Raw genomic sequence first — 72,089 nt, forward strand, 5'->3', positions numbered from 1 at the left:
CCCACGCTGCGCTGTGTGTCCCATGTCTTGGAGAGTCACCCCAGCCATGTGGAGGGCCCACTGCCGTGCGGAGACCCCACTGCTGCCACATGCGACCCGGTGAGTGTGTGAGTGACAGACTGAGTGTCTGTGAGTGTGTGAGTGTGTCTGTGTGTCTGTGAGTGTGCCTGTGTGTCTGTGAGTGTGCCTGTGTGTCTGTCAGTTCGCCTGTGTGTCTGTCAGTGTGCCTGTGTGTCTGTCAGTGTGCCTGTGTGTCTGTCAGTGTGCCTGTGTGTCTGTCTGTGAGTGTGCCTGTGTGTGTGTCTGTGAGTGTGCCTGTGTGTGTGTCTGTGAGTGTGCCTGTGTGTATCTGTCAGTGTGCCTGTGTGTCTGTCTGTGAGTGTGCCTGTGTGTCTGTGAGTGTGCCTGTGTGTCTGTGAGTGTGCCTATGTGTCTGTCACGGCGCCTTGACGTCTCTTTATCTGTCTCTATCTGTCTCTCTCTCTGTCTCTCTCTGTCTGTCTGTCTGTCTGTCTGTCTCTCTCTCTCTCTCTCTCTCTCTCTCTCTCTTTCTCTCTGTCTCTCTCTCTGTCTCTCTCTCTGTCTGTCTGTCTGTCTCCCACTCTCTCTCTCCCACTCTCTCTCTCTGTCTCTCCCACTCTCTCTCTCTGTCTCTCCCACTCTCTCTCTGTCTCTCCCACTCTCTCTCTCTGTCTCTCCCACTCTCTCTCTCTGTCTCTCCCACTTTCTCTCTGTCTCTCCCACTCTCTCTCTGTCTCTGTCTCTCCCACTCTCTCTCTGTCTCTCCCACTCTCTCTCTGTCTCTGTCTCTCCCACTCTCTCTCTCTCCCACTCTCTCTCCCACTTTCTCTCCCACTCTCTCTCCCACTCTCTCTCCCACTCTCTCTCTCTCCAACTCTCTCTCTCTCCCACTCTCTCTCTCTCCCACTCTCTCACTCTCTCTCACTCACTCACTCACTCACTCTCACTCTCACTCTCTCTCTCCCTCCCACACACTCTCTCTCTCTCTCCCACACTCTCTCTCTCTCCCCCACACACTCTCTCTCTCTCTCCCCCACACACTCTCACACTCTGGATCTGGATATCTTAACTGCCCTATACTACACTGAAATAACCTATACTGCTTACTTCCAGATCTGACTCAAGCTTCACACGGAAGACATCGAACCCCCCCTAACCCAGAAGACAGGTAACGAACACCTCCCCTCCAATGTATAACATTGCGGGAATGAGGGTACCTGGACTTTGAGGGTCTGTGGATCAGGTAAGATCCCAGACGGGATTGCTGCTTTAAATATTGTGAAGCGGGGGCATCCAGACACTAGTTAAGGGGTGCAGGAAACTAGTCATTCACATCTGGCTTTTTTTTTCTAGATTCGACATTTATACACACACACACACACACACACACACACACCAAGGACTAATTGTAGTATAATGTAATACAATAAATAAACTAATATCAAAAACGAATGTTCTTACTAGGAATTTATTCAATTTATTTAAATTATGGCTTTTTTTTAAATGCGTGGCTGGGGGCGGGACTAGAGGCGGGGTTGGGGGCGGGACTAGGGGCGGGACTAGGTGGCGAGTAGATTTTTTGGTTCGGCGAGTAGATTTTTGGGTGATTTGTCAAGCACTGTATATATATGTACATTACATATATATATATAAACATATATATATATATATAAATATATATATATATATTTTGATATATATAACATATACACACACACATTCATTATAACTGTCAGTCAATGAACACATTTGTAACACAAACTATGTGAAGTACTTTTTACGAAACTAGTTGTAAGTATGAAAAAAATATTGTACACAATTACATGCATATGGCATATAAAGTGTACTAGTAATGAATCTACATATGACTTTTTGAAGGCAGGCTAAAATATGACAATCATGTAATGTGAAGTAACATATATGTAGTTTTAAACAATGTTGTAGCATGTGTAATGACTACATATTTTTTTAACATACAATGTACTGTCGCGGCCAAGTTTATTTGAGCATTTACCTGGTCTCGGCCGCGACAGTAACCGGGCGTGCGCCGTGGTGTCCCAGGCGCGCGCCGAAGCCTCGGAGGAGCGGCCCTCCGATCGGGGCTTCCCCCTCCCCTCTCTGCGTCCGCCGGGTCTCCCGGAACCCCCCACCGCCGTCCCCCACATCGCGGGACACCAGGGCTCCCTCGGGGAGCCCTGGGCACGCGCGCAGGGGGCGCAGGCACCCGATGAAGCGTGACCGCGCATCGGTGACGCGCGGCACGCCGAGGGGATTCGGCTAGCAAGCCGGGACATCTCCCGGCTTGCGGAACTAGCCGAGTTCAAATAAAACGTGTCGCCTCTGTATGTCAAGAATGTATAAAGACTGTATAAGATGTACGTCATTATACTAGTATATGTGCTCATGAGTGTTGGTGTACATTGTGATGAACATTGATATATTGACACCTGTACAAAAGTACACTTTGTGTCATAATGCTATTACATGTGTAACACCAAAAAAAAACATTTTAAAAACAAAAATATTAACAACACACTTTTAAGTAGCATAAACTGAACATTACATTGCTATACTAAAAAAAACACACAATAAACGTTTGGAAATTTACGTATTTTTATTTCTATTTAGTTTGGGAACGGGTAAGTGGCCTTTTTGATGGTGCACATAAATGTTTTTGTGCATTAACACCTTTTTTTTTTACAGATTTCTTAGGAATAATGACTGCTGCAGTTTGTGTCTGAACAATTGCTGCACCACTCTGTCCCTGGTTGGACACAGTAAGAAGTTGAGGATGGGTAGACACACCTGCTGTTTGTCCCTGGTTGGACACGGTAAGAAGTTGAGGATGGGTAGACACACCTGCTGTTTGTCCCTGGTTGGACACGGTAAGAAGTTGAGGATGGGTAGACACACCTGCTGTTTGTCCCTGGTTGGACACGGTAAGAAGTTGAGGATGGGTAGACACACCTGCTGTTTGTCCCTGGTTGGACACGGTAAGAAGTTGAGGATGGGTAGACACACCTGCTGTTTGTCCCTGGTTGGACACGGTAAGAAGTTGAGGATGGGTAGACACACCTGCTGTTTGTCCCTGGTTGGACACAGTAAGAAGTTGAGGATGGGTAGACAAAAATGGCCTTTGTCCCTGGGTAGACACTGGAAGATGTTCAGGATGGTTGTAGTAAAATCCGCTTTGTCCCTGGGTAGACACTGGAAGATGTTCAGGATGGTTGTAGTAAAATCCGCTTTGTCCCTGGGTAGACACTGGAAGATGTTCAGGATGGTTGTAGAAAAATCCGCTCTGTCCCTGGGTAGACACTGTAACATGTTGGGGATGGTTGTACAAAAATCCGCTTTGTGTCTGTGTAGACACTGGAAGATGTGGAGGATGATTAGAGTAAAGTCCAGCTTGGGGCTGGCTATACACTGGAACAAATTGAGGCTGGTTACAGGCAAGTCCACTTTGTGCCTGTGTAGACAGTGGAAGAAATTGTGTATCCTTATAGACAGGTGCAATTTTTTGCAGGGTAGATACAGGTGAACTTTGGGCCACGGTACAGGCAGGTGCACTTTGGGCAAGGGTAAACAATGGTGCAGTTTGGCCCATGCTAAAGACAGGTGCAGTTTGGGCCTGTGTAACAATATGTGTAGTTTGGGCCTGTGTAACAACAGGTGTAGTTTGGGCCTGTGTAACAACAGGTGAAGTTTGGGCCTGCAAAAATAGAGCTGCAGTGTGGGCCTGTGTAACAGCAGGTGTAGTTTGGGCCTGTGTAACAATATGTGTAGTTTGGGCCTGTGTAACAACAGGTGTAGTTTGGGCCTGTGTAACAACAGGTGCAGTTTGGGCCTGTAAAAATAGAGCTGCAGTGTGGGCCTGTGTAACAACAGGTGTAGTTTGGCCCTGTAAAAATAGAGCTGCAGTGTGGGCCTGTGTAACAATAGGTGTAGTTTGGGCCTGTGTAACAACAGGTGTAGTTTGGGCCTGTGTAACAACAGGTGTAGTTTGGGCCTGTGTAACAACAGGTGTAGTTTGGGCCTGTGTAACAATAGGTGTATGCAGGGTAGAAGAACATAGTTCTGTAATAGTGCTACTAATGACCAAGGATGGTAAATGTATAATCAATCTTGATTGAAGAAGAATAATAAACGGTTGGTATTATACACAAATGAGTGCTGGGGTATGCAGGTGGGCGTAAAATAAAGACATATATATAGTCCTGGTGAGTGTTGTAAGCGGAGATATATATAAGCCCCACCACATCACTCCCAATAGGGACCAAGTCTATAACCGCCTATAAACACCTGTAGTGTTTATACCTCCCAGTACCTCCCAGTTAGTTGCTGAAATGCAAAAACTCACGTGAACCATGCCCGTTTTCTTCTGATGGGTGTGCTTCTGCTGGGTTGAGTAGACAGTCTGGTAACCACAGGATGCGGCAATGCAGAGCACAGCGGAACAACAGGACTCCACAGGACAGCAGCGGTAAGGTAAAAAAGATTCTTTATTGACACGTCATGGTGCAGACAGGGATGGGTGCAAAATCTCCTCCTCTTACGCGTTTCACGCCTGTGCTGCGCTTCGTCAGAGAGTGAAGATAGGTGTGTTGTGTTCTTATACTGAACTAATTGCCTGGAATAGCGTTCAGCCGCCATGACCGGAAACCGGAAGTGATGCGGCTTAGTCCAAAATACCGGAAGTGACGTAAAGCAGTGTATGAGATTAAGTAAGTTGTTTACAAACCACCCATGTAGTCATGGTGATTTCTACGTCATCTCCTCTAGTAAGGAAGAGAGGGAGGGATAATCTGAAGGGGAGAAACACAGCACAAATACCTTGCAAATGAACAAGGTGTGTTTAAAAGAAAGGTAATGCAAGGTATTACAATAAAAACAAATATTTGGTATAAGCTATTAAGCTATAATACAGAGAACATCTCCAGACACACATGTATCTTAAATGAATATACATGATTTGAATAGTCATGAGATGAGTACATATTGAAACAAACAAATTTGTATTCATAAAGTCTCTTGTGTCTCTTTGGAGGCTGTGGCACCTCCCCCCAGAGCTCACTCCTCCTCCTTCACCCTTTTAACTTGGAAGGTCATTTCACTTGCTGCAGGACCAAGACCCATTATGGTTTTCCACTCTCACAGAGGTACAAGGAAGGGTTCACAGTATAGTGTAGGACCTGCATTATTTTGGTTATACCTTGACGTTGGTATGCAGGCTTATGACGCCTTTGGCCAAAGGGTTAACTAAATAACCAATTATTATTATTGAAGTATTTTATTTATATGTTTTGTCAATTGGATGCAGCATTGGGCACCCCCTGTCTCTTGTTATATACAATTGCCACGCACGGTAGCTCTCTGGTTGACATAAATATATATTCACTTTGTGGTAGGTGTGGGAGTTTGAGCTTGCTGGGTATCTGTATTCATAAAGAAATATGCATGATTTAGATGGTCCTAAGATAAATGCATATTAAAACAAACCGGACCCAAATATATATTAACACTAAAACATATAATGCTTTTCTTAAGTGTAATATAAAGGTGTGAGAAAGACACATATATAGAGCAAATGGATCATGTTAAACCCTTATAGAGAGAAAATCTACAGTGGCAAATTGAGTTAGCAATTCCAAAGGAAGATATATGAATCTATATGTATGTATATATCATAATGATGAATTTAGTTTTGTTATATATTTTCTATATTAAAAGTAGATTAGCAATATACAAGTATATACACATGTGTTATATATATATATTCAGCACCCAACAGGTTAACATGTAATCAGTTCAACATGCTGCTTTCATGAAATGTTCATGGTAGGCTTGGACATTGGGGTCACATGTGGTTATAATTGTGTAAACATTCTTAGATATCAATGTCTGTGTCTCGGTCTGTTCTGTGATATATTATATCCCTGCCAGCAGAAGGTCCCTAGGGGTTTTTACCTCCAGAGGAAATCAGTCTGTTTAATCAGGAGAGAAGGAGACATTGATTGATGAGTTCTTTGTTCAGAAAAGTATAAAAATCATGGTTAACGTAGTATAAACTACTACCTTCTTAACTTTGAACTGACAAGTATGTATGTATCTTTGCTATGTAAAAGCTTATTGAAGATTGAAAGCTGATTGAAGAATAAACTGCTGATATATTTGAACTGAAACTGAGTCCTGATTTTCTGAAGAAGAAACTTTTGTAACATAATGGTGGAGAATGCAGCGGGCATGGACTAACAGCTAAAAGGAATAAAAAGGTGAGAGTTATCGTGTCTCCCAAAAGGAGAGAGGGTTTCCATACACCTTATTCCTAGTCTGTAAACGTTGCCCATGAAGATCCGGAATTGAAAGACTTCATTCAAGGAAATTGGTTCCAGTTCAGGAGGAAAAATTTGGTATACCGTGAGGATAAAGGAAAGACGTCTGTTATTTTGTGAAGTACAAAGATCAAGGAAAGAGACAAATCAGCAACCCAAGGTCGCCTGGTTACTTCATTTGGGCCCGGAATAAGGCGGGGTGTCTCTTGAGCAAAGATACAGAAGAAAAAGGGGTGCTATATAGTGGAGGAGTGCACGCTTCCACTTCAGAACCCCTATAACGGTACGTTATTCGTTACTTACATACTGAAGGAGGGTAGTCACGATAATCAAATTTAAAGTTTTTTTTAGTCCATATATTGATTATCATTTGCAGATGGACTGGCTTAAGAGAAAAGCCTCCAAATATTCTTTGGATACCAACATCTCTGGGGGTAATCCTTTGGATATTTGGGATGATTTTATGTTTGTCTTAGATGGAATTAAAGAAGTAGAAGGGAGAAAATTTGAAATCTTTAAAGATGAAAAGAAAGTAGGCTTGTTAGCAAAAGGTTTTATAGATACTTCAAATGCAATGCAAGAGTGTTATAAAAAGGAAAGTGATGGTTGTATTGTATGTACTCAGTCTAAAGACAAGAGGGATATATTGATGGGGGCAATAATGGGTGTTACCACGAACAGTACTTTAAATATGTCTACACCACGTGGTCCACAATCTATGCCTCGCTTGTCTAGACTGCTTATAATCAAATGTCTGATTTAATGAGTAAAATAGTAAATGCTATTGACAACCTAGATCAGGTTTTGGATAATGTGACTGTTATTGAAACAGTTGAGACAGGTACTTCAGAATCTGCTGAGGAGACTCCTCAGGTACAAAAAATCAAAGTGCGTATAGGACCATTAAAAGAAGCTCTTGGTCAGAATCGCCTCACTGTTGATCTGCTGCAGGCAGCAGTGCGAGCTTTGAGTGACGATGCTGAAAAATTGCAAGAGGTTCAAAAAGACACTATTCGCAGTGTGGGTGATTTAATAGAACGAACTGAGGTATTGTGGAAAGTTACTGATCCTCTATCACAGGGAATACAAGTATTAGAAGGTACTAAATATGCAGAAGAAAAAGTTAATTGGGATTTGCTAAAATCTGATTTGTCCAATCATTTGCATACTGTGACAGGCTCTTCTAATTTGGACAATCTAAAAATGTCCAAGTTGGTAAAAGACTTTCCTAAGTATGATGAAAAAAAAGTCCATTTTACAATTGTGGTATTTTTGAAGGAGAAATAACAAAAAGAGGGTTTGACAATGTTGATGCATACAAAATGTTGTTAATTTGGTTACCAGCTGCCCTTAGTTCATGGGTAAAATCTAAATTTGAAACAATGATACAAAATCAAGTTTTGCAAGATGATGAGGCACAGTGGGGAAAAGGAGATGATGATGAAGTGTTAAAAAACATTTTCCCTTCTGAGACTCAAAGATTGCTATTGGTAGTACAGAGTGCTACGGGAGTTGAGAGACTGCTCCCTAATGTTCTGGACTCTTTTAAAATAAATAAAGAGGATGACATGAGAGTTTGTGCTAGTATGTGGACTAAGGCATGGTGTTTAATAAATAGCAAAGATCCTGCCAAAATGACAAAAGATGATGATAAGCAATGTGTTATTGAATTTGTCAGTAAAATTCAGGGGTTAACAGATGTAGTAAAATTTAGAGCATTTGACTCACCTAATGTGGATCATGCTGCATCACAGATTTTGGAGACTCGAATGCTTTTTCAAAATAAGGGCATGGAAGCAGCCAAAGTCTTTGCTTATCAAGGTTTTGAGGATGAAGGATTTGGTCAAGTATCTTATGTAGCATCAAGAGGTAGATCTGCTAACCGTGGAGGGTTCAAAGGCTCTCAGGCAAAAGGGCAGGGTTGGAAAAATCAGAGAAATCAATCTGCTGATAATGCACAAAATCAGGAGTGTGTGTGTTTTTACTGTAATAAACCAGGTCATTTTAAAAGAAATTGTTACAAGTTTCAGGCAGACCAGGAAAACAAGGGTAAGGAAAATGGGCTTAACCCAGCATACAAGAAACAGGGACATGCCCAAACTTACAATAATCAAGTACAGTCAGTGCATGCTATCAGAAGCGAAGAGGAATATGTCATTCCTTCCGCTCCTTCAGCATCCACTTGTACTATTAGTGAATACCAGGCATGCAGGGATGAGATCATGTTAATAAAGGCTCGTATGGATGAGGCTGATCAATGCAAGTCTAGTGAAAGAATTGTAAAGGGATTAGTTGCTTCAGCATAGGGGTGTGGTCCTCCCATTGATCCTTTGTCGTACCTTACAGGAATTACTCTAGGGGGAGATGGCAGACCATATATACAAGGAACAATGAACAGTTAACACAGTTAACTCCTCATGAGTTAATGACTGGAAGGCGGATGCCTTTAGTTTTTCCATCAGAACCTCACGTTTCGGGACCATTAAAGATGGCCACCGAGCATACTCAATGGTTATCTGTATTGCAAGGTCAGTTAGCTAAACTTTTACATTTTGCTGCAGAAAACATGGCTCCCAGAGAAAATGGGGATGTAAAAGTAAATCCAGCTTATAAGTTTCTTCAAGGAATGAAAGTTATGGTAAAAACTTTCAGGAAACCTGGCCCATGGCATGCAGGTTGGGAAGGACCTTATACTATTCTTAAGAAAATGTGTCAAACAGTTCTACAAATACAACGTGTTAATACCAAACCAAAAGCAAGTGCTTCAATGTTGGTACATATTGATCAATGTAAACTAGTTCTGAAGGTCAAGGGTTAAAGAACAATGATACTGTTTTATTTTTTTTATGTTACAGATGACTTTTAACATTGGACAATGGACTGTACGACCATTTGGATATGAAGCATTTATGATGCAGGAAGGGTATAAGCGAATTCCTGATTCAGAACAATGTTCAGATGAATTCATTCCAAAGAAACTTTTACCAAAGAAAGAAGCACAACAACGGAAGATCTGGAACTGGGGGATCTCAGTATACAGAACAATGACATCATTATTATTATTGTGCAGTACATTGGTTCCTTTGGGGACAGCAATGGAATGTGAAGAACAAACTAATCTTGTTGAGTGTATGAAATATCCTTATGAGTGTGTCTTAAACAGGAGTTTTAAGTGATAATTGCAATGATACACGGTTTTGTAGAAGGATAGGAGGGGTTAATCAAATAATCCAGGGAGTAGTAAGAGTGAATAATATGGAATGTTGGAGATTTAATAGGACAAAACTAGTGATAATTAGGTTAAACATGACAAAAACAAATACTAACATTTGGGCAGACTATGATTCTCAAGCCAATTGTTTGGTTACAAGATCAGCTTATAAGAAATGATACTTACAGTATCAAAGAGGGGCTTGATGAATTTAGTTTTGTTATATATTTTCTATATTAAAAGTAGATTAGCAATATACAAGTATATACACATGTGTTATATATATATATATTCAGCACCCAACAGGTTAACATGTTATCAGTTCAACATGCTGCTTTCATGAAAGGTTCATGGTAAGCTTGGACATTGGGGTCACATGTGGTTATAATTGTGTAAACATTCTTAGGTATCAATGTCTGTGTCTCGGTCTGTTCTGTGATATATTATATCCCTGCCAGCAGAAGGTCCCTAGGGGTTTTTAACTCCAGAGGAAATCAGTCTGTTTAATCAGGAGAGAAGGAGACATTGATTGATGAGTTCTTTGTTCAGAAAAGTATAAGAATCATGGTTAACGTAGTATAAACTACTACCTTCTTAACTTTGAACTGAAAAGTATGTATGTATCTTTGCTATGTAAAAGCTTATTGAAGATTGAAAGCTGATTGAAGAATAAACTGCTGATATATTTGAACTGAAACTGAGTCCTGATTTTCTGAAGAAGAAACTTTTGTAACACATAACTTATAATTAATGGTTTTACACAATAATTATACCAAAAAGTGCTTGAGTTCCCAATCGGTATTTATACCCCCGGGTGATAATTTTCTCTCTATAAGGTTTCAACATGATCCATTTGCCCTATACAGTATATGTGTCTTTCTCACACCTTTATATTACACTTAAGAAAAGCATTATATGTTTTAGTGTTAATATATATTTGGGTCCGGTTTGTTTTAATATGCATTTATCTTAGGACCATCTAAATCATGCATATTTCTTTATGAATACAAATTTGTTTGTTTCAATATGTACTCATCTCATGACTATTCAAATCATTTATATTCATTTAAGATACATGTGTGTCTGGAGATGTTCTCTGTATACAGCTTATACCAAATATTTGTTTTTATTGTAATACCTTGCATTACCTTTCTTTTAAACACACCTTGTTCATTTGCAAGGTATTTGTGCTGTGTTTCTCCCCTTCAGATTATCCCTCCCTCTCTTCCTTACTAGAGGAGATGACGTAGAAATCACCATGACTACATGGATGGTTTGTAAACAACTTACTTAATCGCATACACTGGGTTACGTCACTTCCGGTATTTTGGACTAAGCCGCGTCACTTCCGGTTTCCGGTCATGGCGGCTGAACGCTATTCCAGGCAATTAGTTCAGTATAAGAGGGGGAACACAGCACACCTATATTCACTCTCTGACGAAGCGCCGCACAGGCGTGAAACGCGTAAGAGGAGGAGATTTTGCTCCCATCCCTGTCTGCACCATGACGTGTCAATAAAGAATCTTTTTTACCTTACCGCTGCTGTCCTGTGGAGTCCTGTTGTTCCGCTGTGCTCTGCATTGCCGCATCCTGTGGTTACCAGACTAACAATAGGTGTGGTTTGTGCCTGTGTAACAACAGGTGTATTTTGGCCCTGTAAAAATAGAGCTGCAGTGTGGGCCTGTGTAACAACAGGTGTAGTTTGGGCTTGTGTATCAACAGGTGCAGTTTGGGCCTGTAAAAATAGAGCTGCAGTTTGGGCCTGGGTAGACACAGTAAGACTTTGAGGCTGGTTATAGACATGGATACCTTTTTGCTGGGTACATTGTTTAGCAGTATTGGATAATGTCTTCCAGGCAAGTGAATGTTGTTGTGTTTCTGTATTTGACCTTTTCCTTTTTGTTGTCCTTTTAGGTGCGTGTGTAAGATTATCATCTGTACTAGATGTCTGCATTTGTTCAGCTGTCGTTGGTGATTCCAGATGAAAGCTTCTTACTTGGGATATGTCATCACTAGATACATTTAACACCTCTGTTTGTGGAGACAAAATGCCTCCATGGAAAATACCTTCATTGTTGCCGCTGAAATGTCCTTCATTTCGTGCAGAGTGTGGAAGAAGATGATTCCCTTGCTGTAGAGTGGTCACAAGTGTCCTGAATGTCTGATTCATTACATGCAATTCTTCTGGGATTTTAATTATTATCTGTTGAATGTGGTGCATTTCTAATGCCATACATTGGTGTACTCCCATTAATTCCTGATGGTGTTTTTTTTGGAGTAAGCTCATCCTTGATTCGGACGCATCAATTGCTGCCAAACTTTCTTGTGTATTATTTACAGGTGCTAATGGACGTGGTTGTGTTATTATTGGACTCTGATGTTGTTCAGATGCAATGCCTATTTTAGGAACAAAAAAAATCACATTAACATTTGTCATTCTTAACATGATTTCATGTCTACATGTGTATGTAAAAAATGAACCATTTTGACATCTTAAAAAATAAAACATTACTATTTACCTATATTTGTTTGTATGTTGCATTATTCATCACCAGTTAAAAATAATTCTTAGACTCAATGGTGACATGTGTGATGATGTTATTAATTATGCACAAAAACACTATTAGAAATAGTGGTTCTGACACACCCTGCAACATACATTATGAACATATGTTGAAAGGTAATAGCAGTTATTTTAAAGTCTATACATAGTAGTGAAATATTTCATTAGCAACATTATCTTGCTGGATGTGGTAGTTGTGACATAACGATGTATGAAAGCACAAACACAGGCTGTACAGCATAATTTTCTAAAGAACAGTGCTGCAATGGATTATGTAAGTGTCTGATCTAATTTTGATGTGTGTTAATTTCATACAAGGATCAACAGTGCAAACGACACCATACACACTAAATAAGCACACATCCTATTTAGAAGAACATGAGAAATACAACATGTTCAATGACATGTTACTATACCAATTCTACTAGTATGTCATAGTAAAATAGTTACTTGTGTGTATGTCATGTTGAACATACAATACTAACGTTACTGTAGGAAAAAACTGAATTGCCACAAATATGTACCTATATATGTATTTTAGATGGTGAAAATTCATAGTGAACTTACATACTAGCAACAGTTATAATGTTTCCTGCATTATTTGTGAGAGATAAATTCACAAACCATGTTATGTGGTGTTGCTATTTCTATGAGTGCAACTACATAAATCATGTTTATATTAATAAGTATGATCATATCTCCAACATGTGCATGTTATGTATGTTCAAACATACTGTTTTTGTTAATGAAAAAAAACACACATTAAAAAATGCAAACATGATAGCCTCACCTTCCAAAAGTGATGATGCAAAAGATGAATCGGATGTGATCACCTCTTCTTGGTTGTTCTGAGGCACAGGTGGAACTATATGAATGTACAGTAACAAAGAAAAAATTATCAAGATTAAAATTTTGAATGTTAGAAGGTTAATGAGAAATATATTAGAAAAATAACATGTTTATGATTGCATAAAGGGTTATTTGAAGTATTCACTTCGTCAACAAGTTCATGTGTAACGTCACACAATAATGCACCTACAGAGTTAAAAAAACAAACTCTAACTAGTTAAGTTAGTGACAAATTAGTAGATAATGATTTTTACACATTCTTTTATCAGAAGAAAAAAAAAATAAAGGTTATTGGGCAGATTGTGAATACCCTATATGTTACTTTAAATTAAACATGAATCTACTTTTTTCTCAACTGTCACATTATAATAAACAGTATTATAAACAACATGAAATATATAGACATTAATCACCTTGTGGAAAAAATTGGGGATAAACCCCTATATCTCTGTCTCCAGATAATCCAGAGATTACAACAGGTAATCATTTTTCCCTCAACATCTCCTCCAAAGGGGTGAATGTAATAGGTGATGCTTCGGGTCCACCTCCAGTCCAGGAAGCATGCCTGCGCCCAAATTGAATGGCATTTTTCATATTTTTCCGTATATCATCAAAAAATTTTTTTACAATTCTTCAATGTCCGGACCTGATTTCCACATGCTGAGACCGAAACCCGAATATCCTCCCATAACTGACAGCGAATTGTGGAACTGGTCCTGCCTTTAAATAGAATAGAATAATGTAGTACAATCAAGAATATTTCAAATTCAGTTATCAACAATGCATGCAACAGTGTACACTTTTAGAATATGACAAATAATTTTAAAACTGTGACACATAAAATAATACATACATGGGTGTAAATCAAAATATAGACATCATGGTGTAAATGTATAATGATAGTCAGAAGATGTCATAATACACCCATCTTTACAAAGAATGCTTTCACAGACACATGCAGAACCCCAGGGTGATAACGCAGCAAACAGTGCATGTTTGCTTCACAAGAAAACAAAGCACAGCTGCCTCAAAAAAGAAATTAATACAACTCTGCCACTAATTTATCCATCTGACGTGAACATGTAATTTTATTGAAACATGCCATTATTGTGGGTAACTTCATCATTATTTGAGCAGCACTGAAGTAGGATTACATAATGTTATGTGTTGTAATCATGTATGAATGTGGCACATTCAAGAACATTTAAATGTGTTTTTTATTTCATATATTCAGCATTATGCCTCGTTCAGGGTGGCAAAACCAGGAGTTGGAGGGAGTGCGTTACTGAGGGAGGGCGGCAGTGTGATGGCCAATGTGTGTTGATACTGTCAGCAGATTTAATCACGTGTTGAGGAGGCAGGGATGGGGAGGGGATACAGACGCCAGGTTAAGGATAGAAGTTGCACTCTTGAACTCATTCTCAAGAATGATGCAATTGGCTGGCTAGGTCACAGTGACGCATCAGCAGCTTAAATAAACGTATGGTTTGCTTCATTGAACTTTAGCCTGCATAAACTCCATAGTTCGGAGACAGGCCAGCTGCAACCATGACAACCACAGATCAGATTAAATACATTGTACCTCATGTCCGCACGCAGTGCCTCCAAAGGAAGCACCCTAAACGAGGCCTAACAGTTACACGACAGGGGATTGGACAATAACTCAGACACTATTGGACTCCTCCCCTCCATTAATGCAACATTTGAGTGTAACATTGTGTTGATGCGTGGGTGGGGTGGGGGGATGGGGTTCATGGTTATGATAACTGTTACAACTCCATTTTGAATGTGAGGTGTGGTGTGTGCGTTTATTATGTTCTGTGTACCACCATTTTGTGTGTGTATAACGAATGTGTTGTGTGTGTACACCGAGGTAGAGTAACAGTATGGATATAGTTATATGCTGTGTATGGGGAAATGTATAGTATATCATATATGTATACAGATGTTGACATTAAAAAACATATACATAAGTATACATAAAGGAATTGTTCACATGTAACATTTATACCGCTAGACATGAATAGTAATAACCTATGTAGAGTAGCAAATACATGAAAAATAATGATCTTAAAGTCACTGTAGTTTGCATGCTGCCTTCAACTAGTGGTACAAGGAAATTAATCAATAATGAAGATGACCTCCATTATAATATATAAATGCAATTTTAAATTGTAAGATTAACTGATAATGTGCATACAATAATTATGTACTCGGATCTATTACATGCATTATATTTAGAAATATATAAATGACTTTTACATACACTACCGACACGCTTTATTACTCTGCGGCCAGATCCGCAAGCCGGGAGATTTCCCGGCTTGCTAGTGGCCGCCCCTCGGCGTGCCGCGCGTCATAGACGCGCGGTCACGCGTCTTCGGGAGCGTGCGCCCCCTGCACGCGCGTCCAGGGGCTCCCCGAGGGAGCCCTGGTGTCCCGCGATCGCGGGACAGCGGCAGGGGGTTCCGGGGGACCCGGCGGACCCGGCAGCGGTAGGGAGAGCGCCCCGATCGGAGGGCGCTCTTCCGCTGCTTCGGCGCGCGCCCGTCACTCTCGGGCGCGCGCCAGGCTACTGCTGCGGCCAAGAACGGGCAAATGCTCGAATAAACTTGGCCGCAGCAGTACATCCATAACCTCCTTTACATACTGTCATATATACCAAGTATTACATATGACATACATAAAGTCCATGAAATCACATGTATTACAACATATTTATGCATAATCATAGGAATATAATTTAAAACATAATCAAGGATTACAATATCTTACCTACTAAATGACCACAGAGCTGATCATATTTTGCCACAATGCCCGTCACAAGGGCTGTCATTTCAGCATTATTAAATCTTTTATTTCTTGGCACTCTGTTTTTTTTCCTTGGAGCACGTGCTGCATTGGCACCTGCCTGATGCTGACTGGACTCCCCTTCTTCCAATGGAAGAGAATCCAGAAGCAATACACCATCAGACGCCACACCACCACAACGCACACCACCACCACGCACCCCCCCAACAGCACAACCACGCGCAACACCACCACCAGTCCCCTTACTCACACGAGCAACACTCACCCTACCATCACTCCCCTCTCTCACACGGCTACTCACACGAGAAGCACTCACCCTTGCATCACTCCCCTCTCTCACACGGCTACTCACACGAGAAGCACTCACCCTTGCATCACTGCCCTCTCTGAAACGACTACTCACACGAGAAGCAGCACTCACCCTAGCATCACTCCCCTCTCTCAAGCGACTACTCACACGAGAAGCAGCACTCACCCTTGCATCACTCCCCTCTCTCACACGACTTCTCACAGGAGCAACACTCACAGCAGCATCACTCTCCTGACACAGGACTGAAGTCAGCATCAACACTGTCAGCAACATCACTCTCCTGACTCACATCACTCACCCCAGCATCAGTCCTCTGACTCCCACGCCTCCCGTCCATACCTGTAGCACTCACAAGCAACACAAAAAAAAACCTCAAGCTCACTAAACAAATTCTAGTAGACAATAACAACAAATGCTAAACAAAATATAACAGCACAAAACAAATCAATCAACATGTCAATTAATCTATCAATTAATCTCACAATGCACAGCTCTGTCCGTCACTCCCTCTCTCTCTCCCAACAACACAGGGAAAGAATATAAACAAATGTTACCTTTAAATAGGCCGCACAATCATCGCCATTGGTTGTTTAATCGCGCGATTCAGAAACAGAACGCCATTGACGGTGCGTGCACGCGAGTGGCGGTGCGTGCACGCCAGTGGCGGTGCGTGCACGCCATTTCAACATTCCCGCCAAGCGAGTCGCCATATTTACAAATGGTGGTGGCGCATTGATTCGCCGCTGATTTGCCCATTCCTGCATACAGCGACTTTAACACGCCAAAAACATGCCTAATTGCTAATCTGCCTAATGCATTTTTTCGCTGCTTACTGCATGATGCCCCTGGTGTCCTTGTTGTACTGTTGCGGCAGCTTTAATTCTAATAAATCACCGGTTTGTCCCTGGCTGGTTCCTGGAATGCGACGCTGTTCACCTGGCGCATGCCACGTTCACCTTGCAATCCCAGCCACGGGTCATGCCCGGCTGATGCATTTATTGATAATTGTTCAGATTTGAATAGGCTGCAATGCTTCGCGTGTCCGCCAGATGGCAGAAATTCATGAATTGTAATGCGCCGAATCAGTAATGTGTCGGCTTGCAGGTGTTTCGTTTAAAAAAGATACTGTACCACAGTGTGCTATTGTAACTTGGCCTTGGCCTTGAGACTGAAGGAAGAGGTTGCAAAAATGTATCAATTTAGGCTTTTCATATTAAAGAAAGACAAAGACCAGTTTCAGTTTGTGTTACACTATTCTGCAGAGACCCACCATGAGTGTTCAAGTGCAGCCCGCTTTCCAAAAACCCGACAGAAGTATTGCGTATTTGATATGGGCCGCGATTAATGCAACAGATGATAAGATGGCAACAGTTGCTCAAATTTATCAGTATTTTATCGAAAAATATGACTTTTACAAATTTTCACCAACTCCTCATACGTGGAAGCGTGCAGTAAGGAAAAGGTTATGTAGCAACCCCTGTTTTCACCGTATTGAGCCCCAATTTGTTGGAGGGTATTGGTGTGTGTCACCGGATTTTTCCCGTATCTATGATCATGGAGGCGGCAAAAGGCAAAGGGTCATGTTAAAACCAACTAAGAAGCGACAGTCGCTGCCAAGCAATGCACCAGCACCAGCACCAGCACCGGCTTCCAATGACGGTCCACTGTCAGTGACAACCCTGCGCCTGAGTCGGATTTGGCGTGCAGTTTTGATGAAGCTTGCATGTACCTAAGCGATTTACAGCCTCACCAGCTGACTACAGGTGGACTAGTCCCGCTGCAAACTATCGACGTGGATGATGATGAAAGCTGGACTGGCAGTGGACCGGCGCCAGTGCCAGCTGAATGGGAAGTTCTATGGTGAGTACTGTCTTGTTGCCATGTTATTTTGGTGGGGCTGGCTGGGTACTTCTTTAGGGGGCTGACCATTACCGTACATTAAAACTTTTCTTTTTGTTTTTCCTCAGAAAAGAAAACGGCTAATGGGGGGATTTCGATGGATAATATTGTACTGTATGCTGATGTTTTCCGGCCGTACAGTATACTGTGTAATAAACCCGAATAAATAAAACTATGCATTTATTCTACATGTTCAGTATCGTGTCATTATGTGTCTTCTACAGTATACTGTACAGTGGTATACAGTGCCTAACATCTATGGGCAAAAATAATTTTATTTCTAGGTGCCCTAGAACAGAAGTTCCCACGCCAATTGCCCGTGAACTTGACCGCGGCCCTAAGTAGTTCCCACACCAATTGCGCGAATATAATGTAAAATAATCCTTTCTGTGGGTCTGAGCGGGTTGAAATTTGCCTGGTCCTCATGTGGGAGGACCCTTGCCATAGTGGCAAGATATCAGCCTTCCAAGACCCCCGGAACCGGAGATACCAAAAGACAGTTTAAAAGCACATTACCAAAGTGGCTTTTTTTCTGCCATGCAAGTCAATGGCAGAAACCTGAACTTTAACATCACCCTGACTCCGTTCTGTTGCCACGAGAGGGTCGCAATTTGCCATGCAATCCTGCCGCAACTAGGACTACATGGTGACCGAATCTGAGCCCTCTAGGTCGAACAGAAACGGAGTTGTTGGTTCCAGGTTTCTGCTCATTCTGACTTAGCCAGTTCAAAGCTTTCTCCGCCATTACGCTCAATGGTAGGACCCTCCTCGCTGGCGTGACGCTTTCTCGCCGCCATTACTGCTCGGACCCTGTCGGGGTCAAGTGAGGGGGTTCCTAACATCTAGGGGCAAAATTAATTTTATTTCTAGGTGCCCTAGAACAGAAGTTCCCACGCCAATTGCCCTAGTTCCTACGCCAATTGCGCGACCAGGCAGTAAAAAAACAGTGCAGCAAGCCTCGACATTTGTTACACTGTCAAAGGAGCAAATGGAAACAATGTGAGGCAATTCAACATGTTCTTTTATTGGTGGAGTCAGTACAAAAACATTTATTTACAAATACTGTACAATGTTGAAACATTTAAAGTGCACAGCAATTCTAACCATCAACACACAATAATACATTCTGCAGCCTTTATTAAATTCTTCTGCCACAAAACATTTTTGGTGCATGGGGCAAAGTGACTTGCTTTTTATGTACTGTATTTGGGGGTTGTATTTGGGGGTTTATTCATCAAATTATTATGATGAACTGCCTTTTGAAATTACAGTGCTGTTAACTATTTCAGCCACACACCTCCAGAGTTTTTAATCCCTCCCTAGCCAAGTGTCAATCGGCTGAGTCACCCTATCCTACCAACCCCCTCTCTCCACTGGGTCGTTAACCTTCTGCATATTGCCATTGTGTTCTTAATCCGCCCATAGCCGAGCTACAAACACTCAGTACGCCTGCGTCTAATCACACAATCCCCCTCCCTCAACCCTTAGAGGCCTGTTGTTTGATACTGATACTGTATTTCATCAGGGTGTGAAAATACAGTACATTCTTTAATATATTTAAAATAAAAATATATAAATATATAAATATAATTTACAAAACATTCTTATTCATTGGTGCACTGTAGGGGTGGCTGTCAATGAATATGATTCGCAGGAAAGTGAATAAATATTTATTTTATTTTATCAAGAACCAAAAAATACAAATATAAAAATAATCAGGAATAATACATAATGCAGTCTTTATTAAGTTCTTTTGGCAGCTTGAAATTGGATAACCATTTGGAAAACCTTTGTAAACCATGGGGAAACATGAGTATTTAATACTATATACAGTACAGTACTGTAATGTACTGTATAATATACTGTATATACTATATACTGTATAGTAAAATTATTTTTTCTTTTCCTCATTCTGTCTGCAGTACAGTAGTTCATTGAGAGAGGAGAGGTTTTGTATACATCATTGCTTCTGTTTATATACTGTACATTTGACTGTACAAGCAGATTTGACAGGACACAACGCCCCCATCTCCCCCTAGGCCACCCTTTTTCCTGGAACGACAAGAAAACCAAAAATTAGTGCAGTTACTGTACTGTACTGTATGTGCGTACTGTACTGTATTATGGCAGAACTACTGCTGGTGGCTGGTGCAGCTTTCTCTGGAAAGAAAAAAATGGAGCAGTTAGTAGGCAGTTACTGTAGTACTGTCAAACTAGTCTACTGTATATTGTACTGGAACTACTGTATACTCTGACTACTGTTAAATTATATGTACTGTAACCTGATGCCTGGTGCTGCTCTCTCTGTAAAGAAAAAAATAACTACTGTATACTCTTACTTTCTGGAAAGAAAAAAATCTGTTCCATACTTACCTGTAACATACTGTACTTACAATACTACAACACAGTACTACTTTCCTGATGCTTGCCCATTACGCGCGATGACAATGGGCAACACAGTGGCAATATGGTCTATATATTTATTGCAGCGTTCCACGGTGAGTACATCGTTCCAGAAACTCAGTATGCCTTTCAACAACTCGTCCTTTTTGGAGGGTTTCGCCACTTTCCGGATATGGTCCTTCAGCTGATGATCTTTTGCTGATCTTGCAAATCTCTCCAGCGACACAGTAGACTCATCAGTGAAGATGCAATCCTGGAAAGTCTCCCCGCTGTCGATCCATGCCTTGGCCTGGAACATTCTTTTGATTTTGTTTGCGTCCCGTATCATGGGGTACACTCTGTAATGACAAGGAATAAAAATTTTTTGCGGTACAGTGCAGTACAGTTTGCGAAACAACACTTTTACCTCCTGTACTGTCCAGTACTAACCTCACACGTCCATATTTCCATCCAATGCTGCGTCTCATCTTCTTTATGCTGGTCTCGGATACAGTCAGATTGTGCTTTTCCTGCAGAGTGTTTTTAACCCTTAATGCACTCCTCTCATCATTCTCCTCACTTATTTTGTCCACCAGAACAGTTGTCTCCCTACAATGTAAAGAAATTATATTGTTTTATTAATATGCAGCAATATAAAATGTATATAAATGTAATGTTGTAATATACATTAAATATAAATAGACAAAATATATATACTGTTGTACTATAAATATAAATATTCAAAATAAATATACTGTTGTAATATAAATATACAGTACATCCTATACAGCATATACCGTTGTAAGATTAATTGAAATATACAAAAAATGTATACTGCTGTACTATAAATATAAATAGACAAAATATCTATACTGTTGTACTATAAATATAAATATACAAAATAAATATACTGTTGTAATATAAATATAAATATACAGTACATCCTATACAGTATATATCGTTGTAAGATTAATTGAAATATACAAAAAATGTATACTGCTGTACTATAAATATAAATAGACAAAATATATATAGTGTTGTACTATAAATATAAATATACAAAATAAATATACTGTTGTAATATAAATATAAATATACAGTACATCCTATACAGTATATACCGTTGTAAGATTAATTGAAATATACAAAAAATGTATACTGCTGTACTATAAATATAAATAGACAAACTACTGTATGTTGTAATATAAATCAACAGAAATAACAACAGTATTACAGTAGATACAGAACTGTACTGTAGATGTACAGTACAGTTTTCTATATTTTTTTTGTTGTTAAGTTTTATAAATATACTTACGCGTTTGTTACCCTTGGTGCCTTTTTCCGGTCTCTGTTTTTTCCGTATGCATGATAGCACACGGTGCTTGATGGCACAACGAGGTCAGAAGTAGCTAACCAGCGTTGGATAGCACAAAATAGGAAAGGTCAGGGGAGCATCATTATCTATAGGAAAAAAAAACAAACTACCATAGTGCAAATAACGTAATAATAAAATACACTCTAAATGGCAGAGCTCTCTTGAGAGCATAAAACGCTAGATGGTAAAAAACTTCATCCATAGACTAGCAACAAGGAGCAAAAAATAGGAGGTATGTGAGTCCAGAACAGTGACACAGAGCCAAAATAAAAATGCCAAACATTTATCCGACAGTGATAAAATTGGAGGCTTACGAGATATCAGATGTTTAACAGCATGGGTGTAAGGTAAAGATGTTCGCCGAGTCGCGTTCTCGGAATCCCTGCACACTGCTGCCGCATCCGTCGGTCTCCGACCTGCTGCTGGAGCCGATACGTCACTTCCGTTTTTTTCAAATTGTGTGATAGACGCCACCGGAACTCCACCGCAGCCTCTCTCCTTCTGGATCTAACACTGGGGGTTACGCTCTACGCTTTTCGCCGTGCGTGATGACGGCTTCGTCAGGAGTAACTCTAACCCGTGTGAGGATTCTTTATATACCCTCTTGACTAATAATGACCTTTCCTCCTATTGGTCAAAATGCCAAATGTTCTAAATAATTGGGTGATTAGCTACATATGCTCTCCCGCAAATTTAGAGGTGTCACAACAGTGTTATACAATTTGGTTAAAATACAGCCTATTATATCTTTAATAAACACAGCTTTTATAACTTTGATAAAACATAACTGTCAGATGTACTTTTCATTTCAACATAGAAGAATCAAAAGAGAAACTACTGCAACAATGAAAAAGTACCAAATCTAAAAATACATATTACATTAGAGTGTTGGAACAAGTATTACCACATTGGAGAGGTGGAGACAGGAATGTCGCTTTAAGAAAGAGAGAGAGCTTTTGGACTTTTACTTTGAAATCACTTGTACCACTAGGTCTGAACATAGATTTTGAGCTAAGTGCTTTTTTGTGAACTTTTTATGAACTTTGTTAAGGTAGTTCAGATACTTTGCCTTTCATTTGATTATATATGGAGGTAATGCAAAAATAAAGTACCTAGAGTGCAAATATCCATGAGAAAAATGTTGTGCTAGAATTTGTGTACTAACTGTTTTTTCTTGTCTTTTGAGATTCATCAATCGCCGCCTTTTCCTATATTAGGGAAATAAATGGGGAAGCATTGTGTTTTATTAGATGTTTTATTAGATGTAATATGTATTTTTAGATTTGGTACTTTTTCATTGTTGCAGTAGTTTCTCTTTTGATTCTTCTATGTTGAAATGAAAAGTACGTCTGACAGTTATGTTTTATCAAAGTTATAAAAGCTGTGTTTATTAAAGATATAATAGGCTGTATTTTAACCAAATTGTATAACACTGTTGTGACACCTCTAAATTTGCTGGAGAGCATATGTAGCTAATCACCCAATTATTTAGAACATTTGGCATTTTGACCAATAGGAGGAAAGGTCATTATTAGTCAAGAGGGTATATAAAGTATCCTCACACGGGTTAGAGTTACTCCTGACGAAGCCGTCATCACGCACGGCGAAACGCGTAGAGCGTAATCCCCAGTGTTAGATCCAGAGGGAGAGAGGCTGCGGTGGAGTTCCGATGGCGTCTATCACACGATTTGAAAAAAACGGAAGTGACGTATCGGCTCCAGCAGTGCAGGTCGGAGATCGGCGGATGCGGCAGCAGTGTGCAGGGATTCCGAGAACGCGACTCGGCGAACATCTTTACCTTACACCCATGCTGTTAAACATCTGATATCTCGTAAGCCTCCAATTTTATCACTGTCGGATAAATGTTTGGCATTTTTATTTTGGCTCTGTGTCACTGTTCTGGACTCACATACCTCCTATTTTTTGCTCCTTGTTGCTAGTCTATGGATGAAGTTTTTTACCATCTAGCGTTTTATGCTCTCAAGAGAGCACTGCTATTTAGAGTGTATTTTATTATTACGTTATTTGCACTATGGTAGTTTGTTTATTTTCCTATAGGTAATGATGCTCCCCTGACCTTTCCTATTTTGTGCATTATGTGGACCTAGAAACAGTCCTTTCAGGGTTTGAGTTTTTTCCTATATCACTTATTGCACTATGTTTTTGATTTAATAGTCACTATGTTCACTGCATGATTTGTGTGTAAGTGTATGAGCGCCATCTAGTGTCTTTTTGTGTACAACGCTTGATAGCAGCAATGCGGTGTCCGCTCGTGTACATGTCCTTAATTCGCATGCTGAGATCCTTTGAAATCTTTTTAACAGGCATTGCTGCGAGTAGAAAGAAATACAAACACAAGAATGTATATTCGATGTTTAGTCGATGTGTATTCTATGTGCAGTCAATACACAAAATGGATGGTGTATTTATACGGTAATGACTCACATTAGAGTACGCCCACTTTCAACACCTGTACCTGGTCGCCATGCATAAAAGGTCACACACTTTGCATAGCCCACCACTCCATGATCTTTATCTGAACTTGCCCTTGTCCATATACTGTACTGCATTGTGCCACCTGCTTCCATGGAGCATCCCCGTTTCTATGGACGCAAGAACCCACTCACCTCTGCCGTGCCTGTCATGCTGAAAAAGCGAAAGGCGGTTGCCGTTTCCACGCCAAGGGCAAAGCGACAGGCTAAGGCCAATAAAGAAAACCTTCTGCTGACCGCAAAGGTTAAGGGTTTTCTTAGACATAAGCCTCATTATGTGAAGAAGATATACAGTGATGTACTCTCGACACAAAACGAATGGCAGCCAACCCATCGAATCCGCAGACCACTTCCTCCCATATGCTTCGACGACTCTGCTGTAGCTGTCCCGGAAATCTTCATCCCGTCTTCTCCACCCCCATCTTCTCCGGTTCCATCTGACGACGCTGCCGCCTCTGAAATCCACGGGTCACTGTCTCCTTTGCTCTTAGACGACTCTGCTTCTCACCCGGAAATCCAAAGGTCACCTTCTCCATCCCTCTTCGACGACGCTGCCGCTTCTCCTCTACCGGGTATCCACATGTCACCTCCTCCACTCTCCATCGATGCCGCTTCTGTCCATGGAACCCCCATCTCATCCTCCGTTGCACCCATCCCCCCAGATGTCCAGACGCCATGCACAAGAAGCAGCTCATTAGACCGGATGCTGAATGGGATAAGTGTGGATCTCCCTGGGAATTCTATTGTGCTGGCAAAGATAGATCTGCTTCTGGAGACCATGTTAAATGTGGAGCAACGGATGCTACAAATGGAGCAACGGATGGATCAACGGATGGAGAAGATAGAGGCTGACATTGCGGGTATACATTATTTGCTCGGTGCTAATGCCCCTGTTTCCCCGACGCCGGAGCAGGAGGGTGACATGGATGTGATGAATGGGACCTTCGACCCCCTTCCATCACCAAGCGCCCCCCCCCCTCCATCAGAAGATGTAGTGTACATGTATGCCGTTGAGGAGGACATGACAACTCCGTCAAGACCACGCCAGGAGACAACACGGCGACCACGACCGGAGGAAAGCTTCCTCCCAGACAACCTACCATCGCCCGTCGCCACAAGCACACCTGCTCCCAAAAGACCTACACCCGCTCGCATCGAAACAGTGCCCGACATCACCCTGTGCGATCTGCCACCGGGGCTCAGGGAGAAGTATAGGGTGATGAGTGCTGGTGTACCCCACAAGTATGCCTTGATCATTTTTAAGCACCATGTTCCCTACACGTTGTACTGCGAGTGGGTGTTCAAAGTGAACTACGAAGGAAATCGCGTTAAAAAGGCGCTTCCTGCCAATTTAAGGAAAAACATTGTGGAAGAAATGCGGCGCTTTTATGCAGTTACAGATCCTGTAATGAAAGGCGTTCGAGACTGCATTAATGGCGTTTTGCGCCATGCAAGGGATCGGCCATGGATGGACAATGTGGAGGACTTTCAGTGAGACCATACTGTTTTGCTGAACTGTATTGTACTGTACATGTTTTGCCATACAGTACCTGCTGTACTTAAACAAAGGAGATGTTGTTGTGTGCTTTTTTTCACAGGACATGCACAACTCCAGTCCCTGAGGGCCGCAAACAGGCACGGTTTTCAATGTTGCCCTGAAAACCTGCCCTGTTTGCCGCCCTCTAGGACTGAACTGATGCAGGTCTGACTGACAGTGTTGCGCACCATCCCACTGTACTGTATACAGTACTGGGTTTCTTTAATAAAGGAGATGTTACTTAAAATGCTTCAACATTGTACTGTATTTGTAAATAAATGTTTTTGAACTGACTGCACCAATAAAAGAACATGTTGATTTGTCTTACTGTACTGTGCATTGTTTCCATTTGCTCCTTTGATAGTACTGTATAACAAAATACAGAGTAACAAATGCTTGCTGCACTGTTTTTTTACTGCCTGGTCACGCAATTGGCGTGGGAACTAGGGCAATTGACGTGGGAACTAGGTCAATTGGCGTGGGAACTTCTGTTCTCGGGCACCTAGAAATAAAATTCATTTTGCCCCTAGATGTTAGGAACCCCCTCACTTGACCCCAACAGGGTCCGAGCAGTAATGGCGGCGAGAAAGGGTCACGCCGACGAGGAGGGTCCTACCATTGAGCGTAATGGCGGAGAAAGCTTTGAACCGGCTAAGTCAGAATGAGCAGAAACCTGGAACCCACAACTCTGTTTCTGTTCGACCTAGGGGGCTCAGATTTGGTCACCATGTACACTGGCGACACACTTTATTCGAGCTCGGCTAGTCCCACGAATTCGGGTATACTCGGGTGTATTGAGGTTTGTGACTGTTTTCTGCCCGAGTGCATTGAGGTATTTTCCAAGCAGGGATTGAAGCATTTTATTCCCGCTGGCTGCAATACTGCACAGTATATATATATATACTGCATTACAATTCATGAATTTATGCCATCTGGTAGACACGCGAAGCATTGCAGCCTATTAAATCCTAATCATTATCATTTAACAGATCAGCCGCCCGTCAGCCAGGCATGAACCCAGGCTGGGAAGGCAAACGCAACGGGGCTTGTCAGAGGTGAGGAGCGGCGCATTCCAGGTATCTGCCAGGTACATACCGGGTATTTGCTCGAATAAAGTGTGTCGGTGCAGTAGTCCTAGTTGTGGCAGGATTGCATGGCAAATTGCGACCCTCTCGTGGCAACAGAACGGAGTCAGGGTGATGTTAAAGTTCAGGTTTCTGCCATTGACTTGCATGGCAGAAAAAAAGCCACTTTGGTAATGTGCTTTTAAACTGTCTTTTGGTATCTCCGGTTCCGGGGGTCTTGGAAGGCTGATATTTTGCCACTATGGCAAGGGTCCTCCCGCATGAGGACCAGGCAAATTTCAACACGCTCAGACCCACAGAACGGATTATGTTACATTATACTTATATACAGTATTTATAATTTTTTATTTTAAAGATATTAAAGAATGTACTGTATTGTATTTGTTTCAAATTTTTATTAGGCAGTTATAACATTTCACATATTTTCTATTACAGTCCATTTGTGGCCTAACACAATTTTTAACATATTAAAGAAAAGCCTCAATGCCCCCTGTTCCTCCAGGGTCTGTCGGGGTGACGTGAGGTTTGAAGCAGAGAGGGGGAGGGAAGAGGGGGGAAAAAGAGAGAAGAGAGGGGGGAGGGGGAGGGGGGGAGGGGTGTAGTTCTCCCTCGCCTTGGCGTGTTCACTTTGTTTCCTTTACTGTTTTGGTTCCTTCCTCTATCATTATGTGGCATTTCTGTGCGTCAGGGCCATTTGAGTGAACCATGGGTCCCAAATATTGTAGAAGGTGGTAGAGGACCATTTCAGAAATGCTGACAGTCTCTCCATTTCCATTCCCTCGTGAATTCTGTTTATTACTGTTTGTTTGGAGGGGGGGGGGACACTTTTTTCCAGGCGGCTGCCACTGCATATCTAGCCGCGGTAAGAATGAAGGAGATCAATTTGCCTGTTGGTCGGTCCAGTGTTTCTAGGGGCCTGGCCAATAGGTAGGTCAGCGGTTCAATTTGTATTGTGAGGTCTGTGACCTCTTTTATGAGATTGTGTATAGTTTCCCAGTACTTCTGAATTTCTGGACATGTCCATCAAATGTGAGCCATGTCCCCCTTTTGAACGCAGCCTCTCCAACACAGGTCGGAGGCCAGGGGGTAGATTTGATTTATTTTGGCTTGGGTGAGATACCAGCGAAACAGTATTTTATATATATTTTCTTTTATTGTGGTACATATGGAAGTTCCCGAAGCTGTTTCCCAAATACTTTCCCAGTCCTCTCGGTCTATAACTATGTCCAATTCTGCTGCCCAATACAGCATATAGTCATGTGTGGGGGCTTCTGAGGCCCTCTCCAGTTCTGCACAAATTTGTGTTATGAGACCTTTCTGGTTGCCGGTCTCTCTGCAGAGCCGGTCAAAGCCAGTGAGAGGGGGAAATTCCAACGTTGGGGATAATGTTTGGGTATAGTGCCGAATTTGTAGGTATTTGAAAACATTTAGCCCTACTATCTCATATTTGGTCTGTAAGTTTTGGTAGTTCAGGAACTCCCCGAGGCTCAAGAGATCGGCAATTGCTCTAATATTTTTAGCTTTAAATTGATCAAATTGTCTGGGCTCACATCCAGGTGGGAATTTCGGATTTTTATGAATTGGTGCGAGTTGGGAGTGGGGTGTTGTGAGCTTAAATTTGTATTTGCATTTCGTCCAGGTCTCCCAAGTGTGTCTCATCGGGCCTAATTTAAATTTGCTGTTTAGCATGTCTTCCCTGCTCATGGACCAAAGGTAAGCTGGCAGCGAAGGCGTCCCAGCATAGTGTGTCTCTATACCTAGCCAACAGTATTGATTTGGGCTAGCATTCCATACCACTACCTGTCGTAGATGAGCGGCCAGGTAGTATCTTGTTATGTCTGGAACTCCTAGTCCTCCTCTCCCCCTTGGGGCCAAGAGAACCGTTTTGGCGACTCTAGGCTTTTGGAAGATTAGTTTTTGAATGTTTTTTAATTCCGAGCCAGGGATGGGGACCGGGAGGGTCTGGAAGTAGTATAGTAATCTAGGGAGTATGTTTATTTTGACCGAGACCATTCTCCCGATCCATGATATCTGGTATCCTCCCCATTTATCTAAGTCTTGTTTAATTTTTTTGAACAGGGCCGGATAGTTATATTGGTATAGAGATTGGTAGGTCCTCGATATCTTAACTCCCAAGTATTTGATACAAGAGGAGCTCCAACGGTAGTTAAAGTTTAATTTGAGGATTTTCACTTCTGGCTCCGGCAGGCTTAGGTTCAGTGCCTCCGATTTATCGTTATTAATCGTATATCCCGAGATTTTTCCAAAGTCCCGGAGTTCTTTTGGAGGTTGGGTAGGGAGATTTGAGGTTTGGAAAGGGTTAAGATGACATCATCAGCGAATAGGGATATTTTGTGCTGCCTGTGTCCAATTTCTATTCCTTGGATGTCTCTATTGAGTCGTATTGCTGATGCCAGCGGTTCTATGGTTAATGCAAAGAGGAGAGGAGATAAGGGGCATCCCTGTCGAGTTCCATTTGTTATATCGAACCTCTGGTTATTGCCCCCTGGTAGTTTTACTGTTGCTGATGGGTTTTGGTATAGTCTACGGACCCCCTCTAGGTATGCGTCTTTAAAGCCGAATTTGCGCATAGTTTGGTCCAGGAATTGCCAGTTTATTCTATCGAACGCCTTCTCTGTGTCTAGGCTTAACAGAAGTGCTTTGGTCCCTGTGAGGTGTACATGTTCAATGATGTTGATTATCTTCCGAGTGTTATCTGAGGCTTGTCTGCCCGCGACAAATCCAACTTGATCGATATTAATTAGTCTCGGTAAGATGGGATTTAGTCTGTTTGCTAATATTTTACTATATAGTTTGAGATCACTGTTGAGGAGGGAGATTGGACGATAGCTTCCACACTGCATCGGGTCTCTGCCTTCCTTATGTATAATGGCCAGATTGGCTAGAGACATTGATGTGGGAATATGGTTCCCTTCCATGAAGTAGTTGAATGTTTTTAGAAGATGCTTAGATAGTGTGGGCAAGAATCTCTTGTAGTAGACATTGGTGAAACCGTCAGGGCCAGGAGACTTAGTGATCTTTAATGATTTGACCGCCTCTTCCAGTTCCTCTTTTGTAATCTCAGCATTGAGGACTGTGTTTTCCTCCTCTGTTAAAGTGGGGAGTTGACATTTGTTCAAGTATTGTGTTATGGCTTCTACGGCTATTGGTGCGGGGCGGTCGTTTTTAGATCTTAAGTTATATAGCTCGGTATAGTATTTTGTGAACTCCTCTGCTATTTTGTTATCACTATATTGTATCTCACCAGACTTACTCTTGATAGCTGTTATTTGGGATCTTTTTTGCACCCCTCTTAGTTTACTTGCTAAGAGTCTGTCAGCCTTGTTTCCCTTGTCGTAATAGAGTTGATTTGTCCATTTGAGGGCCTTTTAAACATCCTCCAGCTGAATCTGCCTAAGTTTTGTTCTAGCGGTTACCAGCGTTTTATATTTTTTTTTGTGGGGTTAGCCTTATGGGCTTGTTCTATTGTTTTAATGCTATCTGTAAGTTCTTTGATTTGTGTTAGGCGGGCTTTTTTCCTATGGGAGGCGATGGAAATAAATTTCCCTCTGATGTTTGCCTTATGGGCTTCCCATAGGATTGCTGGAGAGGAGACTGTTCCTGTGTTGAAAAAGAAATAGTCCTTAAGTGAGGTTCTAATTTCTCTTTCTATCTCCGGGTAGTTTAATAGGGAGTCATTCAGTCTCCAGGAATAGTTTGTTGTTTTTTCATAGGGGATTGATAGTGTCAAGGTGATTGGGGCGTGATCGGACCAGGTGATTGAGCCAATGTCTGATTCAATGGCTGCCGCCATCACGTTTTTTGTGGTCAAGAAATAGTCTATTCGAGAGTAAGTCTGGTGAGGTGCTGAGTAAAAGGTATAGTCTCTCCGGCCTTGATGTTGGGATCTCCAGACGTCCACTAGTGAGAACTCGTTTAGAATTCCCCTAAACCTTTTCCCCTTGATTTGGAAGCAGGATGTGCGGGGGGGACCCATTGTGGTTGATCTATCCTTGGTAGGGTTTAAGACCATATTTAGGTCTCCCCCTACTATCATCGATGATAGATATTCCGGGTCTATGCCCTCAAGAACAGATTGGAGAAATTCTGTTTGGTTTTCGTTTGGGGCGTATACATTGATCAGGGCAATTGTCGAGCCCGCTAGGGAGCCATATACCACAAGGAATCTACCCTCTGGGTCCACTGTTATTTTGACATGGTTGAATGGGGTGCCTTGTCTGATTAGGATAGCCACACCCCTCTTCTTACTACTAAATGAAGCAAAAAAGCTTGTTGGGAACATTGTTTTGAATAAATTTGGGGGGTCTTGGGATGTGAAGTGTTTCTCCTGTAAGAATATAATGTCCCCCCCTGATTTTTTCATGTCCTGGAGGGCTAATCTCCGCTTCCTGTTGTTTTGTAGCTCTTTGACGTTTAATGAACGCACTTTAATAGGGGCTGTAGTTGTCATTTTAATTTTTTTTTGTGGTTCGGGGACTCTGGGTCTCGCCTTTCTCACTAGAGGAGACCTTGCTTCTATTTCTTGGGGGTATGATATACTTTAGTCTGTGTATTCGTTGGGTGGAGAGTGTTACTTCTCTGTTAGTCTTTTGAGGCTTACATTTGAACTGCCAAGGAGAGTGGGGGCAGGGGAGGGGGGGAGTAGATCTGCTGGAACAGGGTCAGCAGATGGAGAAGTAGTAGGATTAGGCCTTGTGCAGGTCCTAAAGTGGTATTGCCGGGTCTTGTGGTGACCGGCATTCGGGCAAATTTGCCCTTTCTGGGGTGGGTCCGGAGCCCGAGGCCAGAGTGCAACAGGGAGGTCCTGGCCCTCTGTTGCATGTGATGCCCTTCGTCCTCCTGACCCTTTATTGTGGAAGTACGTATTGGGGGGGGGGGATGGATGGGGGGGGTGCGAGGGGAGGGGGAGCAGGGGAGGGGTATGGAGGGGGAGGGAAAGGAAATGGGAAGAGGGGGATGGGGGGGGAAATGACGGGTCGGGGGGGGGGGGGGATCTCTTAGCAAGATTGGTTTCTTACTTGGGGTATAGTCCAGCGGGGGGTGGGTGGGGATGTACATAATGTGTGGTGCCTTGTCAGGTCAGTTGTGGGATTTATCCCCTTTTTGGTTAGATTATTTCCTTCTATTGCTGGGTATCATCTTGCTGCAAGGGGCGGGGGAGGGGGGGTGGTGGTGAGGGGGGGGGAGGGGGTGGGGTTCTGTGGGGGGGGGGAGTGGAGAGGAGGAAGGGGGAGGGTAGTGCAGCGAGAGGGGGGCTAGGGGGATGGGAGGTTGGGGAGGGAGTGAGGGGGAGGAGGGAGGGGGGGAGCAAGGAGGGGGGGGGAGGGAGGTCGGAATCCTTGGTTGGTCGGATATCGACCGATGTTCACATTTGCTACCCCTTTTGTGGGTATATGGAGATCGGAGCATATTATACATTCATTATTACATTTGTTACATGGTATTACATGCTACTTAGTGGTTGTGTTTTTTTCCCTCATCGTGTGATGGCATCTGGCTATCACATTTTTCTCATCAGTTTGGTGGTGAGACTTCGGGCACAGTATGCCTGAGATCATTGCCGTGTGGCTTGGTGAGGAGGGGATTGGTGGGGGAAGGGGGGAGGGGGGGAAGGGGAATGTCTCCGCAGGGTGGAGGGGGGGAGGCGGGGAGGAGAGGGGGGGGGTCTCCCGTCTGGGTAGGTTTCGGATAGTGCATGTGTTTGTTACATCATTAAGGGTACATAGGTTCCCACACATGTTATACATTTGGCGTTGTGATTTTCAACCGACATTACACATTTCATGGTAGGTGTCTTGTTCACATACAATCCCTACATTAGGCTATGTATTTTATTTCTGTTCTCGTTTTACCTGTAAATGTGGTGGAGCATCTGGGAGCGTTGCCGTGTAGGTTGGAGAGAGGGGAGTAGGTAGGGGGTAAGGGGGGGAGAGGGGGGGTGTTCCCGTTTGGGCAGGTGTCAGGCGGTGCGTTCGTTTGTGTCAACATTGCGGGTGCATGGGATCTAATACATATTATACATGCATTAATGTGGCCGGAACCCTTGGTTGGTCAGATATCGACCAGTGTTTACATTCGCTACACCTCTTGTGGGTATATGGAGACCGGAGCATATTATACTTTCATTATTACATTTGTTACACGGTGTTACATGCTGCGTTGCCGTGTGGTTTGATGAGAAGGGGATTGGGGGGGAGGGGGGAGGAGGAGGGGGAATGTCTCCGCCGGGTGGAGGGGGGAGGCGGGGAGAAGATGGAGGGGGGGGGAGTCTCCCGTCTGGGTAGGTTTCAGTTAGTGCATGTGTTCGTTACATCATTGTGGGTACATTGGTTCACATACATGTTATACATTTGGCATTGCGATTTTCATTTGACACTACACATTTCATGCTGGTTGTCTTGGTCACATACAGTCCCTACATTAGGCTATGTACTTTATTTCTGTTTGCGGTTTACCAGTTAGTGCGAGGAACCTGACGAAGCTTATTGCGAAACATGTTGTTCCCTGCCGGAGCTCATTGAGAGAGGGACCCAGCACACTACAGGACATCCGGTGCAGATCCCCTCTTCCGGTTCCACTGCCGGACGCGCCAGTGGGAACAAGAACGGAGGAGGAGACCGTGCAGGAGTGTACCGAGCGGCTGAGGCTGGGCCATTTTATTTGACTTCAAGTGTGAGTATAGTCCTTGTGTTTGCTTTATTTCATTTTATTTCATTGTGTCTTATTTTATTGTATTTCATTGTGTCATAGATTGTTCTATACATTTTATGGTTCACCACATGTTTGCATTTCATATGCTTATGTCTCCACTGTATACCTATTAAAGACCTTTTTTATTGTTGTTAACCCTTGTTGGCATACACTCCTTTTGGTCATCTGGGAAACGGGGAGAGGAGACACTCACACACTACACCCATCGGGGAATAATTCTGCTGAGACAACCCAGACACCATCCATACAGGACATCACCCTCTGAGGACAAGGACTCACATCAGGCCGTGTGAGTTTTATGTATATTGAGACTCCAGCATATGAGTCTGTAATAAATCCACTACAGTCAGCATTGAGGGAGAGACACCACACAAGCCCGTGTGAGTCACTGAATCCATAATTTTATGTATTCTTTGATTAGTTAAAGTGGAAAACCAATTATTAACCCCTCCAGCATTATCCTCCTCCTTGCTTCCACCCCCTGCCCTTACCCCCCTCCCCCTTTCCCCACCCACCCCCCCCTCTTCCCCCATACCCCACATGTGTATCTAATACACTGAGATTTTAATTCTTTTTTATCCATATCCTTTTATTTCATTCGGTTCCATCGACATCGGGAGGCCCATGAGGTTTGCGCTGACTATCTTCACACTACAAATGCGGTGGAGAACCTGGGAGCGTTGCCGAGCAGGTTGGAGAGGGGGGAGTATGTAGGGGGCAAGGGAGGGAAGAGGGGGGTGGTTTGTTGGAGACATGTGGGGGGGAGGGAGGGGTAGGGAAGAGAGGGGGGGAGGAAGAGGGGGGGAATTACTCCACTGGGTGGGATGGGGGAGGTGGGGGGGAAGCAGAGGTGGGGGGGGGAGCTTAGGGGGGAGGGGGGGAGGGGGGAGGAGGGGAGGGTTGTGCGGGTCTCCCGTTTGGGCAGGTGCCTGACGGTGAGTTCGTTTGTGTAAACATTGCGGGTACATGGATTCTAATACACATTATACATACATTAATACGTTTTTTATCAGGTATTACGTGACCCGTAATGGGTGTGTCTGTCACATGTAATTCCTACATTAGATCATTTATTTCGTCACTGTCCTCAGTTTACCGGTTGGTATTGGAGACAAGCTCTGGGTTCGGTGGTTCTTGCAGCGTTTCCGTGCAGGTTAGTAAGAGGGGGATAGGGAGGGGGCGAGGGAGTAAGGGGGCAGGGAAGGGGGGGGGGGGTTGTAGGTGGAGGGGGGAGGGGAATTTAGGGGGCTAGGTGAGAAGGACGGGGACAGGGGGGGGGAGGGGTAGGGTAGGGAAGGGGGTGCATTCTTATAAACTCCTAACAACTTTAAACTTTTAGGGATGGGGATAGCTAGTGTCACTTTCGCTCCCTTTTTTTTTTTCCCAGTCCTTGCACACAGTTTATTAGTGTTTGTTGTTTTTAGGGGCTCTGAGAACTCAGAGACTGCTTGTGCATGGGGGACTGTTCCAAGGACCGCAGATGCCACGTTTATATAGGTAACGTACTTACATTTTCGGAGGGTCCGATCTCATACCTGGTGTGGACAGGTTTGACAGCCTTTCATAGGTCTATTTGTCTCGAGTCGTCTGCTGAAGCTACTCGTGGGGTGATGAGGGGGGGGCGGCAATGGCAGAGGGGGCCATGGTGTCCCCCATCGATCACCGCTCCTTATGTGAGTCTCTCACACCTCCCCCCTCCCTCAACAGTGAACCCACCCCCTCCCAAAAGAGAGGCCGCTCTCCTGTGAATCTGGATGGAAGCTTGGCGTCGGTCTTGTCGGCTGGCTCCTCTGGGGCGGATGGGCCGTGCCTCGTGATGGTCACTCTGGTATGGCAAGCGGCCTCCGATGTCTGCTGCAGCAGGTAGGTGTTTTTTCTCCCTCTGTCATGTTCCGTGTTATCCTCTTTACAAGAGGCAGCATAGAAGTCGTTGTGTCTTGTGGATAGGCATCTTGCTGGATCTTCTTGGGGTGCTTGTGTCACACTTTGACGCTAGAACTGGGGACAAAAAGTTCACGTTTTTATTTCCTTTGTTTTTGTCCTGCGAGGCGTTCTGAGGCCCTCACCAAGGGACCCTCACTCTCCGGTCCTTGAGAGTTGGGTGGGTCGGAATTCCACGATGGAGGGGGGGACAGGCCCACTGCTTTCACCAGTCTCGACATCTCTGCAGGGTGTCTGACGACATGTGTCTTCCCATTTCTGATGACTATTAATTTAAATGGGAATCCCCATTTGTACTTAATCCCATTGTCTCTGAGGAGTATGGTCAGTGGTTTTAATTCCATCCGTTTGTTGATCGTCTGTCTTGCTAAATCGTTATAGATTTGCAGGTGGTCATCCTGGTATGTAAGCGGATCCTTTTTCCTGCAGCCTGCCATTAGCTTCTCTTTAGTGGTATAATGATGTAACCGGACTATAATGTCCCTGGTTTTGTTTGGGTCATCCGATCTTGGCCTGAGGGCACGATGGGCTCTGTCCATTTCAAAGTTCTTTTTATCTAGGTCCTCACACAGCGAGAAGAAGAGTCCTAGGAGATACGGCTATAGTTGTTCTGATTGGATCGCCTCTGGTATTCCGCGGATCCGCAGGTTCTGCCTTCTCTCGCGGTTCTCCTGATCCTCGAGGTTGTCTTTTAAACAGCTAATTTCCATTCCAAGCCGGAAGATTTCATCATCTGCGACTGTTTGTGCCTGGAGTGACTCTTCCATTTTTGTTTCTAGTGCTGTTGTCCGTTCAGTGAGGCCTGTAATATCTTGCCGCAATTCTGTCACTGCGGCCTTCAGGTCTCTTGTTGCGGCCTGCTGCTTGGGGCCTCGTGTGTTCGCTGGTCCGGCGCCATCTTGGATTCTCGGGGTGAGATCCGAGCTCCGTTGTGACGGCAAAAATAAGTTTTTAGCTCCCTGGCCGGGCTGCGCTTTTTGTTTAGAGGCCATTGCGGGGCTTTTATCTTGTTAGGAGTGAAGTTTTTTGGGGTCGGGGGTTGGGGTGAAGGGCGTTTGTATGGTGGTTTATACGCGAGGGTCGGCGGAGCTCAGCTCTCACACGTCCATCTTCTCTGGCATTCTGGACACGCCCCCCGTACTGTATTGTATTTAAAACATGTGACTGTAAACCATAGTGACTGACAAATATTTTCACACCCTGATGAAATACAGTATCAGTGTACTCTCAATTCTCACATTGCTGTGCACATCAGATTAACATTTCAAATTCGAGAGGGGATTTTCCAAAGCATTACCGTTCAAACAACAGGCCTCTAAGGGTTGGGGGAGGGGGATGGTGTGATTAGACGCAGGCATACTGAGTGTTTGTATCTTGGCTATGGGCGGATTAAGAACACAATGGAAATATGCAGAAGGTTAACGACCCAGTGGAGAGAGGGGGTTGGTAGGATAGGGTGACTCAGCCGATTGACGCTTGGCTAGGGAGGGATTAAAAAACTCTGGAGGTGTGTGGCTGAAATAGTTAACAGCACTGTAATTTCAAAAAGGCATTTCATCATAATAATTTGATGAATAAACCCCCAAATACAACCCCCAAATACAGTACATAAAAAGCAAGTCACTTTAACTCCCTTTGCCCCATGCACCAAAAATGTTTTGTGGCAGAAGAATTTAATAAAGGCTGCAGAATGTATTATTGTGTGTTGATAGTTAGAATTGCTGTGCACTTTAAATGTTTCAACATTGTACAGTATTTGTAAATAAATGTTTTTGTACTGACTCCACCAATTAAAGAACATGTTGAATTGCCTCACATTGTTTCCATTTGCTCCTTTGACAGTGTAATAAATGTCGAGGCTTGCTGCACTGTTTTTTTACTGCCTGGTCGCGCAATTGGCGTAGGAACTTGGGCAATTGACGTGGGAACTAGGTCAATTGGCGTGGGAACTTCTGTTCTAGTGCACCTAGAAATAAAATTAATTTTGCCCCTAGATGTTAGGAACCCCCTCACTTGACCCCGACAGGGTCCGAGCAGTAATGGCGGCGAGAAAGGGTCACGCCGGCGAGGCGGGTCCTACCATTGAGCGTAATGGCGGAGAAAGCTTTGAACTGGCTAAGTCAGAATGAGCAGAAACCTGGAACCCACAACTCCGTTTCTGTTCGACCTAGAGGGCTCAGATTCGGTCACCATGTAGTCCTAGTTGTGGCAGGATTGCATGGCAAATTGCGACCCTCTCGTGGCAACAGAACGGAGTCAGGGTGATGTTAAATTTCAGGTTTCTGCCATTGACTTGCATGGCAGAAAAAAAGCCACTTTGGTAATGTGCTTTTAAACTGTCTTTTGGTATCTCCGGTTCCGGGGGTCTTGGAAGGCTGATATCTTGCCATTATGGCAAGGGTCCTCCCACATGAGGACCAGGCAAATTTCAACCCGCTCAGACCCACAGAACAGATTATTTTACATTATATTCGCGCAATTGGCGTGGGAACTACTTAGGGCCGCGGTCAAGTTCACGGGCAATTGGCGTGTGTACTTCTGTTCTAGGGCACCTAGAAATAAAATTATTTTTGCCCATAGATGTTAGGCACTGTATACCACTGTACAGTATACTGTAGAAGACACATAATGACACGATACTGAACATGTAGAATAAATGCATAGTTTTATTTATTCGGGTTTATTACACAGTATACTGTACGGCCGGAAAACATCAGCATACAGTACAATATTATCCATCGAAATCCCCCCATTAGCCGTTTTCTTTTCTGAGGAAAAACAAAAAGAAAAGTTTTAATGTACAGTAATGGTCAGCCCCCTAAAGAAGTACCCAGCCAGCCCCACCAAAATAATACGGCAACAAGACAGTACTCACCATAGAATTAAAATTCCCCATCTATCCCCCAGATGTTAGGAACCCCCTCACTTCACCCCAACAGGGTCCGAAGATGTACAGTACAGTACTGTACTTTAAAATAAATTAAATATGCAATTTTACTATTACTGCGCGCGCACGCACAGACTGTGTACTGTAGGTTGAACCGCGAAGGTATTAGACTTCAAAGACAACAGCTCGCAAACGCCCCCATGCGTTTTTACACGGCATTGCAGTATTGCAGCCAGCGGGAATAAAATGCTTAAATCACAGCCGCGAAAATAACGCAATACACTCCTGGTGAAAATGACACAAAACCGCACATCACAGGGATATTCTGAAATTCGCGGAGCTAGCCGAGTTAGAATAAAGTTGGTCGCCACTGTACCTCATTTTGGCTAGACCCTTTTGTTTCTATTTTTATCTCTTGTTGGTTTTTTTCCCACGATCTATAACATTTATTAAGATAATCTTCTTTATCCCTCCTAAATTTTCTTTGTTTGGATAATTTTGTTTCCCTTTCAATTTTGTCTGTTCTTAGCTTAACCTTTTTTTCAATCTCTTTGTGTTTCTCATTTTCTCCAAATTATTTAGTTTATTCTCTATAGTTTGTATTTCAACCTCTAATGTTGCTAAACTCTTATTTCTATGTGTGATTAATAGCTTCATTAGTTCAATTGATGCCTTGTCTAAAATATTGTTCCACTCCTTCATAAACTTAATATCATCTTGATCAGTTGGATCTTTAAAAATCCTTAACCCTCTAGGGATTCTGTCAACCGAGATATATTGTTCCAGTGTAATTACCTCCCAATATGCTTTTGTGTCTTTTACCATCAACCTTTCAAGTTTGAGGAATAGTGTATCTAGATCCTCCTCATCTCCTGATACACTTTCTAACCTAACCTCATCTGAAAATATATCTTCTGCTCTAAGCCCCTATGTTTTCCTCATATAAAATATAGAGTCATGTTCTATAGAGGTAGCCATATTAATAACTGTGTTGGGGAAATGCAGCTAGCTGTGTAGTGGACAAAATACAAAAATAGCAAGATACGAACAGCGCAAATCCAAACACTTAGTTAAATGCAGAGTCAATAACAACCACACCTGGCCAATCAGTCAACCGAGAGGTATTAACCCCTAAAACAACTAACCCTACAAAAATGCTGCCACTTAGGTCCACGGCTCCACACCTGCCACAAGGGATTGTATAGAGAAGAAATGACCTAGGCGCAAATATGCAGGGAAAGAAAAAAAGAGAAAAACATCATAGGGCAGTATATCTGAGCAATTCAGGGATTAGGTGGTAAGATTTACACACAATTAATTCAGCAAATATCAGCCTTTAATCCCCAGTGGGACTCAGGAACTCTGCTTCTGGTGATCTTTATTTTCTCTGTGTGTCCTCTAGATTTATACTTCACACGATACTCCAGACAGCTAATGCAGCATCACCATCCGTCTGCTGCTAGATGATACCTTGCAAGGGATGGATCTCACAGGGTAAGGGGGGTGGGTTAGGGAATAATAGGAAAAAAGGAATAGTATAAAACCTTTTAATAAAATCTATCTAAAAAACAACAAATGGTATTCAACTCACATGCTGTGAATCGAATTCAGGCAGTTGAGAGTTTAAGTGAGTCTCTCACACTCATGTCCGTAGAACGCCGGTTCTCTGCACTGTTGTTGTGTGTGGTTACTTTCTCATCACGTGCTCCGGCTCTCGCGAGACTCTATCTCCCACTGTAGTTAGTACGCTGCCTCTGCTCCGTTGCATAGGATCTGTCCACAGCGTGTCTCCAACTGCTATGCCAATGCGTTTGCCCTACGCGTTTCTCCACTTGGGCTTCGTCAGGGGCTAATGTCCTTAACCTCTCCCTACCCTGGGTATATATATCTCTACCTCTCGTGACTGATTGGATACTCTCAGAATTGGCTAATTGACACTTTACTTTATCTCAGCAACATATTAATAGAGAAACAACGCACACATATAACGAGATTGTACCCTGATATAATGGTTACTAACATCACAATAGTATCACATATTCTTATGTTATTTAGAGAAACAACACACACATATAAAATGATTGTACCTGATATAATGGTTACTAACATGACGATGGTATCACATATTCTTATGTTATTTAATTAATCAACATCAAACGAAATAAGATTGGTCTGTTGATTGTTGAACCAACTATTAGAATGTACCTGATGATATCTGCCTATCACTATTGGACCTCATCAAGTAACTAATCCAACATATTTATGTTATCAAACAGATAATATATATTTAGGAACACTTAACCCTATAGTGAAACTAATTCACACCACATACTTAGGACGAATTATTATATCAATATCCAGAAGGATCATAAATGGTCATTAGGGAACATATTCTGAAACACATTGATTATGGATAAACCACAATCTTCTAAACTAACAACGGGATTTGTTCAGTTCCCTTTAGTTAAACTATTTCATATCTCTCAGCTTATCTTAAACTGTACATAGAAAATAAGCTTGATGAAACCTATAAACAGAAATAATAGGCTCTACACACACACTCATTATCAACATAGATCCTACTCTAAAGCGTCCGCCACCGCAGGAATTTTTAAACCGCGTGCAGACACGGGCTTTTTTTTTTCCGGCGCCTGCTACTCTTCCATTGTTCAGCGCCATTAGCGCTGAACGGAGATGAGGCTCGCGCACGGCCGCGAGATGCGGCTGGCACGCGACCAAGTTCGGCTGCGGTAGAAAACAGCCCCGAACAATTGCGGGTAAGCTTTAGAATAATCTTTGCCGCAACTGTATATATATATATATATATATATATATATATATATATATATATATAAAGGACCAGTCTTCTAACTGGGTCACCCACACCGCGTACTACTTCTAATACAGAGCAGGGTTACAGATGGGTTTACACACACACACACATTCCCCTTAAATCAAACATGGTTTATAAGTATGGTATGGTATATATATATATCCTTATAAACCATGTTAATAAAAAATATCACAAAATTCTTCTAAGTCCCTCGGGAAGAGTGAAAGACGCGCACGTTCATTTTCAGAGCTCCTAGATCTTCCTATAAGAAGTTAGCTAAAAAGTAGCTTCGAAAAATGCTTAGGTTAAGTTTCAGAGTTGCTTCTAATGTACCGAAGCTGGACTTAGAAATAATTTCACTCTCACAATATTATGGCTGGTTGGAGACACTCCGAACCACAATACGCGGACGGGGACGACTCCCATTAACCCCTGACTATACCGGGGATACGCGTATCACAATGCCGTAGACAGATTGTTGGGGTTTGCTGAGATTTTCCCGCCGGTCTTGGTACACGTTGGCACCAATGACAAAGTTAGAGAAAGATGGAGGGTCCTAAAAAATGATTACAGGGATCTAGGCCAAAAGCTTAAGGCAAGGACCTCCAAGGTAGTATTTTCTGAAATATTACCAGTGCCATGCGCTACCGCAGGGAGACAGTCAGAGATCAGGTAGGTTAATGCATGGCTAAGAAAGTGGTGCAGGAAGGAAGGGTTTGGGTTTTTAGAGCACTGGGACTCCTTTTCTGAGAGGTGCCATCTATATTCTAGGGACGGATTGCACCTCAATTTGGCCCAGTATCTGAAGAGGAGATTACACAAGCGCTCCTCAAACTAAAACTAAGCAGCCAATGCGGACCTGACTTACTACAATCTAGGTTCCTACGACTTGGTGCCCCAGCCATTGCCAAACCAATTGCTTCTATAGTCAACTCTATCCTGTCTGCAGGCCATATCCCTAAGACCTGGAAAACTACCAGAGTTGTCCCAATCTTCAAAAGTGGGGACAAAAACACTGTCTCAAACTACAGGCCAATCTCACTTCTCTCAATTCTATCGAAAGTCATGGAAAAATGTGTCCACTCCCAATTAAGCGATTTCTATACCAAGACAAATTTCCATAGCCAATTCCAATCTGGCTTTTGTCCCAAACACTCCACCGTAACTACCCTGCTAAAAGTTTGCAATGAAATCCAGTGTGGAATGGAATGGGGACAACTCACTGGTGCAGTATTCCTAGATTTTGCAAAGGCGTTTGACACAGTTGATCATGTTATCCTGCTTAACAAACTCCAGAGCTCTGGAATAGGGAAGCATGCTTTAAACTGGTTTCAGTCCTACCTATCAGGAAGATCCCAACATGTGTCCATCTCAGGCTCTAACTCCAACCCCCTGGATATCACCTGTGGTGTCCCGCAAGGCTCTGTTCTGGGGCCCCTACTCTTCTCAGTGTTCATTAATGATCTTCCCACAGCTTGTAAGGAAGCCTCAATACACATGTATGCAGACGACACAATCCTATATGCACACAGCCATAGCCTCTCTGACCTTCAACACATACTTCAGTCTGACTTTTTGAGACTCGAAAACTGGATTTCCCAAAACAAACTGTTTTTAAACACTGACAAGACTGTAACAATGGTGTTTGGGACCAAGACTAAATTTGTAAAGCTTGCAGTGACTTCGCTCCTGATTAGAACCAATGCTAACACCACCCTAACACCTGTCACTAGTTTTAAATACCTGGGCTTATGGTTTGACTCCCACTTAACATTCGGGATGCACATTGATACCCTGACAACCAAGACCTATGTCAAACTAGGGGTACTTTAAAGGAACAAATCCTCCCTAAGTCTCCTGGTCAGAAAGCGTATTGCACAGCAGATGCTAATGCCAATTATTGACTATGGAGACATAGTATATGGCTCGGCTCCTCAAACCCACCTTAGCAAACTTGACACCCTCTACAATTCAATTTGTCATTTTGTTCTCCAATGCAACTACAACACACATAACTGCGAAATGCTCAAAGAACTAGATTGGTCATCACTAGAGTTTAGGCGCAAAGTTCACCTATCCTGTCTCACCCTCAAATACTTTCTGGGCAAGCTACCCAGCTACCTGAACAAGCTCCTCACCCCTACCACATGCAGCACCTATCACCTGAGATCAAACTCCAAAAGACTATTCATGGTCCCTAGGCTCAACAAAGTATCCAGACGTTCCTCCTTCTCCTTCCGTGCACCCCAAAACTGGAACAACCTACCAGAGACTCTCATATCCACCACCAGTTTAAGTTCTTTCAAATCTAAGGCTGTCTCACACTTGAATCTGGTCTGTAACTGATTCATACGCTCATAATATATATTTTGTTTAACTGTGCACGCAATGTCTTGTATATAATGTATACCTTGTTCATTTATGTAACTGTACTTGTAACCATGTATTATTTGTTTTACTCTGTGCCCAGGACATACTTGAAAACGAGAGGTAACTCTCAATGTATTACTTCCTGGTAAAATATTTTATAAATAAATAAATAAATAAATCCCCGGCACTTATAGATAGGAGTGTATAGAGCGCTCAAATGCCAGGTGAAATATCCAATAACACCAGAACCACCATCCGGGGAGAATCAATATAAACAATAATGTATAGTGGTAACGCAGCTAGCAATAATGGGGCTAATCCTCCCGAAGACAGGTAGTAGGAAGAAAAGAGAACCCCCCACCATCAATCTCATTGGAAGGTTCCCCTGTAGCAAACCAAGATTATTACTCACAGCTCCTCGTGTGGGCTGGATGGATGTGCAGCTTTCAAGAGGAAGTACATAAGATGCAGATAGTTTAAGGAGCGCACGATCCGGTGGGAGCAAGGAGAGGACCTCAGGTATCAAAAAAAAATATTAAACTTTTATTGAGTCATCAAGACATACACTGGCGACAAACTTTATTCGAGCTCGGCTAGTCCCACGAATTCGGGTATACCCGGGTGTATTGAGGTTTGTGACTGTTTTCTGCCCGAGTGCATTGGGTTATTTTCCAGGCAGGGATTGAAGCATTTTATTCCCGCTGGCTGCAATACTGCACAGTATATATATATATACTGCATTACAATTCATGAATTTATGCCATCTGGTAGACACGCGAAGCATTGCAGCCTATTAAATCCTAATCATTATCATTTAACAGATCAGCCGCCCGTCAGCCAGGCATGAACCCAGGCTGGGAAGGCAAACGCAAAGGGGCTTGTCAGAGGTGAGGAGCGGCGCATTCCAGGTACACTACCGACACACTTTATTGAAGTGTGGTCGGTACCGCAAGCCGGGAAATCTCCCGGCTTGCTAGTGGCCGCCCCTCGGCGTGCCGCGCGTCATAGACGCGCGGTCACGCGTCATCGGGAGCGTGCGCCCCCTGCACGCGTGTCCAGGGGCTCCCCGAGGGAGCCCTGGTGTCCCGCGATCGCGGGACAGCGGCAGGGGGTTCCGGGGGACCCGGCGGACCCGGCAGCGGTAGGGAGAGCGCCCCGATCGGAGGGCGCTCTTCCGCTGCTTCGGCGCGCGCCCGTCACACTCGGGCGCGCGCCAGGCTACTGCTGCGGCACAGAACGGGCAAATGCTCGAATAAACTGTGCCGCAGCAGTATCTGCCAGGTACATACTGGGTATTTGCTCGAATAAAGTGTGTTGGTGCAGTATACAATCCAACGCGTTTCGAACATGTGTGTGTTCTTTATCAAGGATAAACATACATTGTAAACAATCCTTATAAATAGAACAAATGGCGCACAGCCAGTGAGCCAGGTGGAGTTAAAAATGAATACCTTTAATTCAGTGCATAGCTGATAACATCTTCACCCCCTTCGGGACAAAAAACACACACCTCCTACGCGTTTCGGACCGGTAGGCCCTTTATCAAGTTACTCCTTGATAAAGGGCCTACCGGTCCGAAACGCATAGGAGGTGTGTGTTTTTTGTCCCCAAGGGGGTGAAGATGTTATCAGCTATGCACTGAATTAAAGGTATTCATTTTTAACTCCACCTGGCTCCCTGGCTGTGCGCCATTTGTTCTTTTCTTGCGGCTTCTGGATTTCCCTGCATGGCTGGCACGCCGGTGACTATTCCTGGAGATGACGTAAGTGGGTTAAAGACTGTAAGACTGCAATAGTTGAGTAATGTTATGTGTTTATTACAAGTGACTCACAGGTCTATTCATTACACCCACTCCCATTGGTGTCTTCATGGAATGTGTTATACTGTAAAACAGTTTTATCTGGATGAAGTTATCTGGGGTTGAGCACCCTATATTTTTTTCCTAATCCTTATAAATACCCTTCTTACCTGTATCCCGTTGACGAAGTTGAAACATTGGGGTGTCTGACGTAAACAGCATTAGGGTCTAAAAAGCCATTTTGTTTGACTACTTTTGTCCGTCATTTTGTCTTGTCTTTGTAAGTCTTGTATGTAATTTTTCCATGTGAAGAAATATCTGTGTGAACAAACGTGTGAACCAGAGAAAGGAATGTATTTTTCGCTCCTAGAAGATTTTTGTTGATCTTCCAAGTCCAATCAGCTGCAAATGAAAGTGTAAACAGGCCAGAGCGGACAGAGATAAGCTCAGAGTCTTACAGTTGAACTTTCTAACACATTTACATGTAAGGTGAGAAAATAGAAAACATCACATTTAACCCCATAATGGTTTTTAGTTGACGCACACTTACATCATTTGTTATGTATTACAAATTTATATCAGTTTTAGTATTGTTATGTATTACAAAATGATGTCATATTTAGTGACGCACAAGCCCCCCCATAAAGGGGTGGAGCTTTAGTTTTTAGGGTATAAATGTATCTCATACCGTATTATCTGAGAGAGAGATTTTGTTTTGAAGCTGTCTCCGTTGTGTGCTCATTGAATAAACTCATTTGATAACTAAATGTTTTTTTGTAACATTTTTACAGCTTTCACAGTTTTGGTAGCAGAGGATGGTTTCCAATATCTCGGATGCAGAGCACCTGGACAGGCCACTCCTCTGTCACTCAAACCTGAGCGCTCATATGAATTAAGGTAATGGCTGCCTATTACAAAAATGCCTGATTAAATTGTTTGAGTGATGTGTAGAGAGCTGGGTGTTATCTCTGAGTGACGGAAATTTGCAGTATCAAGTGAGTTTATTATTCTCTGTTCCTGTATTCATTTTAAAATGTAAGAGTTGTTAAGAGTTGTTAGGGGCTAAAGTTAGAGTCCCGTTAAAAGCCTTGGTGTTTTTGGTGAATAGAGTGAATGTTTGTATGCTTAAGGGATTGTTTTCATACCGTCCTGGGTTGTGATATACAGTATCTTTTGTTGTCTGAGCAGGACAGGTCACTGATTGTATATTTGTCCTGTCTTGACAATAACATACCAACTGAGTTTATGCATGGATTTCTGTTTAGAAAGTTTTATCTGTATCTCTCTGTATCCATTTTATAAAAGTATAAGGTTTATCAGGACTGGGTTGGACCCGCTGAAGTAATTCAAGTTTTTTCTTTGGTATAGTTATGGTGAGAAAATATGATTGGGGAACAGTCTTGTGACAGGTCCTTAATTGCATATTTACACTATTCAAATCAACAACATGCCAAAAGAGTTGTACGTAATCAGCTTGCGCTGATTATTGTATCAAGAGAATTGTACATTGTCAATTAAATTTGATTATTGTAACGCTGAATTGTACATTATCAATTCAATTTGATTATTGTAACAGGAGAATAATGGGAAACCAAAATTCTCAAAAGGTTGTGTGTCTGCAGACAAAAATAATAAAGAATGAATACAGAGAACAAAAAGAGACAATATAAATATATTTTGTTGGCCAGTGAATGGCACTGTTTGTACTATTATCAACTATTTGCGCAGATGTTTAAATGAAAGAGGGGTCTTTTTCTGTGGGAATGAGAAGCTCATGGAGCGCTGTCTCGTGTGTTTCTGAATCCCACAGGGAAACTGTAACGGATCGGGGGACTCGTGCTCCCCAGAGTGTCCCCGTCACCCAAGGTCCCACGGCAGCTAGCTGTCCCTCTTCCCTATGTCAACACTCTTTCCCCTCCTCCTCTCTGAGCTGTTCCTCCATGGCACGGTCGGCACGCCCAGGTACACGTTCAGGGGCACGCGCGCGGCACCCGCACTGAGCGCTCGCGCTCCCGATTGCTTGTCACTTGCCGTGGGACACATGCCCCTCGGCGTGCGTCCGTCATCCCAGCCCTTACCGTACCTGGCTCCTCCGCTCCTCCTTCCCTCCTGCCTCCCATGCCAAACGCCTCCTCCACGATACGCCTCTCACACCCTGCTACACGCGCGGTGCGCGTGCATAACAATCTTACAGAAGGCGCGCGCACCCGCTCTAGTTATCAGCCGCCCCCAAGCACTGGCTCCACCCTCCGTCGGTTGCATTACCCTGGATTACCTCCCTGTCTCCTCCCCTGCTCTCGCAGACCTATTCCTGCAATTACCCACTCAAACCTCTGCTCCACCCCTCACCCCTATTGGTCCTTCTTCCCATATAACCCCACTCTGTTCTCTCAGTCCTTGCTCTGCATAGCTTTCCTGTAGCTCCTGTGTGTGCAGTGTCTATGCCTAGCTCCCTTGTCTGTTTCAGCTCTGGTTCCTGTCCCTGCCCCTGTTTAGATTCCTTTGGTTTGAACTTGAACTCTGCTTTGGACTTGACTACGCTGCCTTCTCCTGCCCTTGAACCCTGGCTTTCGGACATCACTACCCTGCTCTCTCCAACCCCTGAACTTGGGCTCTTGGACATTGCCCTCCGACCTCTGGCATCCCGGACTCAGCAAGTATAACGTTAACCTTTACTCACCAAGCCCGGCAACGCAAATTACCACACTCCGGGCATGCCCTCACTGCTGTGGGTGCGTGTTATACCCTTACCCACCTCAGTACTGGGGACTGGCCAGGTTTGTGGGCATACAGGTGTTACATTATGCAGAGCCCAACAAATGCAGACCCCCCTGAGGTGGGCCAAGGTGTTTCCATGGAACATTGGCAATTCCTAAGCGATCAACTTACCAATGTTACACAGCAACTTTCTAATTTATCTCTCAGGGAATCTCCTGTGGCACCGTCACCCCGACCCCATTGTCTATAAGCAATCCGGGACCACGTATTCCATTTCCCAACTGGTATGATGGGGACCGCCTCGGTTGTCGAGGATTCTTGAATCAGTGTTAATTCCAGTTTGAGATGTCACCGTCCCACTTTCCTACTGGTCGTACCAAGGTGGCCTGCATCTATGCCCTACTCACTGGCGACGCTCTTGCTTGGGCTTCTCCTCTCTGGGAACACAGACCAGACATAACCCAAGATTACCCCAAATTCCGGCCTTGGTCTCAATAGATCCCTTCTCAATGAACAATGGCAGATCTAAAAAGTCAATGGTAAGTGGACTAGTATTGAATGTAAATTTTAAATTCATATTATTACTATTCAGGTATTTTTGGAATTTCCCCAAATTCTCCTTACTTCCACCCCAGTTACATAGCACATCGTCAATATAACGCTTCCATAGCACAAGGTCCGCCCCAAATGCTGTTAAGAGTCTAGAGAGTAATACACAAATTGTAATTAAATCCGCTGACAAAGGGGGTGGCATTGTCATCATGGATTCTAAATATTATAAGACAGAGTCCATGAGAATCCTAAATGATGCAACCACATATCGGAAACTGCCATGTAATCCATCGGCTGAGTTCAAATTAGTTTTGAATGATTATCTGCATAAGGGATTCCTAGATGGAAACATTTCCAAGGGAGAATTGGAGTTCTTGGACATACAGCAGCCAAGAATTCCAATTTTCTATTTCATTCCAAAGATTCATAAGGATCTTTGGAACCCCCCCGGTCGCCCGATCATATCTGGGATAAAATCGTTAACATCAAATTTGTCCCAGTTTATTGATTCTACATTACAAAAGTATGTCCCTCAAATACCGTCGTATCTCTGAGATACTACTCATGTCTTAAATCTAGTGAATAATCTAAAGTGGGAAGATCACTATATATGGGTCACGTGCGACGTGACCTCACTATATACTGTCATTAATCATGACTTGGGCATTGAGGCAATTAGGAGAGTATTAGATCACGATGATAGTCTCGAACAGGGAGTCAAAGAATTCAAACTAGAAGGGATACGATATATCCTTACCCATAATTTCTTTAGCTATGACAACAATTTCTATCTCCAGGTATGTGGCACCGCCATGGGCACAAGATTCACCCCTAGTTATGCAAACCTTATTATGGGCATGTGGGAGGAGGAGTATATCCAATCCCTCAGCCCATTTGGGGCGGACCTTGTGCTATGGAAGCGTTATATTGACGATGTGCTATGTATCTGGGGTGGAAGTAAGGAGAATTTGGGGAAATTCCAAAAATACCTGAATAGTAATAATATGAATTTAAAATTTACATTCAATACTAGTCCACTTACAATTGACTTTTTAGATCTGACATTGTTCATTGAGAAGGGATCTATTGAGACCAAGACATTCTATAAAAAGGTAGATGCAAACACTTATCTCCTGGCATCAAGCCACCATAACCCTAGAAGGATTAATAATATTCCCAAGGGCCAGTTTTTGAGAACTAAACGCACCTGCTCCCAGATAGAAATATTTAATACACAGGCCAATGAACTCAAAAATAAATTCATTGACAGGGAATATAGTCATAATAGGGTCATGAGGGCTTTAGAAGCAGTTAAAAATACTGATAGAGATGATTTAATTGGTATGGATAACAAGAGAATGAAAAACAAACAAGATGGAGTTGAATTTATTCCTTTTATTACAAAATACAATGGAATGGCTAATAAAATTACACAAATAATTAAAAAACATTGGGGCATCCAACAGGGTGACACGATATTAAAAACAATATTACCCAAGTGTCCGCAGATAGTTTTCAATAAAGCTGACAATTTAAAATTAAACCTATCCCCCAGCTGTCCATTTAATCCAATTAAAGAACGCAACACCACATGGTTAAAGGAACTTAATGGCTTCTTTACATGTGGCAAGTGCATTGGTTGTAGTTATGGTTCTAAATGTAGGGACTTTAAATCCAACATCATGGGGATTTCATTCCCGATCAAGTCATTCATCACCTGCAAGACTCCTTTTGTGGTCTACCTGTTGGAGTGCCCATGTGGGCTACAATATGTAGGGCGAACATGTAGACCATTGAAACGACGTCTTGCAGAACATGGTCTCCAACCACTTCAAATTAAAACATGGTCAAAACCCTGCAGGCCTGATATGCAAAGGCATTGAATGCCCCAAACAGAATTGGAGAGGGGGGGACAAGATACATCTAATATCCAGACACGAAAGCTTCTGGATATATACCCTTAAAACCATGACCCCAGGCGGTCTGAATATAGAATTTGTTCTGGCAGCATTTCTGAAAGATAGCTAGGTCAATACTGTATTATAAGGGCACGTGTCCATCAGGCCTCTGATTCAACTACCTTTTCCTCTGAGTTCTCTATAATGCTGTCATTAGAAAACTCCCCTCGCAGTATAAGGTGTAATTAACCCCCGTAGAGCTGCTAGCATTTTTTAATTTTTTATATTGTATTAATTCTGTGCAAATTGTTGTATAATAGTGTGTAAGATACATGCTTTGTTAATATCTATATATGGTATACTTTAAATACCTGTATACTAGATCGATTTTAAACAGTCATTTAGGTAATTAGTAGGAGGTTCCGGCTTGGGTAATTATCAATTAGGAACCCCACGGACATTACTCGATGTGTTTAAATAGCACCTACTGCTCCTATCACTCCATTACCCCTGAAGAAGTGACGTCAGCAGTCATGAAACGCGCGTAGGGTGGAGTTTGTTAGACGTGATACAGCGTGCTTATGCTTGGGGAGGAGAAGGGGCGCATCAGCAGTGACGTCATCGGAGGAGGACGAGGCGCTCCGAGTCGCGGCCACGAAGCGGGGATTCACGCTCACTCCAGCCTCCATCTGCATCACCCCGGCATCCTCTCATGAAAGCGGACAGCACGTTGTATCCTGTGTGTAGGGATTAACGGCATGTGAGTGTACTGTTGTTATACCCTGTAGTTCTTTTATTAAATTTACGGTATCATTCCATTGGTGCCTTATCTTTCCTTGCTTTTCGGTGCATGGTGTTGCGAGCGTGTATCTGAGGAGAGGTCACATCGCCTGACAGCACGTAGATGCACAGCCAGCCGGGAAGGAAGTGAAAGATACCTTTTGAGGCCCTTTAAAATCTATATTTAAGTAAGTAGCTGGCAACGGTGGGGGAGACTACGATTGACCAGAGGATACTGCGCAATGGTTGTTCTGTCTTTTATGATTCCAGATCTGGTTCTGCCATTCCAAAGGACTTAAGTGTGATCGGATTTTGGACTCATTCACCATCCCCACTACCAAGATTCTGGGACTTCTTAATATTGTCAGGTTATATACCCGATAGCGCGCCAAGGATTAATTTGTTTTGTTTATTGTTTGTTAATTGTATTCTGTGTATTTTTTGCAACTGTTGTACTTACCTTGTGGATAGGTTTGTTTTCCAAATCTTAGGCAGCCATTTCCCAGTCTGCTAAGGCAGCCTGTGGGAATTTCCATATTGGTATTTCCTGAATAGGAGGTTCCAACACTTTTTAGAGCACTTATTTATCACTAAAGTGTATTTGTATGTTAGGTCAATAGGTTGAGCGCTTAGTATATGCTTAGTTAATTTTGTTATCAAGGTTTTTGACACACTAGCGTGTAGGGAGACTGCCGCTTTTCCCTTGATTCATCTCTCTCGGGCTCGTAGGTCAGCTGCAAGATACGCGGTGGAGTTCCGCACCATCGCTGCAGAAACCCAGTGGAACGATGAAGCTCTCGCTGCGATATTCTGGCACGGTTTATCTGAATCTCTCAAAGATGGCTTTGCAGCTCATGCTCGGCCTTCATCCCTTGAGGAACTCATTTCCCTCAGTATCCGGATGGATCAGCGCACTCGAAAACGACGCCACGAGCGTCACCGTTCTTGTTCTCTCTCGTTCTATCTCTGCCTGTTTCTCCTAGGTCTCCTCCTTTGGCCTTCCCTGCGTTGGACGCCCTTGAACCAATGCAAATCGGTAGCCAACAGCTTCGGGCCGCTGAGAAAGCACAACGCCGTGAGGAGGGTCTCTACTATTATTGCGGTTCCCCAGAACACCAACTTCGTCACTGTCATGGGAGACGGGGTTTGGCCCGGTATTAAAGGGGCTACACCCCATTTGGCCCCCCCTTGCTCTTACTTGGGAGGCAAGGGGTTAACTGGACAGCGGTCCAGTAATGTGTTTTTACCCTGCTTCAGCACCCAAATGGGTATTCCCCTGTAAATGTGTATTGTTCCCATTCCAGTGTTTGCACCAACACATACACTGGGATTGATGCGGGAGGGAAAGGGTTAATGTTAATTCAGTGTTTATAGCCCTTTGTTCCATTTTCCCGCCTTTGCAGGCTCCATTTTGCAGCTCCCCATAGGTCGCAGTTGCAGCTCCATACGATCCTATGGGGAAACTGGCGATTTGGACCCCGTAAAGGGTCGCGCTCGCCACGAGGGTCATGCCATTGACTCTAATGGGAGCTGAGGTCACATTGAATCCTATGGCGGCGCCGGCCCATGCATTTCCTATGGAGGCATCGGCCGTATTGATTCCAATGGAGGAAAGCCGCGTGGCTTTGAAACAGCTAAGTCAGAAAGCGTGTAAAGTGTAAGCCTATATCTCCGGTTCTGTGAGTACCAGAGGGCTGGGATTTGGGTCGCAGGTAGTTAATGTTCCGGCATGACAGCATGGCCATTTCCAGCCCTCTCAGATCAACCAGACGGAGTGTAGGCAAATGTGAAAATTGTAATTTTACAATTGACTTCAATGGCGGAGTTGCTCCATTGAAAGCCTATAGCGGCGGAGCCCATTGATTTCAATAGGAGAGTGAAACGCTGTGATTTCTTTTAGCTTATAGCGGAGAATCCTGCATTAAAGTTAATAGCAGGGGGGGGGGCGTGTCCAGGACGCCGATGAGAACGGTCGGGTAGCAGAGGAGCTCCCCAGACCCAAGAATAAAAACTACAAAAGAAGCGCTTTTCCCCCCCAAAAAAATTGACAGCAACTGGGATAAAACCTGCAGGAAACCCACACAAGTGGAACGGCAGGCAAACAAAAAGCCCAAATGGGCCAAGGAGTTACCCGCTTCTTTTCCCCGTCCCAACGGAGCTCGGAGGCTGCCGCAAAAAATCAAGATGGCGCCGGCTCCACACACTCACGTGGGACCAAGCAGCCAGCAATGGAGCGCGACTGCACAGAAACACCACCGCCACCAGACGAAGCCCTAACGCGGGACTATATGCAAGAGTTGATCACATCTATGCTGAATAAACTCCATACTTCATTAAAAGCGGACCTGAAAGCTGCGGTCTCCGAATTGAAGCAGGAGATATCAGGCCTCACCGAACGCACCGCGGTGCTAGAGACCAAAATGGCCAACGCATCACAGGCCCAAGAGGTTGCCGCGAATGAAATATACCGGCTGGAAACTGAAGTCAGCAACCTCAGGGACCAAATGGAAGATCAGGAGAACCGAGATAGACGACAAAACGTCAGAATCTGTGGGATCCCGGAATCGGTTCTCCCAGCCCAGATCAAACCATATCTTCTGGACCTCTTTCAGTCAGTATGCCCAGACCTAACACTCACGGACTTAGAAATGGACAGGGCACATCGGGCCCTAGGACCAAGGTCGGACGACCCTAACCGGGCAAGAGATGTGATAGCGCGGGTCCACCACTATTCCATAAAGGAACAGATAATGGCGGCTTGTCATGCACAGGAGCCAGTCATATATAAGGACGATCATCTCCAAATATATAATGACTTGTCCAAGTGCACGGTCCTTAGGAGAAAGGAAATGCAGCCACTCACTAAACTACTCCACGAAAAGGAGATTAAATATAAATGGGGCTTCCCATTTAAATTGCTGGTGCAAATAAATGGTAAATACCACACTATCAGGAACCCAGAAGATATGGCGCACTTTGCCAAAGCAATGGGACTGAACCCGCCAGCGGAGTGGAGTGACAACCCCACCAGAACTCAAGGCCTGGACACACTAGACCCTCCGTTGCGAGCCTCTGAAAGACTGGCGGGGCAGAAGCAAGGACGAATCAAGTGAAGCGCCCAGAGGCCTCACAAACAAGGCCACCCTAAGTTACCTCCTGCAACCAGTCAAACATTCCAGCCTGCTACCTGAGGGATTTCTCCCCCTCCCCTCTCCCCCCCCTTCTCCCCCTCCCCCCCTCCCACCCCCCTCTCCCCCCCCACGGCCCCCCCCTCCCCCTCCCCCTTCCCCCCCCCCCAAGACACCTGCGATCCCCCCTGCATACCTGATCCCTGACGACCAGACAGCTGATGACACCGGCAACGGGACCTGATGAACGAAAAGCCAGACGGAAGGGAGAGCGTACATCCGGCCCTCGCAGAGCACTCGACAACTCACCGGAACAGCACCAGCGGCTGACCCTTCCCACGACGATGAGTGCACACACCGGCAGCACCGACACCAAAGCCCAATCCAGCGACATAGGGGAGCGGAGGAACCAAGCTCCACCTGCGTGATGGAGTACCAAAATATATCACCTTTTTTTACCCCTTCCTGGTGGCCCCGATGACCGGAACGTCTCAACGGTAGTGGAGAAAGCGGGCACTCAACCTGCAGACTGAGACCCCTTTTCGTGTCTCCCTCCCCCCCCTTCACTGGGGGATCAGCGGTCAATCCTGTAACCGTGAGTACTACTTCCCACACAGCATGGCGGGGCACAGAAGGCCCTAATATCATGACAACCCAGGCCTAACCAGACCATAACGAGTCCCAATAGAAACCTGCCACAAACAATGAGTGCCACGGCAGCACAGGGCTGAAGTCACCCATTTCCATATCAGACCCTAAGACAATGATGGAACCCCCCCTCCCCCCTCCCCCCCAGCCATGGAAGGCCCCCCCACACTTTCCCCCCCCCCAGTGGCCCCCCGAGATTCCTACCATCACGAAGGGAACTTGCACAGTGCAAATGCGCCACAGAGAACGATCCGGAGTATCACTCCAATCACTGCACTTGCACATAAACTAACAAACAATATTTTCTGATGTTAATGTTGATGTTAAGGTTAATATGTTTAAAGTTTAAACCGGATAACAAAAGTTAGAAGTGTCAGAAGGCCCCCCCCATGCACCCCCCCTTACCATGCACCCCCCCTCCCCCCCATGCACCCCACATACTCCCCCCTCCACCCTTCGCCCTCCTCCTTTTCCTCCCTCCCCCCCCCCCCCCAGTTACACGTGATTCACGTCAAATAACCTCCACAGGGAGAATGGTTGAAATTAGCATCTTCTTGGTAATGTCAAATAAAACTGTATGCCACCTGAAATACTAGCTCCCCCCTTTTTATACTCCTCCCCCCCCTCCCCTGTACCCTCCCATCCCCCCCCATCTCGACAGAAGCTCCCCTCCACACCCATATTAGCAAGATGGTTAGGCAGGCACAGCAAAAAGGAAGCTGACTGAGAACCAGTAAATGCCATGTATATGCTATAAATGTCTCTGTATATGGAAAAGAAATGTATGACCCCCCTCCCCTCCTTCCCCCATCCTTTCCCCTCCCCACATCCCCCCCTCTCTCTCTCCAAACCCCACCGTCTCCCCCACCGTCTCTCCTTCCCACTCCTACCCTGGGGAAAACATGTCAATCAATATCAGCTTAAAAAAGTTGCAAGACAATGTGCTCACAAATGAAAAAATGCCTTGTTTCTGATATTCATTTGATGCAAACTGCAAAGAAATGTACCACGTGATCCACGCTTAATAATCTCCACAGGGAGATGTGTGGGAACTAAGATCTCCCTGCGGCTGTCAAGTAAAACTGTATGTCTCCTGAAATATTAACCCCCCCCCCCTCTTTTCCCTCTCCCCTCCTTCCTTTCTCCCCTTCCTCCTCCCCCCCTTTATGTCTATGCTGCAGATACCAATGTATACGGAACAGAAATGTATGAACCCCCCCTTCCCTCCTCCCTCCCCACCCCCCCTCCCTCCCCCGCCTCTCCTACCCATTCTTGCCCTGAGGAAATCCGGTCAACCAGCATCAGCTTAAAAAAAAGTGGCAAGACACAGTGTATACAACTGAACAAACGCTTTGGGGCTGTCATAATCCTGATGCAAACTGTAAAGAAATGTATTCCATGATAGGCCCCTTGCCTGTGCCCCCTCCCCCACACACCCCCCTTCCCCCCCCTCTGCCTCCCCTCCCATCCCTGATGAGTCCTGTCAAACTGTAATAACCCAAGAAGTTACTAGACCAAAAGTACAAAAAAAAATGATCCAAAGGTTGAGGTAAACTATAAGGCAATGTACTCCCTTATATGCCTCTCCGAAATTGCAAAACTGCCTGGGCCACACAACTAACGTATAAGGCAAAATAGCACACAACCTGGAAGACCCTCCAGGCACTCCCCCCCCCAACGCTTCCCCCTCCCCCCCCCCCGTCCCAACCAGAACAAGGTAACAGAAGGAGGAAAAGCGCAATACGCGAGCAACCTAGGGTCTGGACCCCTCTGTCGCACACCGGTCCTTGGCACCGGAACCTCCCCAGGTGGGCAAATTTGCCCAGATGCCGGTCACCACAAGGCCTGGCAACACTATATTAGGACCTAGAAAGGACCTAATCCTACCTACTCTTTATCCGCTGACCCTGTCCCAGCGGATCTTTACCCTCCCCCTTCCCTTACCATCCCCCCCCTCCTTGGCAGCCCACAAACAGCCTTCAAAGAAAATACGGGCAAGTCACACCCACCTCCCATAAAACAAGCAGCCCGAGACGTAATAAACCCCCAGGAAATGAAAGCAAGATCTCCCCTAGTGGGAAAGGTGAGATCCGGAGACCCCAAACCACAAAAAACCCACAATGACATCCACAGCCCCAATAAAGATCCGTTCACCAGTCAAAGGACTGCAAAATAATAGGAAGCGGAGGCTAGCCCTCCAAGACATGAAACAATCGGGGGGAGACATCATATTCTTACAGGAGACCCACTTCACATCACAAGACCCCCCAAATTTATTCAAGAAAATGTTCCCAACATGCGTTTTTGCATCATTTAGTAGTAAGAAAAGGGGTGTGGCTATCCTTATCAGACAAGGCACCCCATTTAATCATGTCAAAACAACAATGGACCCAGAGTGTAGATTCCTAGTGGTATATGGCTACCTGGCGGGCTCGGCAATTGTTCTGATCAATATATACGCCCCGAACGAGAACCAAACAGAATTCCTACAAACTGTTCTCGAGGGCGTTGACCCGGGATATCTATCATCGATGATATTGGGAGGAGACCTAAACATGGTCTTAAATCCCGCAGAGGACAGATCAACCACAGTGGGTCCCCCCCGTTTAACCCACTCCCAAATCAAGGGGAAAAGGTTTAGGGGGATCCTGAGCGAGTTTTCACTAGTGGATGTCTGGAGATCCCAGCATCAGGGCCAGAGAGACTACACATTTTACTCAGCACCTCACCAGACTTACTCTCGAATAGACCATTTTCTGACTACCAAAAATGTGATGGCGGCAGCCATTGAATCAGACATTGGCTCAATCACATGGTTCGATCATGCCCCGATCACCCTGACACTGTCAATCCCCTTCGAAAAAACAACAAACTACTCTTGGAGACTGAATGACTCACTTCTAAATCATCCTGAGATAGAAAGAGAAATCAGATCCTCACTTAAGGACTATTTCTTTTTAACACAGGAACAGTCTCCTCTCCAGCAATCCTATGGGAAGCCCCCATAAGGCAGCTATCAGAGGGAAATTTATTTCCATCGCATCCCACAGGAAAAAAGCCCGCCAAACGCTAATCAAAGAGCTTACAGATAGTATAAAAGCACTAGAGCAAGCCCATAAGGCTAACCCCTCCAAAAAAAATACAAAACATTGCTAACTGCTAGAACAAAACTTAGGCAAACCCAGCTGGAGGACGTTGAAAAGGCCCTCAAATGGACCAATCAACAATATTATGACAAGGGCAACAAGGCCGACAGACTCCTGGCCAGTAAACTAAGAGGGGTACAAAAAATATCCCAAATAACGGCGATCAAGAGTAGGTCCGGTGAGATACAATATAGTGACAGCAAAATTGCAGCGGAATTCACAAAATATTATACAGTACAGAACTCTATAATCTAAGAACTAAGAACGGCCGACCTGAACCGATAGCATCAAAACTTATAACCCAATACTTAGATAAATGCCAACTCCCCACACTAACAGAGGAGGAAAACACAGTCCTCAACGCTGAGATCTCAAAAGAGGAACTGGAAGAGGCGGTCAAATCATTAAAGATCACTAAGTCTCCTGGCCCTGATGGCTTCACCAATGTCTACTACAAGAGATTCTTGCATACCCTATCCACGCATCTCCTAAAAACATTCAACCATTTTATGGAAGGGAATCAAATCCCCCCAACAATGTCTCTGGCCAGCTTGGCTATTATACAAAAGGAAGGCAGAGACCCGATGCAATGTGGAAGCTATCGTCCAATCTCCCTTCTCAATAGTGATCTCAAATTATATAGTAAAATTCTGGCAAACAGATTAAACCCCATCTTACCAAGGCTAATTAATATTGACCAAGTAGGATTTGTCGCTGGGAGGCAGGCCTCAGACAACACCCGAAAGATAATCGATATTATTGACCATGTCCACCTCACAGGCACCAAAGCACTACTTTTAAGTCTAGACGCAGAGAAGGCGTTCGATAGAATAAACTGGCAATTCCTGGACCATACTATGCGCAAGTTTGGCTTTAGAGATGCATATTTAGAGGGGGTCCGTAGGCTATATCAAAACCCGTCGGCAATGGTAAAATTACCAGGGGGCAATAACCAGAGATTCGAGATCACAAATGGAACTCGGCAGGGATGCCCCCTATCTCCTCTCCTCTTTGCGCTAACGATAGAACCACTGGCATCGGCAATACGACTCAATAAAGACATCCAGGGAATAGAAATTGGACACAGGCAGCTTAAAATATCCCTATTCGCAGATGATGTCATCTTAACCCTTTCCAAACCCCAAATCTCCCTACCCAACCTTCAAAAAGAACTCCGAGATTTTGGAAAAATCTCAGGATATAAAATAAACAATGACAAGTCAGAAGCCCTGAACTTAAGTCTGCCAGAGCCAGAGGTGAAACTCCTCAAACTAAACTTTAATTACCATTGGAGTTCCTCCTGTATCAAATACTTGGGAGTTAAGATATCGAGGACCTACCAATCCCTATATCAACACAACTATCCGACCTTGTTCCATAAAATCAAACAAGATTTAGAGAAATGGGGAGGATATCAGATATCATGGATCGGGAGAATGGTCTCGGTTAAAATGAATATACTCCCTAGATTGTTATATTACTTCCAGACTCTCCCGATCCACATCCCTGGCTCAGAATTGAAAAACATCCAAAAACTAATCTTCCACTTTATTTGGCAGGGAAAAAAACCCAGAGTTTCCAGAACAGTTCTCTTGGCCTCAAGGGGGAGAGGAGGAATGGGAGTCCCAGACATCACAAGATACTACCTGGCCACCCAACTGCGACAGGTGGTAGTCTGGAATGCTAACCCAAATCAATAATGTTGGCTGGACATAGAAACACAATATGCCGGGATGCCTTCACTGCCGGCCTGCCTTTGGTCCCTGAGCAAGGAGGACATGCAGAATAGTAAATTCAAACTAGGCCCAATGAGACACACATGGGAGACCTGGATGAAAAGCAAACTCAAATATAAGGTCACAACACCACAATCCCAACTTATACCAATTCATAAAAATCCGAAATTCCCTCCTGGCTGTGAGCCCAGACAATTTGATCAATTCCAAGCCAAAAATATCAGAGCGATTGCCGACCTCTTGAGCTTCGGAGAGTTCCTGAGCTATCAAAACTTACAAACCAAATATGAAATAGTAGGGCTGAACGTCTTCAAGTACCTACAAATTCGGCACTACATTCAAACATTATCCCCAACGTTGGAATTTCCCCCTCTCACAGGCTTCGAGCGGCTCTGTAGAGAAACAGCTCATTAGAAAGGTCTAATAACGCAAATTTGTGCAGAACTAGAGAGGGCCATAGAAGCCCCCGCACACGACTATATGCTACATTGGGCAGCAGAATTGGATATAGTTATAGACCGAGAGGATTGGGAAAGTATCTGGGAAAATGCCTCAGGGACCTCTATATGTACCACAATCAAAGAAAATATATACAAAATACTGTTTCGCTGGTATCTCACTCCAGTTAGAATAAATCAAATCTACCCTCTGGCCTCCGATCTGTGCTGGAGAGGCTGCGGTCAAAAGGGGGATGTGGCTCATATTTGGTGGACATGTCCGGAAATTCAGAAGTACTGGGAAACTACACAAAATTTAATAAGAGAAGTCACAGACCTCACAATACCCATTGACCCGCTGACCTACCTGCTGGCCAGACCCTTAGAGACACTGGACCGACCAACAGGCAAATTAGTCTCCTTCATTCTTACGGCGGCTAGATGTGCGGTGGCAGCTGCCTGGAAGAAAATGTCTCCCCCTTCTAAACAAACAATAGTAAAAAGGGTGCAGGAGGTGATGGAGATGGACAGACTATATGCCTTTCTGAAGAGGTCTACTACCTCCTTCAATAATATATGGGACCCATGGCTAACACATATGGCTCTCCTGCGCCGAACTGCCCCATAACAGTAAAAAGAGTTACCATGATACAACAAAGACCCGTGCTGTGGACTCCGAGGAGAAGGAGAACAATGCCCCCTACCCACCTTACCCCCCCTCTCCCCCCTCCCACTTTCTTATCCCCTTTCTGTTTCCACACTCGCGCCACCCCGGCAGGCCCTGAAGGGTCAGGGGGACGTTGAGGCTTTCTCCCCCACCCAAGACAAAATGAGGAAAATCTGTATTAGGCCTAAATAATGCGAAGTCGATGATAAATGTAAAATGTTATATATGCCTAATAAAAAAATTTGAAACAAAAAAAAAGTTAATAGCGGATTTTAACTTGTTTTTTGTATTTCCGGTTCTGGGGGTCATGGAAGGCTGATATTTGGCCACTATGGCAAGGGTCCTCCGGCATGAGGACCTGGCAAATTTCAGCCTGCTCAGACCCACAGAACGGATTATTTTAATATGTGTAAATATTAAAGAATGTATTGTATTTTGGGTCTGGTAGAAAAACCCAGAGCCCATATGGTATGCTAATGCTCAGGGGGGAGACAAGTGGTCTACAATAAACCCCCTGATTATAGGCTCCCCCACCCTGCTTGTGCATGATAGCACAAAGGAAAGCAGGACGTGGGTACTTTATGATAAGTGTTGTTTTTCACACCTTTGGGACAAAGGGTTTCCTGTCCCAAGCAGACTTTCAGACGCCAGTCTTGTGGGAGGGGGGCTAGGGAAGTAAGCCCCTGATTAGAATAATATTCAACCAGTGGGCAGGTATTACTGTGCCTCTCAAGTGAGGTGGCAAGGAGTGATTGGGTGCAGATAATTGTCCTCCAATGACTTGCACTCAAGGCCAGGGTATAGGAGTGGAACTCCATATAAACGAGTGTAAGCTCTATGCCCAGTGTCTTTCGTGATATCTTCATCTGTATCTGTATTGCTGAATGAATTGCCAATCCTTTACCTGTTACTTCATTGACCAACCCTTAAGTAAGTGTCTACTTTTTGTCTGTTATTTGTATCATCTTGTGTGTCCACCTATCTAAGGAATAAACTCTCTTTATTATATCTAAGTCATGTTCAATTCAACCCAGATATTTTGGTGTATAACCTATCACTAGCTACCGTGACAGGCTTGTAAAACTGGTGGCAGCGGCGGGATTGAATTGAACCTGTATTACAGTTTACTGCGGGACTCTTTAATACAGTTGGAATTCGGGTGAATTGCAAGTTCCTAAGGCTAAAGATATTGGACACACAGTGTAAAACATATAACACAAGATATGGCACCACCTCACTCTTCCCCTACTTGTGAGAAGCATTGCCTCTGAACGCAAGTGCCGGCCATCCGTGTGACTGGAGCCGGGCACCGAGACCGGAGGAAACCTGCAGCCGGTAGAGCTGAGAGAGAGGTGGCGATTGGTGAACACGAAACCTGGCAGGCTGAGCTACGATCCACAGCTGCAGCCGCTGTAACCACCAAACTTCCCGGAGAGCAGGGAATGGACCCAGCTCTGGGACGGCAGAGACTTGCGGAGGGAGTGGGTGATCTCGGAGACCACAGGAGTATTGCAGCAGGAGAGGTATCAGGCCATTTTCCCTGTAAGAGCTATCACTGATGTCTGTGTGGGGAGAGACGTGGTCCCAGGCGGAGCGGAACGAACTCCAGAAGCTGGCCAGGTCCCGACCCGCTTACCCCCTCCCTGAGCCCGGCGCTCGAGCAACTCCGCTCTGGACTCAGCAGCCTCTTACAGGGGGTAGTCCACCGGCGGCGGAGAAGTTCTGGAATGAGCTCGGCGCTCGAGCAACTCCGCTTTGGACTCAGCCGCCTCTTGCGGGGGGTAGTCCACCGGCGGTGGTGCTATCACTGCAACAAGCGGGCCACATCAAAGCCTGATGCCCAGACCATGCGCGGTCGGGCGAAGAAGCCCCTCAGGGAGAACTTAAAATAATAGTTTTGGTCCGATTAAGTTCTCCTGGCTAAGAGGCTATAACTTGATACGGTCATTGAACCGTGCCTCAGGGCTATACGTTTGCACACTTTGTGCTGGCCCTTTTCAGGATTCTACATCTGGCTAGTTGATTATTTCACTTTATAAGGTTGTTAATACAGATTGATTTGGATGTGTTGTTATTGTGATTTCACGCCGATTTTTGTATCTACACAATTACACCGTACCGCCTGGCTGTATAGCTGCCAGTGCATATTGGTATTTTAAGATTTTCGCTCTTGGCAAACATCTCCTCCAGATTCAGCATCGATAGTTTATCAACATTTGAGACTGTCGGTTTAATAGATAAAAGCACAGCCTGTTAAAAGATTTGCGCTTAGTTCTGCAGGGGTTGTTATAAATAGACTGAGGTCATATACCAGTGTGTTTAGGTGTATTATTTCCCTTTTACCTTTTTTCGTGTATACTGCTGCGGCCGAGTTTATTCGAGCATTTGCCCGTTCTCGGCCGCAGCAGTTACCTGGCGCGTGCCGGAGGGTGTCGGGCGCGCGCCGAAGCAGCGGAGGAGAGGCCCGCCGATCGCGGCTTCCCCCTCTCCTCTCCGGGTCCGCCGGGTCCCCCGGAACCCCCTGCCGCCGTCCCCCACATCGCGGGACACCAGGGCTCCCTCGGGGAGCGCAGGCACCCGATGACGCGTAACCGCGCATCGGTGACGCGCGGCACACCGAGGGGATGCCACTTGCAAGCCGGGAAATCTCCCGGCTTGCGGAACTGGCCACACTTCAATAAAGTGTGTTGCCAGTGTATATGTAATACGGTCAATACGGTAAAATATTTGTTATGTAATCTGTTGGTATGCTATTTGGGGGTGGTCATTGACTTGCTCACCACACCCCTCTGTACAACTATTATTTTATGTTTAGAACTAATATATTAAATTATTTTAAATTTGCCACATCACATTACTTAGATTGATCTGAGTGCATTCAGGGGGGAATCTTTCGTTTGTTTGTTAGCTCTGAGCATGCTCAGTGAGCAGCTTGGTAGCACTGCTGAGTAAAAAGGGGCCTTTCGTTTCTGGGGACGCAACATCTGGAGTTTGGTCCCAAGGTGTGAAAAATCCAGGATGAGTAACAAGATCTTCTACTCAGAAACATCCCGGTTAAGTCATACTTTAAGACTCGGGGGGGGGACTTTCATCTGCAACACTTCACGAGACCCATAGGAACTGCCACAACAGGGGGTCTCTGCAGATGGAGAAGAAAGAACCCAACAGGTCATGTATGTAAAACCTTTGTTCATTACATGCATTACAAAGGCAGGCAGAAAAAATAGCATCTTGCCTGTACATTTAAAACAGCAACAGGAAGGCACTTAATAAAAAAAATATATGTTTCACTTATGACAAAGTTAGATTTTTAATATATGTGTGCTTGGGGGGTTACACTGAGGCTGCACACCAAAAACCAGGGTGCTGGCTCACTCCATTCCTGAGTTAGCAGTCTTAATGGAACGGCTCCTGTTATTTGCACTGCAAGTAGAGACTAGCCTGCAAAAAGGGGACAAAAATGCATAGAAGGGAAAATGGTACATGGGAACAGCATATAAAATTAACCCCTTCACCCCCAATACGATTTAGGATTAAACAGCCGAGCATACTGCCTTTATTAATGCGCTGATTAATCCTATTATCGTCACAGTTATTCATAACCTCATATAGCAATCAAGGTGAAAAAAGGGGAAATTTACTGCACTCAGTGATAGGTAATTTAAAGTGTAATTATACCAATACCCTTCATAAGTGTGAATAAATAAGTAATCAGTTTGAAACAATATTAGAGTGGTTATCTTAACCAATATATATGTTATAATAAAACAGAACTAAGTGAATTAAATAAAACCTGTTCCGTTCTTGTGTGTAAATGGATGAGGTACCTGCAGCTATTCTATTAGGATGGCTCCGCAACCAATACAAGGACAAAAAACAAAAAGAGAGAACAGCGCAAGACCTCATAGTGTAGTATATAAAAATTGTTTTAAATTCATTCAGCAGGTGAGTATTGCACGTACATTTAAAATATAATTAACAAGCATGACATGTTATGGACATGTTACCACAACAGCTTGCAGCATGGAACCACTCAGGACACTGCTGGGCTAGGGAAGGGATGAATTATTATCTTTCCCCAGGTGTTTTAGGGTTTTCTCTCCCTTCAGATCGTCATCACCTCACCAGATGTGGGACTGTAATACTCCTTCCACGAGGCCCGCTGGGCGCTGATATTGTATAGCTCGATTGCTTAATACACACCGATGCTGTCACTCAGAGTGTCTCCCGTCTGAGATAGGGAGCTGTGGTACCGGCGGCAGGTAGTGTAACCTGCTACACGTCAGTGCTCCACGACAAGCTGGGTGGTGTGCACTGATGCGCACTGATGACGTCAGTTCAAGGGTCCCGTCTCATACGGGTTTGAACAATAAAATGTCCATAGGTTGGCATATATGATTAGAGTTAATGCAGATTCTTGAACTCAAAGGGTACAAACTGGAACGCGTCCTATTCCAACGCTTTTCGTAAATCAATTACTTTGTCAGGGATTAATTGAGGTTTGCTAGGGGCAGTTCTATATAGTCCGCAAAAAGCTTTCTATTGGCTCCTAGGCAATATGGGACGGTTCCCTTCTACAATCTAATTCAGCTGTCACATGTTATTTATAAAACAGTTAAACTGACAATGTTGCTCCTCACAAAATTTATATAATTCCATTAAAATCATAGAGATAACAACAATAACAATTTTATTTAAAAAGTCTAGAAAGTAAAAAAGAGAAAAGAAGAAAAAGGATCATTATTATATTATATTATATTATATTATTCACTTACAATTATATCATAACATTACATAAAACAAACTCATATAGAGAAGGATGTGGTAATTAACCCTTAAGTGAACATGGGGAAATTATTAATGGCTTATAATGCAATCCTACAGTATAATACTCCATTAGGTACTCAAATGAAGACAATAGGGTGAGGATAATCTGAGTACATACATCAACAGAGATTAAGGAGTACACACAATTTATAATCAAGTCATGTGAGGGATATTTCATTGATTCGGATATTGAATTAATATGTATCAAAACATACAGTATTTATAATAAAATGAATTAGTATCAGATAAAAGTGGCAATAAAGTGCCTTGAAATATTTAGAATGATTCATATATGTGGGAAATTTTAAATCAATACACAATGGTTACTAAATTTAAGGTAATTAATATTGTTTAATAGAGCGACCAGACATCTATCTCTTCACTCATGCCTAACGGTGACAGGGTCTGTAATTTGTATATCCATAAACTTTCTTGTTTGGATAACATCTTATCTCTGTCACCGCCACATCTACCTAAGGAGACAGTTTGGATACCAATGTATTTGAACAATGTGGAATCACAATTGTGTTTGTTCTTAAAGTGTCTGGACACGCTATGTTTATCTAGGCCCAATCTGATGTTCCTTGCATGTTCCAGTATTCTAACTTTAAGGCACCTCTTGGTGCGCCCAACATATTTGTATCCACAAGGGCATTGTAGAAGATATATTACATATGTGGTCTTGCAAGATATACAGTCTTTAATTGGAAATTCCCTTTTATTTGTATATGATGAGAATTTTTTCCGTTCTACATTTAACATACTGCAAGCCCTACATTTGCCACAGCTAAAGTTGCCGGGTATTTTTTTTGGCATCCAAGAGGCCACCAACGTCGTTTGTATTGGTGGACCAATATCGCTCGGGGCTAAATAATGTTTTAAATTTTTTGCCTTGCGATAAATGAAGCTGGGTTTTGGTTGGAGAGACAGGCCAAGAACCGGATCATTACAAAGAATATTCAAATTACGGCTAATAATCTTTTGAATATTAGTACTCACTGAATTGAATTCTGTAATAAACGGAACTCTTATTTTCTTATCTGTCTGTGCATCTGTGTATTTTTGCTTTTTCCTTTCATGTTGAATTAAAAGTGAGTCTCGTTCTAGATTATTAACTTTTTCTAGGGATTCCATTAACATGGTCCCATCGTAACCTCTTTGAATTAATTTCTCAAACAGAGTTGAAGATTGTATTTCAAAATCTGTCTGAGGCTGCAATTACGCTTCAAGCGCATAAATTGACCTACAGGAATGTTTTCGATCCAAGACTTTTTGTGATTACTTGAAGATAATAGTAGGCTGTTCGTGTCCACTTTTTTTTTAAAAAGTAGAAGGTGTATTGGTAAGGTCATGGTGTAGGGGTAAGGTTTGCTTAACTAGCATATGAAAGGTCCTGGGTTCTATTCCTATATGATATGGTATAATTACAAATTAAAATAATGATTTATAAATTATTATTTTATTTTTACTATATTGTATAATTTATAAATGAATAATAAATAATAATAAATAATAATAATATATAATTATAATAATAATTATGAATTAATAATTCATTATTTATTAATAATTATTAATTAAGTATTATGTATCAATACTGAATATGTATTAATAATTATTATTAATGTTTAATGATTAAATAATAAATTAATAATAATTAATAATTATTATTTATTGATTATTTATTAATACTTATTATTAATTAATTATTATTAAATAATTATTATTATTGATCATTAATTTATTATTTATAAATAATTATTATTAACTAATAGTTATTAATCATTATTAATTGATTATTTATTAATACTCATTAATAAATAATGAATAAATATTACTTATTAATTATTATTAATTGATTATGTATTAATACTCATGAATAATTAATAATATTTATTTATTATTAATTAGTAATTAATAATAAGTATTAATAAGTATTCAGTTTTGATACTTAATTAATAATTATTGATAAATAATAATTTATTATTAATTTATAAATTATACAATATAATAAAATAATCATTTATAAATCATTATTTACATTTTTAATTATACCATATCATACAGGAATAGAACCCAGGACCTTTCATATGCTAGTTAAGCAAACCTTACCCCTACACCACACTGGTATAGAAAAATATAGTGTTATTGGGGACACTTACTACTATGGTTTAGAATATGTATTATCGGAATTATTAATCATATTAGATATGACTATTCATATTACTCTGGAAGTGGGTGTCCCCTCTTAACATCTGTGTGTATATATATATATATATATATTTTTTTTACAATTGTGCAGTATTTACATTGGGATGTTTTGTATGTTAGTAATGTATCAAGAGGGTATGTTTACCGTATGATATATTAAGATCCCCTTGACTGTATATACATACTGTATGAATATCCCTATGTTTGTTTGAATGTAGGAGACGGGTATGATATACTTGAGGTGGTTGAATATATATATTATATTTGGATGAGCATGTATTATGTTTCCTGTTGGATTTGTTTACACTCATCTCAACCTTTAAATACTATTTGATATTATCTTTAGATTTTGGTTATTAATCATGCTTATCTATAGTAGTCCCGCCTAATATACAACTTCATTATACGTTTTTTTTTTTAAAGTTGTTTTTTATTAATTTATGTTGTGATTATTTGTTTTGATATTGTTTGTCTTTCGGATTGATTAAAGTTAGCTTTATTCTCAATGTTTTGTCAGCTGACCTTGCCGGCCAATGGGAGTGGCGTATCGCCAATGCAACCCAATTTCAGGACGCATGTTGATGACATCATTACATGCTGGTTTTGGCGCAAATTTTACTTTATAAAAATGTGTGTTTATTTCCCCATACCTTCATAAACGCTTTTGTGCGTTTCCTACACCTCCACTGCCAAGCTGATTGTGCAATAAACACAATTTTACTGAATCTGGCCTATTTTTTCAACACGGTGGCTGTACTAATCTCTCTCCACATATCATTGGCCCTTTTATCAGAATTTTTTAGGATTCACAAATTTCTTTGCTGCCTCTTCCCCTGATATTTTTTATTATGTTCACTGGAAAGGATATGGCCCGGAGGAACGCACCTGGATACCATCTCATCACATTCATGCCCCAGCGCTCCTCAGACAGTTCCGTTGGAAGTTTCCTCATAGACCTTGATAGGATCGTCCGGAGTCCGATCCTCAAGGGGGGGATACTGTAACGGATCGGGGGACTCGCCCCTCCAAGCATGTCCCCGTCTCCCCAGGTCCCACAGCGGCTAGCTGCCCCTCTTCCCTACGTCCCCACTCTTTCCCCTCCTCCTCTCTGAGCCGTTCCTCCACGGCACGGTCTGCACGCCCAGGCACACGTTCAGGGCACGCACGCGGTGCCCGCACTGAGCGCGCGTGCTCCCGATCGCTTGTCACTTGCCGGGGGACAGGCACCCCTCGGCGTGCCTCCGTCATCCCAGCCCTTACGGTACCTGGCTCCTCCGCTCCTCCTTCCCTTCTCCTCCCGTGCCAAACGCCTCCTCCGCGATACACCCCTCACGCCCTGCTACACGCGCGGTGCGCGCGCATAACAATCTTACAGAAGGCGCGCACCCGCTCTAGTTATCAGCCGTCCCCAAGCACTGGCTCCACCCCCCATCGGTTGCAGGCAATTACCCTGGATTACATTCCTGTCTCCTCCCCTGCTCTCACAGACCTATTCCTGCAATTACCCACTCAAACCTCTGCTCCACCCCTTACCCCTATTGGTCCTTCTTCCCATATAACCCCACTCTGTTCTCTCAGTCCTTGCTCTCCTTAGCTTTCCTGTGTCTATGCCTAGCTCCCTTGTCTGTTTCAGCTCTTGTTCCTGTCCCTACCCCTGTTTGGATTCCTTTGGTTTGAACTTGAACTCTGCTTTGGACTTGACTACGCTGCCCTCTCCTGCCCTTGAACCCTGGCTTTCGGACATCACTATGCTGCTCTCTCTAACCCCTGAACTCTGGCTCTTGGACATTACCCTCCAACTAAAGAGTTCGAAGATAATTGGATTAAAATCCTCGATGACTGTTCTTTTAGACTAATGGAACTTATTGTGCAGTTAAAAGTTCAAGAGAAAGAGTCCCTACAGATTACTATTAAGACCCGTGAGTCCAATTTGGACAAACTCCAGGATGAAGAAGGTTTCTCTGACCTTGACAAAAAAATTACTAAAAATGTTAATGACCTGGAGAAGGACTTGATATTAAAGAAGCAGATCAAATTTAATAGAGATCGAAGTGACTATGAGACAAATCAAATATATGTCTGGCAGAGGCGAGCTATTCCAAAAAAACTTTTTCGACAAAATCAAATGTCTAATAAAGGCCAATCAAGCCATAAAAAAGGTGGGCAAACTAACAAGCATGGTCCATCTAAATCCATTTTGAAGAGTCGACACCAGGAGATCTCTAGCATTTCAAATGTATCAGACAGTGATAGCAGATATCAGACCGTTTCATTTTCCAAGAGAGATGAAGGTGATAAAGGTGAATCCTCAGGAGAAGAGATCTTCAGGTCTAAAGAACAACAGAGATCAAGAAAAAATTATGCGCATTCTTCCACCTATGAAGATGACTATGAGTCAAAAAATGGGGAAAAAGGACTAGACGATCGAAGAAGAAACGGTACCCCTTCCAAAAGGAAAAAGACGCGCTAGATCCTGAAAATAACATTGTTATAAATATCTCCGGCATTCCGTTGTCTGAGGATGCTATAACACTCCTCAACAGAGGATTGAATTTTGTCCCGAGCAATAATTTTGAATTGTTTGAGACTACCATAGACTTACAACGGTTTATGAGGAAATTATCGATCACAATATTTTTCTGTAAAAAGCCTGATGATTAGCCTCTAACTGATGCCAATGCTTTACAAGAGAATACTGTATATGATGTTAATCCGTTTATGAGTCTTTCTTCCTTTTCAGAACAAGCTGTTCTTACTACAGGAACAGGTGACACAGAACTCTGATGATCCTGGTGATGTAGATCCATCTCTATTTCTGGTGGGTACACAACACTCATCTTTCAGGAATAAATCTATATTCTACCCCACCTTTAATAAGGGACCCTACCTTCAAAGTTTTGTAAGGCTTGGAAGAGGGATCTGCAACTCCTGGCGAGGGGTTTCACCTGTTCTTCTGTTGGTTTAAATAACTTATCTAAGGAAGAACTTATTGAACTAGAGAATCTGAAAAGGAACAAAGACTTAATTATTAAAAAAGCCGATAAAGGCGGGGCCATAGTCGTGCAACATGTTGATAAGTACATCCTAGAAGCTTTGCGTCAATTGGGTGATCAGAGTTCCAATCAGAAGCTTGTATCCAATCCGACCAAAAAATTTCTTGTGGAATATTTGACCCTTATTGACCTGGGAAAGGAATTGCGGGTTCTAAACGACAACGAGTTTTCCTTTCTTAATGTGTCACACCCCATTGTACCTATTTTTCACCATCTCCCAAAGATCCACAAATCCCTTATTAATCCCCCAGGTAGGCCTATCATTTCTAGCATTGGATCTTTGGGAGATGGTTTATCTAGGTACGTGGATTCTTTTTTACAGCCACTTGTTCACCAACTCCCCTGTTATCTTAGGGACTCTTCAGATTTAATTAACACTCTTTCCACGTTCACTTGGTGTGCACACTATACATGGGTGACTTTAGATGTCACATCACTATATACTAGTATTAGTCATGCACAAGGGATTCAAGCTACACAGTTCTTTTTGGATAAATCTTCACTTTCACCAGCACAAATTATCTTTATTATGGAGGCAATTACATTTTTGTTACTTCACAATTATTTTCTTTTTGATACCACTTATTTTCTTCAAACACGGGGCACGGCGATGGGCACTTCTTTTGCCCCATCATACGCTAACCTCTTTATGGGCTATTGGGAGACTTTGTTTATTTTTGGGGACAACAATCCATATCGTACAAATATTATATTCTACCGTCGCTTCATCGCCGATTTGATTCTGATTTGGAGAGGTAGCAATATGGAATTGGTTTTGTTTATTGACTACCTTAACAAAAATATATACAATCTAAAATTCACATTTGAATCAAACAGACACCGTATTAATTACCTACACTGGC

The sequence above is a fragment of the Ascaphus truei genome, chromosome 5, assembly GCF_040206685.1.
Source record: "Ascaphus truei isolate aAscTru1 chromosome 5, aAscTru1.hap1, whole genome shotgun sequence".
Classification (NCBI taxonomy): Eukaryota; Metazoa; Chordata; class Amphibia; order Anura; family Ascaphidae; genus Ascaphus; species Ascaphus truei.